Source organism: Phyllostomus discolor, chromosome 2, assembly GCF_004126475.2.
Source record: "Phyllostomus discolor isolate MPI-MPIP mPhyDis1 chromosome 2, mPhyDis1.pri.v3, whole genome shotgun sequence".
Taxonomy (NCBI): Eukaryota; Metazoa; Chordata; class Mammalia; order Chiroptera; family Phyllostomidae; genus Phyllostomus; species Phyllostomus discolor.
The window spans coordinates 50,252,492-50,324,580 of record NC_040904.2 but is presented as its reverse complement, the minus strand read 5'-3'; the positions used below and the strand labels follow the sequence as shown (position 1 = coordinate 50,324,580).

At 38.4% G+C, this 72,089-nt stretch overlaps 1 protein-coding gene across 1 annotated transcript; it reads right to left on the bottom strand.

Annotated features, from left to right (window-relative positions):
* Positions 1-24,818: 24,818 nt before the first annotated feature.
* LOC114490438 (coiled-coil domain-containing protein 50) lies at positions 24,819-68,502 on the bottom strand. The gene is made up of 12 exons (XM_036015769.1): positions 68,421-68,502; positions 67,678-67,776; positions 66,027-66,153; positions 62,795-62,885; positions 55,652-55,769; positions 50,769-51,293; positions 40,684-40,799; positions 40,209-40,253; positions 39,991-40,095; positions 38,174-38,253; positions 34,922-35,028; positions 24,819-31,128 (listed from the first exon to the last, which is right to left on the bottom strand). Exons 1-12 carry the CDS (start codon positions 68,500-68,502, stop codon positions 31,109-31,111), a joined length of 1,515 nt encoding a protein of 504 aa, XP_035871662.1. The 3' UTR covers positions 24,819-31,108.
* Between the last annotated feature and the right edge of the window lie 3,587 nt (positions 68,503-72,089).

Below are 72,089 nucleotides of genomic sequence, written 5' to 3'. Positions count from 1 at the left end.
ACAGCCTCCTCCTCTTCTAAGTTTCCATTGGTTTTTCAATTGTAAACACATTTCTTTATTAGCATCCTCCAAATCCTAACACTAGCTGTCCTAGCCATAAAAGAACTTAAGAGCTACAGAATCTCGTCATAGTATCTCTAAAGGCCCAAGAATCTGGAAATTTGTTTGAAAGTCCCTCAAACCATCTCAGAAAGCTCCAAAGTTATGAATTCCAGATAATGTGTGAACTAGAAGGAAGCCCAGAACTGTTTCTGCAGGTCACAGTAGGCGTGAGAATGCCCAAGGATTTTCCTAGACTCTTCTGTGGAAGCTAGTTTAGCCAAGGACCCTATAAATTTCCTCCCCAAACCTACAATGGTATATGCACCCCAGAAGCAGAATCTTAGCATCTAAACTATTTCCAGATCTGGTGAAGATGCCCAGGCTGCCCCTTGAGCTAACTGTGCACTGTAATCCCCAGGAATCTCTTTCCTTACTCTCTCATGAGGTAAAACCCCCAGGCGGATGGTCCTAGAGGTCACTGGAAGCATTGGAATCCATAATAAAGACTGTCCTAGATCTTCTGGAGCAAGCAGGGGCTGTCATTTGTCCTCTAGGTTTAGAGCAAATGTCAGCAGTCATTAGTCAGTATCACTCTCAAGGTTCTCAATGAAGCCTATTGAAATCCATCAGAGCTGCCTATGGAGATCTCAATGCCAGCATAAGGAGCCACAAATCAACTCTGCTGAGGATGATGCCATCAAGAACTGGAATGACACCTTCAGTTAGAGATCATGTTCTGGCCACATCCAAAGGACCTCAATTCTGAGACCTCTGAAATCTTATCCTAGGCTTAGACAGTCAATATTATTGGGCTGCAGTAGCTTTCTTGGTGAATGTAACCAGATTCTGGGGGGATGTCGACTTCATGTGAAGAGACACAATGTCACTGAATAGCCCAGTGTCAGGAGCTTGGTGTTAGAGAATTTTACTGGGGGAAAAAAAAACCCAAGCAAAGAAAAACAAGCTAATCTAAGTTTTTAGGGGCCCAGCTGCTAGGGAAGTCTGACAGTTACTGGAAAACCTCTATAGAGGCTTTGATAGAAGAAATAACTCAGCAAGGCACAGAAGCTCTCTAACAGTACCAATGGCCTTCATTTAGCAAGACCAAAAATGTCCTCTAAGAAACTGAGACTCTGCCAAGCCACCCTGCGGTCAGTTTTACAGGTAAGATTTAGTATTAGCTGATGCTGTTATTTCCTTTACAAAAGTCCCTGAAACCAACTATTTTTTAAAATAAAACTCAAAAGTAGCATGTTTGCTATAACAATTAAAAGAAAAATAAAATTATTTATAAAGTAAAACTAAATGTCTTCTTTCCAGAACAATCTGGCATATATTTATATATACTTTTTCATATAAATACATACATACATATATATGTCTCTCTCTATATATACATATGCACATGTATAGACACATATATATATAGACACATCTATATATAGACACATATGCACATGTATATGTATTTGACTATTCATTAAATCCTTCTTGTGGAACTGACAAAGAATTGTACCTCCAGAGGATCTAAGATAAATGATAAGCAACTTGAAGACTGTGTACTGGCATAAGTACCTACATATTATCATCAAGATGATCTTTTAAGTCATAATTAAATGATATTGATGAGATGTGTCTATACCAAGACAGTGGTATGGTTACAAGGTATTCATAACTGTGGACAATCCAGGACCAATAGTTTCCAAAGCTCATCTTTGTCCCTTGTAACCACACATGCCTGAGTGTGTAGTGATTTGAGGATTTTGCAAGCAGTGCCTAATAGTCAAAGGACCCCACTCTATAGTATCATGAATAATTCATTGCTGCCTTGTATTTGTCCTTTCGTTAAGTAAAATAAACTTGATGCTGAATAAAGCCTGTTTTGTCTCTGGTGAGTTTATCAGTCCAAACCTAAAACCAATGCCACCAACCAAGTGGAGTGGCCATTGCAGTCTTAATTTGCATTTCGCTGATACCCTTAGGTTTCCCATCTGCATTTCTTCTCCAAGCCATCTGTTTGTATTTCTTCAACTTTTTTTACATGAGTTGTTTGGGTTTTTCTTAATTTGTTGGGAGATTTTGCATACTAGTTATAGTAACCCTTTATCAATAAGTGTTATACACTTTTCTGCTTTGTTATTCTTTCTTTTATGACTTTGTTTTAAGTGCCTTTGGCAGCGCAGAAGATCTTATAGGTGTACAGTTAAATTAGTCCTCTTGTGGTGATTCAGGACTTCTGGAGTCCCGAGATTTATGCAAAGCACTGAAGTTTTTTTTTTTCTCACAGTTATTTTTAATCCATCACTATAATTTACTTGAGTATTTTGTTTTCACTACAATGTACCATTGCATATTGTATGCCTATATTGATTTCTTTCAAAGGAAAGTCAGTTGTCCAATTACCATTTATTAAATGATTTATCCCTTTCCCTTTCTTCCTGAATTGAGATGCATACTATTCAGATACTAAGAAAATAAATACTTATGTTTACATTTATTTCTGTTTTCACTTTCTGTGCTGATCTACTGATACATGTGTCTATTACTGTTGTGTATTTTCTTTTAAACCATAGTAGCATTATAGTGAGTTTTACTCTCTGGTATTCAGGTCTCCCATAATTGTTGCTTGTCAAAATAGGTTCTATTGGACAATGATACAAGTGTTTACACTGGATTCACAAAAACGTAATTTTGAGCAAGGCACTTTCCCTCTCTGAAACTCATTTAGAAAATTGGACAAGTCATTCTCAGTGTGTTCCAGGGCCATTCACACACTTACACACTAGTTTTCGGTTCTTTACTTGGTGTTCCTGGAGATTTCCTTCCTCATTGCCAACCTAGTTGTGCCTCTAATAGGATATCTACTACATTTCATGCAGTATCCAGGTAGTTGTGCATGTGTGTGTGTGTGTGTGTGTGTGTGTGTGTGTGTGTTGGGGGCAGGTTTCTGGTCAGATAGGGTGCCATACAGGTAGCTAGGATAGAAGTCTTCACATCTTTAAGTCTCAAAAAACTTGTCTCTAAAATAGCAAAGTGAGCCAGATTCACAGGGGTATTCAACCTTTTGTTGTCTCTGGGCCACACTGGAAGAAGAAGAGCTGTCTTGGGCCACACATTAAGTACACAAACACTAATGAAAACTGCTGAGCAAGCAAACGGGTTTTAAGTAAATTTATGATTTTGTGTTGGGCCGCACTCATAGCCATCCTGGGCCGCGTGCAGCCTGCGGGCCACAGGTTGGACACCCCTGTGAAAGTTTCCCTGGAGCAGCAGCAGGGCATCCCTTGGGAGGTGCTCAGAAATGCAGAACCTAGGCCACAACCAGAAATACATTTTCAATCAGACCTTCACTTTATTGTTTTGCATATTCAAGTTTGAGGAGGACTTAGCTAGGGGCCCTGTTATATCCCTGCAACACTACCATTACAACACTCAGTAACAAAGTCATAATCAAAGTTTTCCTGGTTTTTCCTACATGTCAGACTGAATTAAATCAGGGAACATGCTCTGTGGCTTAAGACTCCTTTAATGAGTTGGCAAGAGGGAGGGAGAAAAAGAGTAACTCAGGTTTTTCTATCAACTCCCTGGTCCATGATAAATATAGATGATGTGTTCTTTGCTCCCTTGTGGGATTCCATGTCTCTGTTTCTCCCTTCCACTCTTTCTGTGGATGTCTTCTCCCCTGCTCACACCTGTTCTACTGCCACAGCCCCACTTCCCCTATACAGTGACACTGGACCTATTTTACACGGTTGCTAAGTCTTTATTTGAAAACGGGTTCTCTGGTATAAAAAAAGAAATCAAGAGCTCATTTATCCTTAGTATTCTTATATTTTAGAATTAGAAAATGATATATCACCTCAATCCTGTCAGAATGGCTACCATCAATAAATCAACAAACAAAAAGTGTTGGTGAGGATGTGGAGAAAAGGGAACCCTAGTGCACTGTTGCTGGGAATGCAGGTTGATGCAGCCACTGTGGAAAGCTGTATGGAGCTATCTCAAAAAATTAAAAATGAAACCGCATTATGACTCAGCGATTCCATTTCTGGGAATATGTTCAAAGAAACTTGAAACACTATTTTGAAAGAATATATGCACCACTAGGTTCATTTCAGTGTTATTTATAGTTTCTAAGATTTGAAAGCAGCCCAAGTGCCCATCAGTAGATGAGTGTATAAAAAAGCTGTGGTACATTTACACAATGGAATACTACTTGTCTGTTAAAAAGATGGAAATCTTACCTTTTGTGACAGCACGGATGGACCTGGAGAGTATCATTCTAAGTGAAACAAGCCAGTCAGAGAAAGACAAATGCCAAATGATTTCACTTATATGTGGAAATTAATGAATAAAATAAACAAAAAAAGAACAGAGACAGGCTCATAGATACAGAGAACAGAGCTGTCAGAGAGGAGGAGGTTTGGCAGGCTTGGTACAAGAAGGAAAGGGATTAAGAAAAAAACACTCACCCTGGCTGGCATAGCTCAGTGGATTGAGCTCGGGCTGTGAACCAAGTGTCGCAGGTTCGATTCCCAGTCAGGGTACATGCCTGGGTTGCAGGCCATGACCCCCAGCAACCGAATATTGATGTTTCTCTCCCTCTCCCTCCCTTCCCTCCCTAAAAATAAATAAATAAAATCTTTAAAAAAAAAGATCACAGTGGAACATTTACACAGAAAAGTATTCACAATATATTAATTTTAAAGGGTGTGTTACAAAATAATATGATTCGATTTTAGCGAAAGCGGTGTGTGTGTGTGTGCGCGCGCGTGCGAGCTTGGCCTGAGAACAAGTAAATGAGTGTTCATCTCCTGCTCTGGGTTTATAAGGCATCTTGTCCTTTTTCTGTTTCTTTTTCTGCATTTTCTAACTTATTTTTAACATGTGTGGCTTCTGACTAAATGTGTGTGTGTGTGTGTGTGTGTGTATGTATAAAGGTATTATTAGCTTTGAAAAAATTACAGTCTTTCTCCCAAGTCTGATGATGGAAGAAGAGAAAAAGAAAAAAAAAACTAAGGAAAAATGCACCATGCCTTTTTAAATTCTCTATTTTTTTCAGTGTTTAGATGAAAACTGCAAATTAGCAGGTTATCTTTTCAAGTACAGTGACTACTCTGCTGTAGCCAAACCCAATTACTTGGGGATTGACTATTCATTAAATAAGTATGTACTACTCTCTGGTTCTTAAAAAGAAAGAGATTTTCTCTGTGACTCACTTTTGTCCTTTCTGGCACGTTTTAGTGCCTTTGCCAGTGGATTGAAGGCAATTGTACACATATACTTACCCAGACCATTCAGTTTGTCAGTTTTGAAAAGCTACAGTTAAAATTCAAGTGTTTAAAGTAGGTGAGAACTATTGATTAAAGTTTGAAAAAAAACACATTTTTTAGTGTATTTTCCATTTCAACAGCTAAGAAAAACCAAATACAAGGGAAATCACTGAATTGATTCAATAAAATAGACTCTAACATTTTGCAAATTAAGAAGCAAAATAAATCTGTCTTGTAATCTTAATTTCTAAATGACATAAAATAAAATCTAACAGAATTTTCAAGTATAATAATTTTATCATTTTCACAATTTAACAAACATTAGTCACTTAAATAAATCAAGAAAAAACAGACAAGCAAAAGAAAAAATGTATTAAAATCTCCTGTAATCCCACTGCTAAGGACTGACTATTCTGAGCATTTATAAGCTAATTGTTCCAGTCCATATTCTATTTTAAAATATACATGTACACATGACTTATAGAACTTGAATCTTAGTGTGGCTATCATTTTATAAGCCTTCATTTCACTCAGAAATAAGCCATGAAGATATAAGTCATATAAGATAGTAATGGATTACTGTCTGATACATGTCACATGGCAGAACGAGATGATCTATGTGACAAGCTGACAAAAATTCCTTTTCTTTTTCATTTATATTTTGAAATTTGAGACTTACAAAATAGGTGTTGTCATAGTAAAATAAATCCTAAAATCCTTTCACCCAAATTCCCTAAGTGTTAATGTTTTTCTGCCTGCATTTATCTGTGTGTATCTTTCTCATCCTTTCTCTGTCTCTTTCTCTCTATAACATATTTTTTTTCTGAACCACTTAAGAGTAAGCTACAAACAGAATGATATCCCTTTACATTTAAACACTTGAGTACAACTTTCTAAAATAAAGGATATTATCTTTCCTCAGCACAGTTAAATTATTAAAATAAAAAATTAATATTTATGGGATACTTCTGATATATAGACTTTATTTAAATTTTTCAAAATTAATGTCCCATTGATGTCATTTATAGAATAGGAACTTTCTCTCATCCAGGACCCAATCAAGGATCATCCATTGCATTAGTGAACTGGGTAAGAGTCGAATCACAGTACACATTAAGATGTAGGCCTATTAAAAACTTTTTCCTTAATCTAATAAAAATAGGAGACATTGTGGGTTTTAAGCAGGGGATAAGATTCTCAGATATGATTTTGTTTCATCCTTTAAAAGGCATTTCTGTTGTCATTATGGAAAATGGTTTTGAAGAAGAAGGTACTGTAATCAGTTCCCAGAATAGTGAGAGGCCAGAGTACAAGGCAGATACTTTCTGGACGGGAAAATAAGGAAGGATCAAAATGCAGTGTGTATAGGTAACTCCGGCTCCTCCAGGAATGAAACAGTTTGCAATACCAGACCTTCCCTCATCACTGGTATGAAAATTCACGTACAAGAAAGAGGGTGAGAAATGGCCCCTGCTTTTAACTTATGTTTGCAAAGGATACTTTTAAATTAACTCTGTAGTGGATTGCTTGTATCTCAGTGGAAAAGAATAGTGCAGTTTCACCCCTACCCATTTCATTTCTAAAAGTATGCTTTATACTGCCACAGTCCCCTGCCATCAGATGTCAAATTAAGACAGGCCAAAAGGCTAGAATCCCAGCCCTGTAAATCTTTACTGTGTCCAATCATCAGTATAATGTTAGAGGGCATCCCTAGCCTTGTACTTGATTTCAAGCAATCATCTCTGTAGTTATTGGTAGTACTAAGCTTTTGTCATGAACAAGCTAAATTAACAAATAACCAATGGTTTATGGGTTGAAAAGAAAACATACGCACACTATATTGTTTTATAATCCTGTAAAATCTAAAGAGTCACCCTCACGAAACACACCCATCAATTAAATCCGAAAATCTCGCCTGAGGACCTCGTGCACTACCCATTTCAATCTGCACGTGAATCTTCTGGGGGCTGAGTTAGAAGTGCAGATTCCAATTCTGTGGGTTTGGGTCGAGGTCTAAGATCCTACATTTTAACACTCTGCTGGGAGTATCCCAGATGCATTTTGGATAAGAAGAATGTGAAAATCTTCGATTGCCTGTCACCAGATAATAGATTTCTACTTGAAAATGGAAATGGGACAGCAGGTTGGAAAGTGTACAAGGTGAGGTCAGGGTAAGGCATCCAAGGCCTGGCTGCTGTCAACAGATCCTGTGACTGGTTGGGGCCTGGTGTCCACAGTGTGGACGCCAGCAATAGAAGAGTGAAAGGTTTTTCTATGACTTATGTTTTTGATGAAATTTTAACAAAATTCAAACCTTCAGAATGATCAAGCTGTACCATAGTTGGTTTAGTTGCAGTAAACATATATATTTCAGAATGGCAAATATTTTCCTGCTGAGAGTGCAAATTAAAATAGTTACCATGTGATTATAAAGAAAATGAAACACTAAATTACCCCTGTGAAAAAGTGACCCTTTCTCTTTATGAAGTCACAGGCTGAATGAAACAGTAAAGAAAGAACATAGCCAAAGAACCGCGATTCAGGACATTAAAATATTTCTTCCCATAAAGAAAGATACACTACTTTCTGCCTCAGGCTTGTCATTAGCAAAATATCCTTTTAAAAAAAAATTTAGAATGAAGCAGTTTTTCATTTCATTTCTACATCAACTCTGAACTGATAGGAGAAAAAGAAAAACCAAGTGTTGTCTCTTGCTTGAAGAGCTCTGAACATCAGTGTTAGAATTCCCCAAACAATAAATGGGGTCCAGTTGAAGTACCCCCATTGAAAACTGCAGACAGTGTATAGAATATTATTTCCTAATACTTTTCAAGTGGCAAATTGGAAAGAATGGAGAGAAGAGAGAGAGAGAGAGAGATCATTTAAACTGGCAGAAGCTCATCTTGAGCACACTCATTTGCTTTCTCTCGATCTTTGGGATCAGCTGTGTTTTCAACGAGTGGATTATCCAGGGGTCATCTATTGTCAGCTGTCTGAGTCCTGATGCTTTTGATCACTGTCTCTGACAGATGTGATGTGATCCTTAGGGCCAGCCGGCTCCTCTGCATCTGCCAACTCGGTGCACACGGCTGGCTTTCATCTCACTAGCACGGCTGCCTCTGGGTGAGAGCATGCACTCCTGCCAAGGCCACCCCCCTCCAAAGGGCAGGCCCCTGTCATCTCCTGACATCCCAGGTGCCCACAGCAGACGCAGTTCTCCCTCTGGCCTTGGTGTCAGATTCAAAGGGCTGACCAGCTTCCATCAGCAGAAGCTCCCTCTTAATTGCTATAGATCAAGAAGTGCTGAACATGTCAATTAAAACAGAGTGGAGAGGGCAGAGCCAGACAGCAAAGATCTGGTGTGGACCAAGATAACCCATTGCATGTGGAACTGATGTCTTTCTTCATGCCTCATGGTCCAGCTTGATGAACGGACAGGTCACTTCCCCACCAACACCACAGGCACAGCAACTGATTTCAGTGTCTGTCTTATTTACCCTCTTCTCACTGACTTTTCTCTCCCCTATGATTTGTTTTCTTCCTTAGCAAAAGGGGTTGTCCCAGAACTACCACATATTTTTGTTAAAGGACTCCCAAACCACACACACAACCTCATTTCTTTTTATTCACCTATTGAATCCTTTGTTCTTCCCTATTCCATTTGATTGGCATGGCTAAAAACATTATTTTTGGAGCTGGAAGGGGGATTCACTAAAGGGAGTCTAAGAGATCAGTAAACTGAGGCCTAGAGAGTTACAGCAACTTGCACAGGGTTCCACAGTAGCTCTACTTACTGTCTTATGCTTTAGGTGGTGAGCACATCCATTTCACAACTGCATTCCTATGCTCGGCCTATTTCAGAACCCTAACCTGAGACCTAGAGAGGCAATCACACGGACTGGTTTAAAAGACAAGCCTGCTATGTGGCATTGTCCCCACACACACCAGCCTGCTCCTCTGCATTGTGGGAATTCAGAGCTGCACCTGCCCCATGGAGGTGCTGTGAGCACGAGGACTGCTAGCATCGGTCAAGTGCTCTAGTCCTAACACATGGCGAGTTCTACCTTACGGACTCTTTCCTAAGTGGACATGGGTACTCAGAGGAAGTTGTTGGGTTCGGGACACACTAGCTCCCAAAATGGCACCTTGGAATATTCAATATCTGAATCTGAAGGAGTTGGAAAAGGAGGTAGAAATAGGAAGGTCGCTGTGACCTCTCCTTGCTCACCCTTCTCTGAAACAGCTCACACATCCGCACGTGAGAGGTGCCCTCCCTGTGCCAGAAGGAAGGAAGACCTTCTGATCACCAGAGGTGGGAATTTGGAACAAAGAAGTCTATACAAACAAACCTGACTAAACTAACCCTTATCTTCCTAGTTACTTTTCCGCCATTTAATGCCCCTACCCCAAATTCCTCTCCTGTCATTTCTTCACAAAGCATTGTTGCTTTGTCTCGAATGCATACAAAAGCTTCCTGCTTTGGTTATTTCTTCTGGTCTTAATTCTTCTATGAAAACTCCCATGTACATGTAAAAATTTAATAAAATTCATATTTTTTTTCCTGTTAAACTTGTGTTTGTCAAATTAATTGTCAGACCCAGCCAGGGACCTGAAGATAGTGGATAAAAACTTTCCCATTCCTTACAAAATAAAGTATGTATTGTCCACTCAACTTATCTACTGTATCTAAATAAGTCAGAGGCTAATGATCTCTAATTTGGTAGACTGAGAAATGTTACTTTTCCAAGTAAGCAAATTAAAATATCTACTTATGGATACATCTATCTATCTTGTAAACTAGAAAAACACATAAATTCAAAGTGGTGGAAAGAGTATAATTTGAAAAGTAAAAATAACCCTTCCAAAAAGGAATAATATTTTTTACTTCTGATGAGAAAAATGTTGACACGGAACAGGGACAGTACAAACACTGGGGTGTGCAAACCTTTCACCTGAAACTTGATTGCTACAGAAGCAACCAGGGGCTGTGTGTAGTCCCTTCCCTCCCCCTCCCTCCATGGGCCAGGGAGAGACAAAGCTCAGGGGTTTTGACTCTGAAAATATTTTCCAGGGTTCTAAATGAAGCAGCTGCCAATCACCCCAGCCCTAGCCAGTGTTCCTCAAATCTCCACATAAGTCCAATCTGCCAGGATCAGAATCCAGAGCAAATCATCCAGGTAGAGCAATCGGCAAATCTACAGTATGAAATGTCAGCTGGGGAAAAAGAGGAAGCCCTGTCTTTTGTTGTGAAAGTCATCTGTACTTCGAGGGAAGTCCATACTAGTGGTGCATGGAAAAAACAGATGTAAAGCTTAATAAAAGATCAACGCAGGCTTCAGCTGCATGAAAAGTGTCCAAACCTAGGGTGGTGACAGCCGTACTCAATTTTCTGGAATTCAGATCACGCCTGGAGCTAAGGTGCCAATAGGGACAGAAACAGACTGAGACAGGCAAAATGGCAATTAGAAGTGCCGAGAGCCCGGGCTGTGTCACTGAAGGACACTGCCGACCCGGGGATGTCTGTGTCAGAGAAGCGGGACATCAGGGGAGACACAGTCCCCATCTTCAAATGCCTGAAGAGCTGTCAGTAGAAGAGAAAAGAGGACTCGCCAGAGGACAGAAGAAGGTTAAGTGATTGAAAATAAAGAAAAACAGATGTATGCTGCATAAAGGAAAACTCTAACTCTTACACCTGTCAAAAGAAAAAGAATATTTTAAAAACCCGAGCAGTTTTCATGAGCAGTTGTGATTTCCCTACAGGGGGAAATGTTCGGAGAAGGCAGACGAAGTTTCTTTACGAAAGAATGCCCACACTAAGAACCAGTTAGCCCACCTCAGTCTAACAAAAGGGAGAGGCTGATGCTACAGGTTCCAGCTGAGAGTTAGACATCTTGATAATCCTGCCATATGATCTTGAACATCACTTGGCTTCTTTCTCTGTTTTGCTTTGCCCACAATTGAAACTATTAAAAATGATGAACTCTGAGCATCCTTCCAGTTTGAATATGGTCTGGCTTGTATTAATAAAAATATCTGGTTTGACAGTTTTTCTTAGACTTTGGCAACGGTCATTTATTGAATATTAAATATTGAAAAAGGTTTTGTAAAATTTTGAAGTGAATTACACTATTACCCCCATTTTATAGACAGGGAAACCAAGTTTCAGAGCTGATATGTCACGTGTGCAAGCACCGCAGCTGGCAAGAGAGGCAAAGATATCCTTTAACCCAAATCTTTCTGAGGCTCTTAAATCCCATGGTGCATGGCCTAAAAACAGTTCACATTTATTATCTCAAATGCATTCTCATTTCACTCTAGCAGCTTTTGTTTCATTGCCAAGTTCTATGCCTAGAAATTGACACAACTTCCTGGTTATCCAAGGATTACCTTGGAGATCAACATCATGAAATGATTGCTCTTTCTGGATCTATTTTCTTCGCTATTAATGCAAATTAATATTCATGACAGTGTCTTTTTTGTTCTTGGACTCAGTGCCTATGTAAATGACAATTTAGAATACCTTGGGTTCCATGTCCTTGGAACCCAAGGACAGTCATTTCTCTTTGCACTCCATTTCAATTATTTATTCCTTGGGTTTATGTCCTTTTCCATATATAAAATAACCTCTTTCTGATCAAGACATTTCATTCTTCACACTCACCGCCTCATTTCCTGACCCATACACTCTCATCTCTGTGATCCCTTGGAGAACTATTCCCTCTTCTTCAAGGATGTCACTTCCCTGCCTGTTGGCCTCATCCCAAGACTTCATGGTACCCCACCTTGACCTTTTTCTATTTTTTGGCCTTTGCCTCTACTACTCATGCCCATCTAAACCTTGACAACGGGTCACTCACAACCATTTATATCTTCTGCTTCTACACAGGGGCTGCTGATGCAGCTGCTAAAAACCAAGCAGCCATGAAGATTGATGCCGCCGTAAATGTGTAGAATCCAATCACAGCTGCTCTCAATCTGTAGTGCTCAGCCATTCCTCGTCAGTCTCTCCATCATCTCCCCCAGCTATCATTCCAAACTGTCACCATTCTTCACAAGTTTCTAACTCCCTTTTCTGCAGTAGAATGGGACTTTGATTCTTATCTCATACTCCTCAAACTTCCAACTTTACCCTCTCATTCTTAGCACAGGAAATTCCCTTTCACCACACATAAGAGAAAGGAAAGAAGGAAGGAAGGAAGGAAGGAAGGAAGGAAGGAAGGAAGGAAGGGAGGAAGGGAGGGAGGGAGGGAGGGAGGGAGGAAGAGAGAGGAAGAGAGAGAAATTCCATCCAGTTCTACCACCATATCTGTACCACCTGTGCACGCTTTTCTCCTTCCATCCTATTACGTATGATCTGTTCTATAATGTGATTTATGAGGTCAAACCCTTTATATAGATACATGTTATACATATGTTATACATATATAATATGTATGGCTATGTATGTCTAGCTCCTTACTTTATCATGAATTTTATTCTACCAGCAGTTCCATTTCTCTAATAGTCATGAATGTTCTTCAAATGTTCTTTAGCCTAATGGATCATTCCCATCAGCTTTTAAGCATGCACAAGCATCCCCCACCCCCAGTTCTCCTTAATATGACTATAATTATAGGGAGTTAAGCCCTATGTGCAAGAGAGAGCCTGGAACTGAATGTAGTAAAAAATTATGTCTGTTTAGAGAGAGTATAGGTGATTCATTAATTGGTTTAGATTCTACTTATCAATATTCTAAATACTTTTTAGCTAACATATGATACTTTTATAAAGTATTGTTTTTGTAGAAGTATGATTTCTCCTAATACATGTAGCCAGTCCAGTTGAAAAGGTGCCCAGTCTCTGAGAATGGCCAGGTTTAAGCTGTTTTGCCATCTTAGCGCTCCCTCTGCTGGCAAAATGTCAGTACAACAGCCAAAAATATAGTCTGAAGGTTAAAAAAAAACCACCATTCAGTATTTATCAATCATTTTGCAGTTTATAAGATTTTACTTCCATTATTATATAATAACTAGTTAACATGTAAAAGTGGGACTATCCATGTCTCCATTTGAGCTGATGTGTGATAGCTATGTCACTAGCCACATGTTACTCCTGAGCACTTGAAATATCCCTAGTTTCAATGGACAGGCCTGTAAGTATAAAACATACACCATATTTCAAAAGTTATTATGGGAAAAGGGGCTTAAAATAATAATGACTAATTATTACACTTATTACTTGTTGATAATATTTTTGGCATATTGGGTTAAATAAAATATGAAAATCTCACCAATTTATATATTTTTTATTTTGAAATTATTTTAATTTAGAAATAGAAAACATCTGGGAAAAAGATTTTATTTATTTATTTTTAGAGAGAGAGGAAGGGAGGAAGAAAGAGAGGAAAAGAAACATCAATGTGTGGCTGTCTCTTGTGCATACACTACTGGGGACCTGGTCCAAAACCCAGGCATGTGCCCTGATTGGGAATCAAACTGGCAACCCTTTGGTTCACAGGCTGGCACTCAATCCACTGAGCCACACCAGCCTGGGCCTTTATCATTTTTTTTGTATGGTTACTAAAATATTTAAGATGACATGTCTCGCTTCCATTGTATTTCCGCTTTACAACATGTCTTGGAGGCTATATTCTAAACTTATAGTGTCATGCATAAATGTCAAAGTAGTGGCTAAAAATGGCTGGATGACTCCTGAAATCCTCCCTATATTTAGGACGTAAGAAGACTGGGAAAATAAAGATGGGAGAAGGATTGGCTGCATTTTTAATCAGTTTTGGAGAGAGTTGTTGATGTCTTGAGTGCCAAGAACAGCCAGCACCCCTGACCAGACAGAGGGGAGGGTAGGAAGCGCGTGCACCCACACCAAGCCTATGAGGGGCATCTGTGGCACCCTGGCCCTGAGAGAGCTTGCCCTGAGAGAGCTTGCTGAGAGGCAGTCCGGGGCCTATGGAAAAAGAATGAGAGGTCTGTGATTAGGAAGTCATTGCACTTCAGGACTTTGTCAGAGTAAAGAATGGTTCTTTCCTCAGGCTAGATGCAGGCTACCTGTGTCAAAGTCACAATGCATTGTTCATGAACTCTCTGAGGGCCCACTGGAGGGGTTGAGAGGGTGACAGCAGATGAAATTGGAGGTGAACTACTGAATGCTGGGAATTACAAAAGACTCCAGGGATTCAATTGCAGTGACCCACTATGAGCGCGGTGGTCAGGGGCCAGAGGTGCAGACACATCATGTGAAATTCAGTGCCCTTGAGAGTTGGCCAGCTTTACCCAACACCCTGCTTTAACTAAATCCGCAAAGATACTTCTTTCACAAATCTCTGTACCTAAACACGTGGCACTCATTAGAAGCATCATTTCTGAAACAGAATCTACAAACAACTGGTGGATTAAAAGCACACCTGCTGTTTCCAGGTGGCTTTTTCTGACCCTTATGTTAGATTCTCCCTAATATTCATTAATTCACTCATCAGACCTTGAGTAAAACTCTTCTTGAAATAACATTGCAGGTCCAAGATGGAGCAGCTCCTGCTCAGGGTGCCACGTCAGCAAAGGGAAACTTAAATAACTTTTGTATCCCTGCAAATGCTCTCCTTGACCAGATACGCAGTAAATCCAGTCAGCCAATCCCCGAACAATCCATCCACATGGGGCTCAATACTTCATTCCTCATTTCCACTCCAAACAAGTTTGACCTGGTGGCCCCAGCCAATCAGAAACTTTCTATTTTTCTCTTCCTTGTTTTTTATTCTTTATCCTACATAAGCCTCCTACCTTCTGCCCCATTTTGAAGTTCTTCAAAAAATAGACTGTCACATGAAGTGTTCAAGTGTATCCCCTAATTGTCTTTTTAAACTATTTTCGAACACTGCATAGTAACCGGGGGCCACAAGAATGTCAGGGTTGGAGAGGATTTTAGGAGTCCTCTTTTCTCTCCACTCATCTATTTACTCAACACAGAAACTTCCGCACTGAGCTCCAGGGTGTTAGGCATTATGCCAGGCAATGAGAATAAGCTTTAGTCTCAGTCAAAGTTGCATTTGGTTAAATATCACCATTCCCCTGTGTAGCCCACACCACTGAGAAAATCCTCATATTAGATTTTGTTCACATCTATGCATAGAATTATAAAAGGGCACACATGTTTGAAGAAAGTGAGTTTAGAGAGTTTGGAGCTCGGTATGGTGGAAAACTTGCTACTTCTGGAGGTAGCTCAACCTAAATAGTTCTGCTGTTAGTTCATTTGCCACTCTGTCAAAATCATCCTGGTGAAGTTTTCACACTTACAAAATGTTTCTTTTCCTCTAGTAATATTAAACTTTTTAAAATGTATTGATTGATTTTTGAGAGGAACTAAGAAATGGAGACAGAAACATCGATTTGCTGTTCCACTTATTTATACATTCACTGGTTAATCCTTGCATGTGCCCTCACTGGGGGTTGACCCACAACCTTGGTGTATCGGGATTACACCAAGATGCTCCAATCAACTGATCTGCCCAACCAGGGCTCTAGTAATGTTTTCAATTAAAGTTTGCCTTTTCCTGACATTTATCACAGCTTTCTGTTTCCATGGAACATCTTTTTTCATTCTTTTACTTTCAACATTTCTGTATCATATATTTTAAGTATTTCTTTTATAAGCAGACTATCATTGGATTTTATCACACTGACAACCCTGTGTCTTCCAACTGGAGCATTTAGCCCACAAACGTGTAATATCACTACTGAAAATAATTAGGTTTGAATTTATCATCCAACTCCTTGCTTTCTCTTTGTTCCACCTTATCTATGTTCCTGTCAGCCTGACTATATTTTCCTTTTCCATTTCCCTCACTATCACCGACGTGTTTTTATTTACATCATTTTCCTATTCTTTTTGTTGTTACAGTGCCTACAGTGAGCCAGGCTCCTTGACACATCAAAGTCAGGTGGAAATTGGTATTTTTCTCTCTCTCAAGGCATTGCAGGGACTCTTCCTAGCTATTTGGTATGTTCTTGGACCAGTGCCATAAAAACCTCATGGGAGCTTGTTAAAAATGCAAAATTTCCAGTCCCACCCCAGACCTTTTACTCAAACTCTACAAATTTAACAAGAGTCCCAGATGATTCATGTTTTAAAAGTTTGAGAAATACTTCTTTATAGAACTTTATTTACTCTTTCTTAATATACATTTAACATTTTATACATTTCATTTATTTTCATGTAGATTTTTAACACACAAGATACCTTATCATTTTTAGACAATACTTATTTACATTTACCAACAAATATATAATTTTCATATATATACACATTCCTTTCTGAATTTGACCTTTCATCCAAGATCATTGTCCTTTTAAACATGTCCTGAAGAACATATATCTATTTACTCTAGTGTGGGCTTTCCAGTTGTGGTTTGAATTTTTCTCTTGTCATTTTAAAACTTTCCCATGGACACTTTCAAACATGAGTCAAAAATTTTTTTGAGACTAGTTATTATAATAAGCATGAATTACTTGTCCCCAATTATTGACATGTGGCTAACCTTTTTTATTTTTATACCTTATTCATGTCCTACTGCCTGACATTTATATCATTTCATCTATAAATATTTCAGGGTATATCTTTGAAATGTAGGAAGCTTTTGTTTAAAACTCAACCTCAATATCATGATCATATCTAAAAAATTAACAGTTAAGTCCTTCACTGTTAAAATTCAACACAGCAGGAAGGCATTCAGACATTCTGCCCACCCTTGCCCCACCCCCTGTCCAGACCCGTGTGTTCCCAGTGTGGTACATTGTTCTTGGTTCCAGAAGAAAGACAGCCAAACTTATTTGCATATAACTGTGTAAGTCTGTTCTAACCAGACTGTGCAGCTGCCTGAAGAAATGACCATCTCTGTTTTGCCTACCTTAAAACTCAATGAGGACAGAAAACCAGAGGGCATCACTTGAAAATACTACAAAGTTGGTGAATTATTATTGGAAGACACCTGAGGCAAGAGATTACAGTGGAGATATACAACAGACAGCCCAAGTCTTACCTGGAAAATCTGTGGAGTTTCTTTGTGAAATTGGAGCAATCGAAAGCACTCATATTTATGGGGAAATTTCAAAAGCCATGCACATGCCTTGAGCAAGATGCGTATTCAGAAAAGACCTCGGGAGAACTTAAGCTTTGATATCAGGGGGGACCCTAGGCTCAGGGAAAGTCTGGCTAAGTGTTAATAAGGGCTTTATAACACAATCTGCAGAGAAAATAAAATCAACGTACACACTACATTAATGAATGAAACACAAACACACACAATCATTTCAACTGACGCAGAAACAGTATTTAACAATACTGTTTTCTCCTGTTAACTGTTTTATCCTTTCATGATAAAAACACTCAGAAATCTAGGAATACAAGGAAACTCCCATGACGAGATAAAAGGTATCTATGAAAAACCCACAGCTAACATTTTACTCAAGCCAAAGATGCCCACTTTTATTGCTATTATTCAACATTTTACTGGAATTCTAGCCAGAAAAATTAGACATAAAAAAGAAATAAAGGTATCCAAATTTGCAAGAAAGAAGTAAAGCTATTTCTGTTTTCCTAGGCAAAATTGCAGGTTACAAGATCAACACATGTAAATCAATTTGTCTTCAGAAGATCCACTCTAAAAGAATAACTAGAGAAAGTTTCTGGACAGAAAGGATTGGATGAAAGAAGAAATCTTGGAAAATCAAAAAGGAAGAAAGGACAACTGAAAGAGTGAAAATATGGATAGGCATGAGTCCCTTCTGTGCAGTTTCCTAAAGAGTTGATGGCTGAAGCAATAAAATATAATGCTGTTGAGGTGATTCAAAATACATGTTCAGGAAATACTTACGACAATTACAAATGGAGAGAGGGACATGAGGGAGGTTGGGCTTCTACCTGAACTGGCAAAATGACACTTGCAGGCTGTGTAAGTTATGTATAGTCAACAGAATACCTACAGTGGCCACTGAAAACAGACTAAAGAATTCACTCAAAAGTCATAATAAAATAATCAAAATGAAATTATGAAAACTGTTCAAGAAAACTAAGAAGTGAGAAGCAAAAAATAAAATATAAACTGGCCGCCCTGGCTGGCATAGCTCAGTGGATTGAGCTCGGGCTGCGAACCAAAGGGTCGCAGGTTCGATTCCCAGTCAGGGCACATGCCTGGGTTGCAGGCCACGGCCCCCAGCAACCGCACATTGATGTTTCTCTCTCTCTCTCTTCCTCCCTTCCCTCTCTAAAAATAAATAAATAAAATCTTTAAAAAATTATTAAAAAAAAAATATATATAAACTGGCCAACTTAAGTTCGTACAGAGAATGAATTATATTAACTGTAAACACTCTAATTATACCAATTATAAAGTAAATATGGTGGAATGTATATTTAAAATGTATAACTGCATACTTTCTACTAAGATTCACTCCAAATATAACAATATAGGCAGGTTGAAATTAAGAAGTAGAAAAAGCTACATCTTGCAAACTTTAATCAGAAGTAGGCAGAAGTGGCTATATCAGCATCAGATAATGTACATTCCAAAGCAAAGCAAATTATAAGAGACAGAGAAGCACATTCTAATATAATGATAAAATAGTCATACCACCAAGAAGACACAGTAATCCTAAATGTACATGTATCAAACAAAAGAGCTGCAAAATATGCAAAACAAAAATTAACAGAACTAAAAAAAGAGACACATTTACAATTGTAGTTGAAGACTTTAACACCTCTCTGGGGAAGGTAAGTACATGGAAGAACTTAATAATGTCATCAGTCAACAAGATCTAGTCAACACTCCTAAAACACGCCACCCAATGCACATGACGTACAAAAATGCACATACGAGATAAACAACATGCGGGGAAATAAAACAGACCTCGACATTTAACACGATTGAAACCACGCAGCGTGTGCTCTCTAACCACAACAGAATCAAACTAGCAATTAAAAGCAGCTATAAGGAAAACCTCCCAAAACTTAGAAACTACACAGAACACTTCTAAATTATCCATGGATCAAAGAGTAAATGTCAAGAGAGATTTTAAAAAATACATTGTTCTGAACAAAAAGGAAAACACCACCCATCAAAATGTGTGAGCCAGTCAAAGCAGTGTTATTTAACATAACAAAGCACAGAAATTTATATCAAGTGCTTACAATGGAAGGGGAAAAAGTCTTAAGTCAATAATTGGAGCTCTTACCTCAAGAATCTAGAAAGGAGACCAAAACAAACCCAAAACAAACTGAAGGAAATAATAAAAAAGCAGAAATTAATGAAAGGAAAAAACAGAGAAATAGAAAAATATCAATGAAACTAAAAGATGATTCCTTAAAAAGGTCAATAAAATAGATAGGCCTCTAACAAGACTAGCAAGAAACAAAAAATAATACAGAAAGTACAAATTACCAATATTGGGCATAAAAAAGGAGACATCACTACAAACCCAGCAGATATCAAAGAGATAGGGAATATAATGAACATTTCCACACACACAAACCTGACACCTTGAATGAAATGGTCCAATGCCCTGAAAAACACGGACTCAATAGGAAATACATAATTTGAATAGCCCTGTAACTATTTTAAAAAACTGAATTTTTAAAAACTCCCAAAAAGAAATCTCCAGGCACAGATGATTTCACTGGAAAATTCTTTATAAAAACCTTTATTAAAAAAGAGCACCAATTCTACATAATCTCATTCACAAAATAGGAAAATTCTCTATTTTTAGCATTGCCCTAATGCAAAATTTAATAACAGTACAAAAATATAGATTAATATTGCTCACAAATATAAATGCAAAATCCTTAACAAAATATTAGAAAATAGAATTCAACAACACTATATAAAAAAGAAGTACACATCTCAACCCAGTGAGCTTTATACCAGGGATGCAAGCCTGGCTCCAAATTCAAAAATCAATGTAATCTGCACTATGAAGAGGCTAAACACACACACGTACACACACATTTGACAAAATTCAATACAAATTCATGATAAAAACTCTCAGAAAACAAGCAGTGAAAGAGATCCCTCAACTTGATAGAGAGCATCATAAAAAGACAAATAGCTAACATTATTCTAAAATGTCAAAAGCAAATGCTTGTCCGTACGATTGGAATCCAGGCAAGGATATCCACTTTCACTTCTTTCATTGGTCACAGTGCTAGGAATTCGAGCCAGTACAATAAGGAAAGGAAATGCAAGTCATACAAATAAGAAGGGAGGCAGTAAAACTGTCCATTTTAAAGATGGCACAATTGTAGAAAACCAATCAACCTACACAAAACCAGAATGACTGAGTTCAGGAAGGCCACAGGATACAAGATAAATGTACCCAAATCAATTTATTTTTGTATGTTAGCAAGACACGAGAACACAAAATACCATTTACAATCACACAAAAATTAAATACTTTGAAGTACACCTAACAAAACACGTACTGCGTGCAAATGCTAAAAACTACAAAATACTGGTGAAAGATTTAAATAAATGGAGACACAGCATTAGTTTTCTTTTCTCTTTTGGAAGACCCAACACAATAAAAATATCAATTTTCCTCAAATTGATACAGAGGTTTCATATAATTCCTTTCAAAATCCCAGCAATATGTCTTGTAGATGTGTACAAAATTAGTCTAAAATTTATATTCTAAGACAGAAGAACAGGAATAGCTAAAACAATTTTGAAAAATACAGTTAAGAAATCAGTTTACCCAATTCTAAGACATACCGTCTATCTGCAATAATCAAAACTGTGGTACTGGCGGAGGGAGAAGCAGACCAATGGGAAATAGAGAACTCAGACCCACACAACATATGCTCAGCTGATTTTGACAAAGGTATAAAAGCAATTCAATGGAGCAAACATGGTCTTTTCAAAAAATGGTGCTGGAGCAATTGGACATACAGGCACCAACAACAACAAAACCAAAAAAAAAAAAAAAAACAAAATTAACTCAAAGTAGATCAATGACTTAAATGCAAAACTTAAAACAACAAAACTTTTAGGAAAAAATATACAGGAGAAAATATTCATGATGAAGCTAGACAAAGACGTTTTAAGACTTGAGCCATATTGCGTGATCCATAAAAGGGTGATATACACCCTTTGGTACTCACCACTCCAGGCCAGAAAAGTCCGTCGTCAGTTATACATACACCTTTAAAGCCAGAGTTAGATATGCTGCAGACATACATCCTCACACACTCACACACACTCACACTCACACTCACGTCCCCAGTTGCATTGTGAGAACTCCCAGGGTCTGGTGTGAGGTTTGAGGGCAGCGGTGTGGCAGGTCAGCAGGAAAGTCTTCCTCCATCAGGCGGGCGCCGACAGCGCTGTTTGTAAGGTAAGTAATCATGCCAAGTAATCTAGTGCGGCAGGTTTAATTAACACCTGTCGTGACTAACGGGACCCAAACCAGGTCTGATTAGTTAGGCACAGGAATTGGTGAGGAACCTGTGTTTGAAAAGTATGAAAGAAAGGTATACTAGTGGGAGGTACAAAGGTTCACAAGACCATCCACAGACTTTTTGGTGAAGGAGCTCCCATTTGAAACTTGGGAATAAAAAGACAGATTTTGGTTAGTGGGACACCTGTCAATTAAGGGCAATGTGCTGGGTGTGGAGTTAGGAGTGGCAGAATAGTGCAGTCAGGAACCTAAGGGCAGCAAAAGGCACAAACTTTCAGTTGTGAGATGAATACGTTTTGGACACTAATATACAGCATAGTGCCTATAGTTATAATAGTATGTTATAAACTTGAAACTTGCTGAGACTAGATCTCGTGTTCTTATCACACACACACACAAATAACAATAAAAGGTGGGTATTAACTAGTTTGTGGTAATCATTTCAGTGTATATATAAATCAAAACACATTGTATAGTACAATTTTTGTCAAGAAAGGCAAAAATAAATGAAGTTAAGAGAAATTAAAAATCTTGTGTTTTTAAGGAACACAAGATCAGAAATAAGACCCAACAAATAAACGTCGAGGAAGTTTCGGAGACTTGCCAGGCCCCCAGTACCGCACGGGGCGGGGCTCTTCTCTTTCCAGAGCATCTTGAAAACCTCGCAGGCCGGGACAGCAGGGATCCTAGCGTTGGAGCTGAAGGAGCGCTTGGAGAGCACCGACGCTCACCGCAACGTGCCTCTTCAGTGAAAGAACTGAGGTACAGATGGCAAGCGGTGGTGTCCTCAGGTTCAGAAGCAAGTTTACACACAGCAAAGCCAGGATGGGGACCCTAATCTCCTTATTCCTGTACATGTCTTGAGTTCCCTGACTTTGACGCTGTCTTTAGCAAGCACGCAATCTAGATGTGATGGAGGGGAGGAGCCAAGTGGTCTTCCGCCCCTTGACATAGGGGTGAAATTGCCTTCATCCCCTTCGCTATGACTTGTAGTGATCCGAAGTGCTCTTAAAGATTTCTCTAAATCTCCCAAGTTTATGGGGGGTTGGCTAATGTTCTGCCTTTAAGGAGGGGCTTTCTAGAGTGCTACTTCTCCACTCTCGGACTCAGTCACATCCACAAACACCCACTCAATCACATTATGTACATTCCACTACAGATTCAAGGGAGCTTACGTGAATTACGTATTTTTTTTTATTATCGTAGCTTTATTTTTTATTGTATGTTTTCCATTACTAATTCTTTCATACCTCCTTATACTGCCGTGATCACCCTGTTGTCCACATCCATCTGTTCTTATCAGAATTACATTTTTTGCATCAGCTTCTAGATGTGTCAACTTTTTGCACTGGCAATTTTCATTCATGATTCTTTAGAAATAAAAGGCTACAATAAATATACAAACTTTCTCTAACTAAATAACACCTGCACATAACTGGTGTCCATCAAGGCATCTGGTCATGATATATAGTACAGATACATAAGATCTTTTAGATTCCCTATAATAGTGGCCAGAGAGGCCTCGAGAATCTGGTCCAGGAAATCTAAACAGTGACCTCTTTAAGAATCACTTTAAAAGTCACGGAAGCAGCATCTTACTTTTAAGTAACCTGCTAAATTTCTACAGAATCAGTTTCTACATCATGGTTACCCTATCAAGCCAAATAAAATAAAGACCTCTGCCTCATAAAGGTAAAATGAAACTAGTTATTATTAATGTGTGCACATGAAGTTGTTGCACTCATGGGTCCTCAGTTGTCTGGGTTATTGTATGAACGTCTACATATTTGCCAAGCCACCACCACACACAAAATAAAATCATTTTTCTAACCGACTTCAGACTTGGGAGTGCGTGTTGAGAATTGCAATGATCAATGAACCATCAGTATCATGTTGCGGGTGGTTATGAAACAGCCAAGAGGGGGACCCCAAATAGGGATTTGGAATGGGGTCCATAACTCAAGTTGTCCAAGAAATACTAGAAAGATATGTAAGATGTCCTCACCCCTTCCCCTCATAGGTGTGAGCTAGGGGGACACCTGAGGCAGGAACATTGAGAGCTGTTTTGCATAGCAACAGCTTTGTAGCTAATCTCTGGCATGGTCCTTTAACATATCTATAACTTTTAACTGGTTGCATAGATATGTTAAATAGCTGTGGCCATGCTTTGAGCCAGGGAGATGGAAGTGACTTCCACCCAAGACTTAACTGGAAGGCAACTCCCCCTGGTAACAGCGCCTGCGTGAGAGCTTGAAGATGATTGTCTCCATGCCATGGGGCCACACCTGCCCAGACCCAATTTGGCAGCCCAGTAAAGCTGGAAGGATATGGGAGTGCCGGCAAATGTAGTCAATTGTGGGAGGAGTCAGAAATGGGGCTGCAGAGGAAGATCGGCGTGCACATTTAAACCCAGATGCAGCAGCCATTAAAGGGAGAACCACACAGTCTTGGCAGAGTGGACACCCCCTCGCAGCTTTGCCAAGAAGAACCACACCATTTTGCCAGAGTGCAGACCCCTGCAGCTTTGGTGGAGGGGAGAACCACTTGGCTTTGGCCAGGGTGGAGGCCCCCACAGTTTTGCCGAGAACCATGCGGCTTGATCCTGGCTAACAACACAGCTGATGGTGTCAGGAGCCTGAATCTACTTCTTTTCCTGAGATATGGTACCCCAAATTAGGGCAGAGGGAGAAGGAAACACTGTGTGTGTCTGTGGGTATCCTAAAAGACTTTGATATTTTAATGAAGACATGAGGTCACTACTTTAAGTCTATATAGCTTTAAATGAACATTTCCTTTCCTTTTCACAAATCTCTGGCATTGAGAGACATCTTTCCTCTGGCGGCAGACAAGTGAACCTAGTGGGGGGTCCTTTCGGTAACAGTATATCGTACCCTCCTTGGCCCTGTTCTGTAACAGTTACAGAAAGTGGATGGAACTTGGGTAAGAGACAATTTTACCATAATTAAAGAAAGACACAGGGCTCCTTTGTAAAGAAAATAGATAATCCTCCCAGAACGTCCTAAGTCTTTGAAGGCAGTAAAGAGAGCATGAGTCAGAGAGCACTGACTTTAACAAACGTATGACTTTATTAAGAGAAAAGGACAATATTGGTGTTTGCCTCAGACCAGCCAGGAAAACAAGCACACAAACTTATACGATACTTTGGTTTAAAAATTATTCATAATATCAATGTTAATCCCGATGTTTATAGAATCAAATGGAACATAGATATAAAAAACAAACCATAAAAACACAAGCTTGCATAGATGGATTAATGTAGATGTGTAAGTGGCATTTAAGGGAGGCTTGAGCACTGGAGAGTCCAATTGACATTGCCACCTCCACCTCCCAAGACACATGAAAGTCACCAGCACCATGTTTCTTGTTTTCCTCAATGAGGTCGTGAGTGGGAACAACTTGTGCTGTATGAACGTGAATTAAAATAGACTGTCTCCTTCAGCTTATCCAGATGGGTGCACCCACACCCACCAGTCCCCAACATCAGTCACCTTTTAAGGCATCCACAGTGTCCCTCACAGTTTCACTTAATCTCTAGATAGGCATGTGGTTCGAGGTGGCCCCTGTTTTCTGTCCTTGGGCAACTGTTTCATTAAGGTACTGTTCAGTTTCATGAAGTAACTATTTCAAAGCTGCTTTTCCCTCTGGGGCTTGGCTACAAATTGATGAGCACTTGGGATAGTGCCTCACATGTTTTTTAAACATACTCACATTGCAAATGTCAAAAGAATCCAAAACTATCTGGGCACCGTGTTGTGTCTGTCGCAAAAGAGTACTTTTCCGAATTGTAAGACAAATGACAGCACCACCTCAAATTTCCTGAGCAACTTGATTTATACAAGCAAACTCTTGTACTTGGTTAATCAGCACCTTTTAAAATATAATTTTGTGCTGGGATAGATCCTTCTTAAGGAAAACACCATTTCAGAGAATTCTCATTTTGGATCATCATTTTTATATGCTACCTTCCTACTATACCTTCTCATTATGTACAATACCTCATGAAATAAATACTGGGTTGCCTTTAAGAGGCAGGTAAAAAATATAGCTATTTCTGAGAAAGGGCATTGGGCTTTCAGTTTATAGCAAGAGTTGAAGTTATAACCTGCAGGGATTTCAAATACTAATTCAACCAGAATTTTTAAAAAATATTCTAACACCAAAACCCTTTCCACAAAATTTAACAGGTAGAAACTATTTTAGCAGTGATGGTCTGAAATTCAGTGCAACAAAAACATATCCTAAGCATTTAATGTGTGACAGAAAATTCTCCCAACTGTCTTCACTGTTCTTAATCCTTGCTCTTTGTGAAAGAAATGTCCCTCAAACCCTGTCTTTTAATTTTCCTATTCTTTATACATGAAACTCAGCAATAAATAGTGGGGAACTGAGTTACACAATTAATTCTGTCCTTTCTGAAATGCTGAAACCAGCATAGTGCTGGATCCCTATGCTATGAGGAGTTACTCAAAAGGAGAAAAAACATTTTCTAGTTTGCTGAGACTACACAAATGCACATTAAATCTATTTGGAACATGTTTCTAGGCAATTCACACAAACACATAAGGGAAAGAGTGGTTTTTAGGACCAGATATTTCCACAAATCAACACGATTACTTAGACAGTTATGTCAGTTTGTGGCATCAACTACACCTTTAATGAACAGCCTGGTGTCTTCCCTATCCCAGCAAGTCTTCTCGGTTCATTTTCTATGGAAGGTAGTAAACCAGAAAGACTCTTCACGCCATCAAATCTCTAATTTCAAGTAAAGGTCTCTATTTTGTTTGGTTTTCTTTTTGCTGTTAATGTTGTGCACTTCCATGCTAAGAGTGTCAATGAAATTCTTACAAAACAATACTGAGTTGACTTCAATGCGTAACAGAACTTTTGGAAATATCATCTACATAGTCATAATGGAAAAAGACAGTCAACTCTCAATTATTCAGGAAGTGATCACCTGAAGAATCTGGCCAGGAAATCCCCCCCCACCCCCCCCAGCATTTTTAGCCATGCCACTGCTTGTCTGCAGAGAGGCAAACTTGACATGAAATGATGTATCTATCGGTGTATTGGTTACCCTTAGCTCAGTGGAAGGAGTTCCAACCTTCCTGATGGCAAGGACGTCTGGGGATAATGGAGAGTTGACAGTCATTTACAGATAAGAAGTACAATACACTGACCTCGGTTGGAATCACACTAATTAAGGCAATACTGCTCCTTGAGACACTGCTGACAAAAGTGCAGGTCTCATCAGAAAAGTGACTTTGCACAAGTGAGATTTCCCAGTTTACCTCTTCCTTCTTGGTTTCTCCAGAATGAAACGTCAGCTTTTCCAACAACAGTTAAATGGCAAGAGCAACAACAGCTTGGACTCTTCCCTTTAATGATCTTATATATCATCAGGATAACAGATCGCCCCCCCACCAGGAATTTGGATGACTCTGTGCTCCGTGTAGCATTACTAGGGGGGTCTTCACTTCTCCCTGCCCATGTTACCTCTTACGGGCAGAGGGTAAAAAAGGATTTTGGCAATAGAAAGATAAGCAATTATGGCTTTAAGACTCACAGGCACCACCAGATGTGAGGAAAAATGGGACCTTTTCATTTAGTCACTTCTCTGACAATGAGCAGTAAGTAATGAACAAAGTACTTTAAAAATCTGTGTTTTCCTTTTTGTTGAATAAACACGTTTTTATTTTTTATGATTCTCTCTAAAAAGCCAATGTTATCAGAATATGGCACACTATGTACAGCGAAATCTACCCAATCGGTGCTCCCTTCCCACAGTGACATCCCCTACACAAATACTGTTTTCCCAAAAGGGGAAAAAAAAAACCTTTGAGTGCAAGTTCTATTCTGCTCTCAGTCCTTCAGAAAGCTGATTACTCAGGTGACTTGTTCCTACATTTGGCTGAAGATTTTACAGCCAGTCACCACAGTTACATTCTAAGAAAAACACCACCGAATAAATGAATAACCCTGGTATTTGTGGTTTTCATACAAAGGTAACACTCATTAAAAATCAAGGCTCTAAAATGTTAACCACTTTTGTGGTAAATTGAATGCACCATATTATAATAGGTGTTTCAAAGAACAATTTGGCACAAGATGAATTTAGAGAATATTTGACAGTATTAAAGAAAAATAATTATCATTTAAAAGTTTGTTATTTTCATACCAAAAAAGTCTTGACATGGAGGGAAAGGCGTGGTCAAAGTCAGCAATGAATTGATCCATCGCTGAAGCTTGGCCACAGGCCACAGCGGAGAAGGAAAGGAGGGACTGGGTCCAGTTCACAGTTCTGTGAGTTCAGGGGAACACCAGGCCAAAGGTCACACATTTGGGAATATGATGATGCAGATCCAAGTGGCCACTGCCATTCTGAAAAGGTTTTCCTCCTGGGAGCATCTCTCCATATCTCTCTTTTCTACTTTAGATGTTTCTCTATAATGAAAAGTCATAAATTTTTTCTTGCAGTTCATTAGACTGTTGCTAGTTTTTGTAAAGACATTTGAGAAAAAGTATTTCAATGGTATTGAAAGTCACTTTCTAAAAAAATCTCGATGTTCTTTTAAAGCATGTGCATAACTGTCTAGGCTCTCCGTACAACAATATGGTTGGTGCCAGTCTGACACACAGCTGACTTCTTTTTAACTCAAGATGTTTAAGTGGACCCTCCCTCACCCAGCCTCCTGGCAATGACCTACAAAAAGCGAGGTTTGGGGAGGGGCTGTACCTGTCCAGTATAAGGCTCCTTAACATATTGTGCTCATTCAGCAATACTAGTTAACAGAGCCTGGCCTCCAGAGAACAGAGGTATAGAAACAGAAAGATTTTTCCAAGGCCAGAAGTATTAGTTTACATCACAACATTAAAGCATAATGCATTGTGGGCCTAAAAATTAAATTGTGTGTGTTCCAGCACTAGGGACAGGAGCAAAATAAATGCTTCCATACTTATATAAAAATGGGAGTGAAAAGCAGAGAACACAGTGAAATTTGTCAGTTTCTTAAAATAAAAAATACTCTTGTTAGTTGCTTGTATGATCTCAAAGATAATCGCATTATTTGAATGAGAATAAGAGGATTTAACTGGTCGACTTTGATTTCTGCCTCCTTATTCATGGGGAAAGAATTACTCTGTTACTCTTTTAAAAAAGTATCTGCTTTACAAAAAATTAAGTTAAATTAAAATATCTTAGAATACTAATCTTTTAAAAACCTAAAAAAATCAAATTTTCAGTACAGATGTTGAATTGAATGTCACAAGGGAAATGTCACCTTTGGTCACTTACTAAGACAGTCAAAACACTAACAGCCTGGTTAAGTGTTAAGTGGCCTGACATTGTGGAATGAAATATACTCAGCTGGCATTTCACAATAATAAATACAATCGGATAAAGTACATGAGAGGCAAGGGAAATGCAGAATTTTAAAAGTAAAACTGATCAATGCATGAGATATAAAAATAAACATTTATAAAATAAAAATATGGCAAATGATATTGCCTATTTGCCTAACTATCAAATAAAAATACTTCTTTTTTTCTTTAAATCTACCATAAAGACTTCTAAAAAACAAGAAGCAAAACCACAGGGCAGACAAAGAAACATATGGCGTTCCTATGAGTCAGCAGGCCTCAGCTTCGGATATTGAAACCACCATCTCTGCAATTTGATGTAAGGCCAGGATGAGTCTGGTTTGCCCTTGACGAAATGAAGGCTTTTCTTCATTCATTTCATCATGGCCATTCAAAGTCCTGTTATTTTCCCTCTCCCCATTTCTCTGAAATGACTACCTTCTTTAGGGTTTTCTTTCTTTTTTTGATTATCATTTCTCCAAAACTTAACTCTTAGATACCTTTCACCCTAATTCATATAATCCAAAAACTTCATGAAACCAAAGACCCTTTTGAGAATGAAAGATTCAAATCCACTCTCAAAACTACTCTAAATAGCTTCCTGAATATTGCCTGACTCTAAATATCTGGAAAGATAAGGCAAATTGAAGGCATTTCCCAATGGGGAAAGAATGGATTAAGAGCTTTTTTCTCTAGTTGCCTATACATTTCATCCCTAAATAAACACCATACAGTGAAAAATAATAGGCAGTCAAGCCGTGAATATATTACACATACATATATACATATACACACATACATGTGTGTTTGTGTGTGTGTGTGTGTATATAAACACAGCATGACTGACATTTGGGTTTACTTACTAGTATGGGAAAAGAAGTATTTCCATAAGGTTAGGAGCTAGACAAAGACTAGATTTCTTGAAGAGGCATTTAAAGGTCTTGTATTAAAGATCTGATGATCATGTATCATTAATGAATATGTAGAATCAAAAACTTGCATAAAGAAGTACTTTATCAACTTCAAGTTGAATTAATCTAATTGTTGGGACATATGTGAAACATCTGTGAGAGGTTGCCAACAAATACTGCTATGTTTTTTTAAGCAAGAGGAAAACTTCAATCTATGACCAGAGAGAATGATGAGATCATTACTTATGAACACACCTTCCCAATTCCATTTGCCTTGGCTATAGGAGTAAGTGTAAAATAAAAGAAGGAATAGAAAGTTTTCATTTTTAGTTGACTTCACACAGACCTGAGTTAAGATATAATAGAATTAATTTTTTCCCAATAAATACTAATAAATGGGCAATGCCTAGAGGCTTCAGAAGCCTTGCTATTGAGGAAGCAATAGCAAGAAAGGGTGAGAGGACATCCAGGCCAATTTTCCCTGGAGGATGTGTAAGGATATGCAAAACTCATAGTCCTGGTAGTCAGAGCAACATGTTTCAACTACCGCAGATTTTTTTAATACGTTATAGTTGTGATATTTTTCTTTTCCTGAAGAGTACGAAAAACAAAAGGCTCTGTCTTTCCATATATCATACACTAGTGCACCTCCCAAAACTATTTCTTACATTCTTTTATTCTGCATTTCATCCAAACATTATGTTTTAGCTTAATCATATGATCTTCACTAAATTCTAATTCCTAAATAAAGCTTAGTTCCTAGATGCCAATATTCCATACGTAAGAAAAATGGCATTTTATAGATCTCTTAGTTATTATATCCCAGGAAGCATATGCAGTGTAGAGGTGGTCAATATTCAGAAGCTAGATTTTCTTGTACTGCCCAAATGATCAGAAATAAGCAAAAACATTTTAAATGCATTAAAAATTATTTATGGTCAGAAAAACACTTGAGGATAAATCCCAGGAATACAAATATAGGAGGGAAAAAATAAGCGTGGAATGCATTCTGTATCATCCAGTAACATTTGCTACAGTGAGTCCGTTTTCAAGGCAGATTCCTAGGTTTCTACTGCTTGTAATGGAAACCTGGGAGGGGAGGAAAAAAGAAGAAACACCATTAAGGAAAAAAAAATCTTTGAAACTAAGCAATTTACAGATTCAATGCAACCCCTCTCAAAATACCAATGGTATTTTTCAATGAACTAGAACAAATAATCCTAAGATTTATATGGAACCACTAAAGACCCCGAATAACCACAGAAATGGTGAGAAAAAAGAACAAAGTTGAAAGTATCACACTACCTAACATCAAACTATACTGCAGGGTTATAATAATAAAAACATCATAGTACTGCCATAAACAACAGACACACTGGATCAATACAACAGAACAAGGGATCCCAGAAAGAAACCCACACCTATATAATCAATTCATCTATGACAATAGAGGCAAGAATATACAGTGGGGAAAAGACAATCACTTTAATAAATGGTGCTGGGAAAAGTGGACAGACACATGCAAAAGAATGAAACTAGATCACTTTCTTATATCATATTATCAATAAAAGAATAAATTCAAAATGGATTAAAGACTTAGATGTAAGACTCCATAAAACTCCTAGAAGAAAACACGGGCAGTAAACTCTTTGACACCATTATTAGCTATATATATATACATATATATATATATACATATATATATATGTGTGTGTGTGTGTGTATATATATATAGAGAGAGAGAGAGAGCGCGCGCGCTAATATATGTGGCTATATATATCCATATATCCATATATACATATATATAGCTACTATATGTAGCTATATATATACACACACACACACACACACACACACACACACATATACATACATACATATGTATCCTTGGGCAAAGAAAACAAAAACAAAAATAAACACACAGGACTACATCAAAGTAAAAAAGCTTTTACACACTGAAGGAAACCATCTACCAAAGGAAAAGACAACCTACTGAATGAAAAGAAGATATTCACCAGTTAAAATCCAATAAGGGGTTAAAATATATTCAAAATATATAAGAAAGTCAAACAACTTAACACCAAAAGAAAAAAAAAACAAACAATCCAATTAAAAAATGGGCAGAGGACCTGAATAGATAATTGTCCAGAGAAGACATACAGATGGCCCATAGACATGTAAAAAGATGCTCAACATCACCTTATCATCAGGGAAATCCGAGCTAACACAATTAGAGATCACCTCACATTTTTCAGAATGGTTATCATCACAGAATCAACAATCAAGAAATTTGCACACACTGTTGGTGGGAACACAGACTGGTGCAGCCACTGTGGAAAACAGTATAGAGTACGGAGTTTCCTCAAAAAATAAAAATAAACTACCACAGATCCAGCAATTTCACTTTTGGGTACTTATCCAAGTAAACCAAAAACACCAATTTGAAAGGACATACATAAACCTATGTTTACTGAAGCACTGTTTACAATAGCTAAGATACGAAAGCAACTGAAGTGTCCACCTATAGACAAGTACATTAAAAAGTGTGGTACACATATACAATGCAATAAGAAATCTTGCCATTTGCAACAATGTGGGTAGACCTAAAGGGTATTAGTATAAGTGAAATAAGCCAGACAAAAACAAATACCATATGATTTCATTTAATACATGGAATCTAGAAAACAAAACAAAACAAAACAAAACAGAAACAAACTCACATCCAGAGAACAAACTGATGACTGGAAAATGGGAGGAGAGTTGGGAGGATGGGTGAAAAAGGTAAAGGGATTAAGATGTATAAATTGGTAGCTACAAAAATTGTTGTAAGAACTAAAGTATAGCACAGAAAATATAGTTCATAATATTGTAATAACTATAGTGTGCCCTGGCTGGCATAGCTCAGTGGATTGAGCTCGGGCTGTGAACCAAGTGTCGCAGGTTTGATTCCCAGTCAGGGTACATGCCTGGGTTGCAGGCCATGACCCCCAGCAACCGCACACTGATGTCTGTCTGTCTGTCTGTCTGTCTGTCTCTCTCTCTCTCTCTCTCTCCCTCTCTCTCCCTCTCTCTCTCTCTCTCTTCCTCCCTTCCCTCTCTAAAAATAAATAAATAAAATCTTAAAAGAAAAAAGAAAAAAAGAATGCCTGTTCCAGCCTCAGGCAGAGGACTGGATATATTAAAAACAAACAAACAAACAAAAAAACCCCCTACAGTGTCAGATGGATACTAGACTTATCAAGGTGATCACTTCATCAGTTATATAAATGTCTAATCATTATGTTGTATGCATGAAACTGATATAACACTGAATGTCAACAATAAGTTTAAAAGTTCAGAAATACTTTAAGAAATAAAATTAAAAATTAAAATAAAAAATAATTTAAACCATGAAACTCTCTCAGATTGCTTAGGCAAAATTATTTATCTTTATATCTATGCATTTTGTGCTTTGCTCCTGAGTATAAAATATTTACATATAGAATCAAAGTGTTATTTTAATATTATATACCAAAGATATGTCAAGAACAGGAAGGCAGCCCTTAAAAAATAATGCAAGTATATAGCATAAGAAAAAAACATCATGAGCTACTTGCAGTTAAATCAAGGATGGTAAAAAGGCCACCAAAGAATAGAATTTGTAGTACAGGGGTTGTTTGATGAAGTCCAACAAGTTCCATCTTTTAAATAATGTCTTGTGTCTTATTCTCAATAGAGGATGGCTCTTAGAATGAAGGGGGTGGGGTGGTGGGAAGAAAAGCTTTGAAACAATACCAATGACTAGCAGCAACTCTCATCCCCTAGAAATTCTGAGTTAATTAGTTAGGGATGGCATTGTATATTGGTATTTTGTTATGACTGCAGGAAAAAAAAAGAAGTTTAAGAAGGTTGTCTTTAGATTTGGAAAAGTGTAATGAAAACATCACCTAAGAAATCTTCAAAGAAACCGTAACAGAAAATAAACATCAATAAAACCTAATATTTGCTTTCAGATATTTTACTTATACGATCCTGACAACACAGACATTATTACAACCGCCTCCAATTTTAGCCCTGGCTGGTATGGCTCAGCTGACTGGAGCAAGGTCCCATAAGCCAGAGTCATGGTTTCGATTTCTGGTCAGGGAACATGCCTAGGCTGCAGGTTCGGTCCCCAGTTGGGGCACTAACCAGAGGCAACCGACCGATGGATGGATGTGACACTCTCCCACTGATCTTTCTTCCCCCTCTCTTTCCCTCCCATCTCCTCACTAGGCATGCACATGGGTATAGATTTAAAAAAAAATCACTTTCATTTTAGATGATTAATACAAGAAACTACTTTTTGTTATCTCATTTTATGACTATCTTTAAGAAACACATTAGTGAAAGCATATGTTTTGAAAAGTAATTAAACGCAAACATTTCTTTCATTTTAAAGATCTGGTCCAACTTAAATCTCATATTCTTTCCTCATTTTCCTTGCCCCATTTTTCTTTTGCATAACTGTGTGTGTGTGTGTGTGTGTGTGTGTGTGTGTATTTGTGTATTTTAAGTCTAATAAATACAGACTTGGGCAGATGGTAAACAAGAGCTAAAATAGAAAAATCCCAACAGATCTAAATAGTAGAAACAACCATCGCAATCTGATAAAGAATCTGATGAAAAAATGAAATCTCTCTGCAGAAAAATGAAAATACATAGAAAATCTTACATTTAATTTAAGGTGTTTTGTTTCTGCAGCGTTAAAAAATTATTTTTTCATAAATGAAGAATATTATAATGTTCTGCTGAGAGGAGTATTTTTCCACTCCACTGATCTATAGACAGAATTTGATTTTTCCACCATACCACAAGGATTATTTAAAAGGATCCTAAATTTGACCACATACTATATTCTTACCTTTATGAGAGGACTCCGGTCTTGAGAAATGGCGTGTGGCATTATGCTGGTTCGTAAAGTAAGTGTAATCCGAATCCTCAGCATCTGTCACGGCAGGTGGTGGCGGCCTGAAGGGAAGTCTGAATTTAGAGATACTGGAAGTAGTGGTGGGGACAACTCTACTGCTCACTGGGTCACATGGCAAAAATGTTTTTGTTACGAATGGAAAGTCAGAATGTTTTAGAATTCTCATTTTAGCTCCTGGCCAGCTACATGAACTTGATAAATTATTTTATTTTACTGTTCTTTTGTTTTGGTGCACATAATTCAATAAAAACACATTTTCGGACACCCAATATGTGTGAGGCATTGTGCTAAGGACTAGAGAAACAAAGATTAATGTGATATGGCCACTGACACTAATGAGAAATTTACATGGTTTTGGTAGGATTTAAGAAGAAAGACAGGAAGAAAGCAAAGAACAGAAATGAAGAAAGTGATAGAGTTAAGGGAGAAGAGGTGACAGAGGGAGGACAGCAGGTAAAATGGGAGGACAAGAGGGGGGAGAAAGGGACAGAAGGGACATTGGTCAACATATAAAATTTACTGCAAAATCCCTTAATCCACTAGGTGGCAAAGTAGAGCTTAGAAAAGGAAAAGGCAGCCCTGTATTTGCACCTTCTCGTGTCAAAACAAAACAATGTAAAAAACATTGAGAATTTTTTAGTACTCTGAACTTATTATTTTAATCATGTACTAAAGATTTCTGCAAATATTTGGCTTTAATGAAAATGAAAAATAAAGTGTCTCCTTTTTTGTTTTGTTGTTTCACTAAAGCACGAGACCACATGAGGTTACTATTTGTCAGGATATAACCATGTCCTAGGATGTTTTGTGTAATTATATACACATTCTGAAAGGCATAAGTATTCTGCAATTTGGAAAGTTATGCTAGTAAATACAATGAGCTCTGTCATATAAAAATAAAGGCAAATGTTTCCAAATTTCTCACCCTCTCCCCAAGCAATAGGCCTCTGCTGGGTGTTCAGTATCTGGAAGAGGTCAGCATGGGATGGAAACTTGTACATACAGTAAAGACTACATGGTTGGTTGTATATAAATATACATCACTTAAATTTTAAGCTAAGCCTGGATGTCATACACATATTTTAGAGTTAGAACTGAGGTAAGTGATCCATCCAATTTCATAGTTGTTAAGTGGCAGAGCCAGGGCTCAAACTCAAATGGATTTCAAAACCAGTGCTCTTTCTTAACTACTATACTACACTCAACTACAGAGGTATGCATTTTTATCAGCGGCAGCATCTTTATTCAAAACTATAAGTAGGGAAAAAAATACAATACCAGATAGTATTTCCAGTATAAAATCCTATGGTTAAAGTTTATAACTTGGGTCGAAACTTTTTCCAAATACAAAGAGGTATAATTAATTCAGGTTGCCAGCTGGTTCTCTATTTCCTTAGGAGGAGTTGAAAAATTTTATAATAGACACAGAAATTGATTTTTGACCATGAATGCTACAAGCTCTGAGAATTTGTATCCCCTGTACTACTGTTATAACTACACTAAAGTAAATAAAACATATTGACCTAGGCAGGTCCAAGTTTTTCAGTCCTTGAAACCATCTTTTTCTGTACAAGTGGCTACACTTTTAACTTTGGAAGAGGAACACAGAGATCCTAACCAAAAAGCATACATCCTGACATTAGTTGTACAGATAGCTACAGTAAGATAATAGGCTTTAATTTTAAACTGCGAACATATAGGCTACATAATATTCTTCATTTTTATATTGTCATATATATAATCTTTCTATAAATGGTATTTAAAGACAAATGATCCTCTCAGGTCAAAAAAGACTTCAGTTCCACCAGTCATAGGTCACTTTTCACTTATACAGGATCATTTGATTATTTATTCTTGCAATATGCCGAATAGTCTTAAGAGTGCCTATTACATTCCCAGAACTTGCTTTCAACTTTAATAAACCTTTTAAAATAGCTATTCCACATTGTTCTGCCTTATCTGCTATAAAATTATTAGTGTTCTAAGGAGCCCTTAGACTTCAAAGATGACAGAATAACTACAGAATTCAATTCACTGCACAGCTATTCACTTCCTGAGAACAGATTAGTCAGTTGTTACTTTATGTGGATATTGCAGAGATGTAAATAAGACGAAACCCTGTAGCACTAAAATCTGCTTTAAAAACAGTTTGGCATGTGCTTAACTAAAAGTTACGAGAACCAATTTTACACAATTAGACAAATTCAACTACTGCTGCACTAAAGCTTCACAAATCTGACATCATTTTCTAAAGGGCCTTTATCTTCTGAAAGCCCAAGAGCTTAGAAAAAGAGTATGGCTTTTAAAGGGCACTAAATACATTCACTTTAAAGAAACAAGCAGTGCAGCTTAAGTGTGGGCAAATAAGGGGTAGCAATACTGTATGCCTTCAGTGTAATAAAACTACATTTTAGGAATTGATAAATATATTATTAGAAATCAGGATCAAAATTCAATATTCTAATAATTTAGAATTTTCCAAATGTTGAACTTAGTATTTTTCATCTTTTTCTATTTAATATTCTTTCCTCCTATTCCAATCATATATTCTTTTGAAAAGCAACAGAAAGCAATGAAGGGAAAATAAAAAGGTTGCTTCCCCAGAGACTTAAAGGTTGACACCTTGAGGTCAAAAGAGCAGCTGCTCCATTACTATGCCCCAAAACTTCCTGAGAGAAGCCAGAAAGCACCTATACACAGCCACAGTGATTTGACCTGGCAGGAGTTAGAACAGCCTGTAATGACTCATTGAGCATTTGCCTAGGATGCTGAGACTCACAAAGAAATGAACTTGAGCATGTGTAAATGTCAGACACAGATCACGAACCTCGTGAAAAATTAAAACCTGAGACTCCACTTAGGTACACGTTTAAGCTCATCCCTTCTTGGCTGAGGGCATCGGTTCAGCAAAGACAGAGACAAGAACCGGTCCTAACAAAAGGCACATCCTTCCTCTCTACACCCCAGCTTCTGTGAAATGCCCCATCTTTCTCATGCGACCTCTTCCACCCAAATTTAAGACTAGAAACAAAAGTTGGAGAATACCCGGCATGGCCTGATACCACCTCATGAGTGCAGGTGTCTGGATGTTCTCCGAAAAGAACAAACACTCCTCAGGCTACAACTTCTCTTTACTCACCCCAAAGCCAAGTTCCTCACTCTCCGCTGCAGGTACCACCAACTTACCGTGCTGGCCTGTCATTCTTAGAACGGTGAGGTTCGTCACTGTCTTTTGATTTTGAGTGTGCTGATTTAGTTGTTTTGGGCTACAACAGAAAAAAAAAATAAAGAAACCAAGAAAGGAAAAAGATTAGGTTTAGAATGCATCTAAATTGTGTGAAACTACTCCCCTTTAATTATTTCAGGTTACTTACATTCAGTTCAAGACGTAAAATATTTTTAAGTACCACCACTCAGAGATTAAAAAAAAATTGGTCTCAAAGGTATGTTGGAGGCTGTCAGGGCAGTGAGATCAGTGGGCTAAACAAGTAACCCCCCGCAAACATGCTCCCCCCAGGGTGTGCCTGGCCACCCGTTATCAGCACAGTGGTTGCACACCAGTTAACGAGAACTGGTGGGCTCCCGGAGTCCCTGGAATCTCGGTGTGTGCTTGTGACCTTGTTTCTGCACACCTACCTCACTCAGGGAGGACGATTTTCAAGTTAAAAACTAAGGCACATTTCAAGGCATTTTCTAAGAAAAGAACAATACCAGCACCAGTTAAAGAATCTAGAAAGCACAGCAGTTCTGATATCTGATAGAAAAGTGGCCTTCCTCTTTTACTTTACTGATTTGTAATCCTCAAAAATACCTGCTCCTGCACAGGGTTAACAAAGAAATTGAGTAGGTCCTGGGCAATTATTTGTGGCTTCATTAATGGACAACCATTTGGGAACTTTTCTACTAAAAATGAAATGGGTTGGAAAAAAGTCCTGATTTCCAAAAATGGTAAGAGGGAGATTGAGTATAAATAATTCACTTGGAAATAATACTTTCATTTGCTTTAAAACTGACAACCATGTAACTGAGCAACACTAGTATCATGGTTTCTGTATCTTGTCTTTCCTCATAGCCAAGAGTCAGACAGGACCAGAGACCCTGGGAGGCATCTCTTAGAGAACAGGTGGACACACACCATCTGTCCAGATCTGACACAAACTCTCTCCCTAGAGACGCTTTACGACGTGAACCCTCTCCCTTCTCCTCTGCTGTTCGTCCATTATGCTTTCATCAGCCAGCTTGACCTTGTATTTGTCAGCTGTCTCCAGTCTGCCTTCCTGCCTCCATTCTACATTCTCATAAGGAAATATTTTTGTCTTTCCCTACAAGTCCAGAGGAATGCTTTGCACAACGTAACTAATGAGTCAAGTCTATTAAATTGTATTTGCAGCCACCATATACAACAATTAGATCACAGTAGAGTGAATTGACATCACTGACTGTTTTGTCTCCTACTTCTGAATCGTGGTAATAGCTCAAGGGGAAGGTAATAGCTCAAGCTCACACTAGACGGTGCTTGCACCCTGACATAAGCAATGACTGCTGGGGGTATCTGCAGCCTGCCAAGGACCAAGAGGAAAGAGGAACAATGAGTCCATCATCAGGAATGAAACACAGTATCAGTACACAGGGAAAGTACAGACAGGAAGAAAAGGCCAGTGTGGCAATTTGCAAGCATGTGAAAATGCTATATTCTCCTGTAAGGTAACTGTGGTAAAACTAAGATTGCTCATGACCAGACGACACTCACATCCTGATGGGTCTTAAAATGAATGAAGTGAGTTTTTCAATCTTGGCAATAACTTTTTACATGGTTACGTTCAAGAATTTAATATGATTTTCTATAGTGAAACAACTTTTACAAGTCAGATTCACATATGTGATACAAGCACTTTGTACACCCTAAACATATTTGCAGGGATCACCCTAAAAGCAGAGCCCCCTTTACATTTCTAATTTTACTTACCATTGAACAAACAAACAAACAAAACAACAGACCCTACCTTCCAATCAGAGTCATGCTTTCTTTTGTCCAATGATGATTTCTCTCGTTCCTTGGCTTTCTTGTAAGCTTTCTTTTCTTCAGCCATTAGAAGTCTAGCGATTTCCTTAAAAAAATCCAGTCCATATTCTTACTGATTACAGAACTGCAGGTGGAAAGTTACTGCCATAGTTCCAAAGAACACTGGCTAAACAAACAACCTCGTCATCACGAACTCACCTCATCCTGGGCTACTTGAGCGGCTCTCACATCCACCTGGGTAGCCTATATTATAGAAAATGCAAAAAATTAACTTAATTGGATCCTATTCTGTCCATTTTTTAAAATCTTATGTAAAAATAAACTGGTATTTAAAACTAGTTGTGATTAACATCCTCAAGCTGGTAATTGCTTGGTACACATTCACCAGCCAGAGCAGGGTCTATGTTTGCCAAATCAGTGCCCTACAGCAAATTCCTAGAGAATTATCAGAACTCAATTATGAAGACACGAGGATATGGAATTCTATTGCTAATGTTTACTCAGTAAATAAAATTAAACACTATTCCTGTTGTTTTGATTTCCCACCTATAAAAAAGACATTAGTGTCTCAACTGATAAAGGGCTATAATGCCTATCATATAATCTAAGAAAGATTCAATTCACCAAAAAAACACCTTATTCACCTGAACCTGTGCATTAAAAATTTGCTCACCAAAATTTCTTCTTCTTGCAGTTTCCTGGCAATCTCGGCATCATACCATTCCTGACCCCTGTGGCTCCCTCGTGATGGAGTAGAGACTGGTTCTTTCATCCCTCTCGGCTTCATTCCTAGAAAAAACTCAATGTAGTAAGGCAACCAAGTTTTGTTTTCTATAAAGTTGCAAAATTTAAGGTAAAAAGAAACTTTTACTTTAAATTTTACCTTTCTTTACTTGTGTAACACTGGCAATACAGTCACCACTCCAAAATTTGGTGGAGGGTGCCCTTGAAATAATTTCTTTGCGTAGACAGGGAAGTGGTGATACAGATAATCCGCACACCCAAACCTGCCTGGGAAAACCTCCCCTCTCACACAGTTTCCTTGAGAGCAGGAATCAGCAAGGAACTGAGCTAAAAAGTGGTGGGGGGCGGGGAATAAGTTAAGTCAATGAAATAAAAAGAATTTAGACAAAAGAAGTTACAGAGTTGAGGTTTTAAAGAGGCTAAGCCATCAAGCCTGGAGGCCATGAGAGGCTTCCTTCTCTGTGCCTCAGCCCCGCGCAGCTCAGATGCAGCAGAAACAGCATCCCCCCCACCCCTACCCCAGGAGTCACGTGACCCAGTGTCTGCCTGCCGCCCAGTGGTCTTGAAGTGGCTTCTGCTCTGATGGTCAACAAAGCCCTTGCTTTTTAGAACTCTCCCAGAGCTCTGATCAGTTTAAAGTTGTTGCTAAATTTTACGGAAGATACAACACAAAGGAAATGGCACAATGACCCTAGAGTTCTGCTCTGAGAAAGGCACAGGCAGGGACTGGTGAAGAATCATGGCTTTCTATTCTGAAATTTTATTTGTAGTACATATTCCTTTTGTAACTTCTAATTAAGTAGTAAATGCTAATGATGGTCACTGCAAAATTATAAATATTTCACTCTTTGTACCTTTTATAAATTAAAACTTCAATAATGTGAATGCTTTATATTCAGAAATAATTAAAATGATTAATGCAGTGAAGATTAGCCATCTGAAATAGTGGCTTTCACTGAATGGATTACTGATGGGAGAAGGAACACTCACTCCTAATTGCCTATTTCTTCATATAAGTTGTTCTCAACCATGGCTATATACTAGAATCACTTGTGGTGCTTTAAAAAAAAAAACCATAAAAATCTTTGAGCCAAACCCCAGGGATTCTAAGATAAGTAGCCAGGAAAAATCTGGTCTTCAGAATTTTGTTTTTTAAAAAATCTTTAACAGTTGATTCTTATTTGCAATCAGCACTGGACACCTACCGGCTTAGTGTATTATGTCCATCAAAATAACCATACACTAAAACACTTTTTACCAAAATGCCTCACCGCACTTGATTTGCTTGCTTTAAAAAGTAGAAAATAGTAAAGAAAAGAAAATACAACTCAATTCTGGGCAAATGAATAAAGTTTAAGTTAGCTGGTGAAGCTTTTCTCTGTAGAGCTTTGAACCTAGCTTTGTGGTAAACTCTAAAGCCACAGACTCATCTGCCTTTCCCACCAAAAGAAGACTATTAAACATGGTTTTCTTAGCTTCAGGCCAATTAATACATGATTACCCAGAATACAGAATCCACTTCAACTTCACATCATTTCCAGAGCTACTGAATCCTACACCAGCCTGGCCTGGTTTCAACAAAGATTTCTGAGTGGTTTGGGACAGTCCACAACAGCGGCACACTCCCAAGGCCAGGCCATATTTAAATGGAATATGAACCTCCCTGAGTTATGATTAGTGTGGTCATGACGAGGAAGGAATATTTTAGGTAAAATAAATGAAATTATATAAGAAAGTTAGTATTTGGCAAAGACAGTGAACAAGGTAGGCTACTATACCTTTCTCCTGTCTATAGAAAACTGGCACTTCCATGAGCTGCCCAAAGCCTAGCTGAGGACAACAGCAAAGGCCACACTTACCCCTTGCTCCTTCGGTTTTGCCATCCAGTGAAAGAAACAATATAGAGGGATATGCTCAGATTTCAAGACACTAAACTTTCTGCACTATTATGCCTTACTCTATACCATAGGATTAAGTGAGAAAATATTGTAATATCTATCAAAGACACTCAGAAGGCATTCAAATGCAGTACTCTTACTTGGCTTGACAGGTTGAGATTGTGACCTCTTAGCATGTGAAAACAAAGTAACTGTTTTTACAGAGTAAAAACAATGGAACAGAATGGAAAACCCAGAAAAAGGCCTATAACAAATGATCATTTACAACAAAAGACACAACAATACGCAATAGGGAAAGAATAGTGAACCTGGACCACTGTCTTCCATCATACACAGAAATTAACTCAAAATGGATTAAAGAACTGAACATGTGACCTAAACCACAAAACTCCTACAAGAAAATTTAGGCAGTTGGATCCTTGACATTGGTTTTGGAGATGATTTTTTTCTTTTTATTCGATACCAAAAGCAAAGGCAACAAAAGAAAAAAAACAAAAACCCAAGTGGGACCAATCAACCAAAAAGCTTCTTCACAGCAAAAGTAATCATCCACAAAACCAAAAGGCAACCTAATAAATGGAAGAAAATATTTGCAGATCACATATCTGGTAAAAGGTTAATATTCAAAATATGTAAAGAACTCATAAAACTCAATAACAAGAAATATATATATATATATATATATATATGATTAAAGAGAGGTGTAAGATCTGAATAGATATTTTTTCAAAAGAAGACATACAGATAGTCAGTAGGTACATGAAAAGGTGCTTAACATCACTAGTCAACAGGAAAATACAAATAAAAACACCTGTTAGAATGCCTAGTACCAAAAAACAAAAGTGCTGGAGAGGATGTGGAGAAAAGGGAACGCTTGTGCACTGTTGGTGGGAATGTAAATTGGTGTAACCATTATGAAAAAGTTTGGATATTCCTTGAAAACTTAAAAATAGAACTACTACATTATCTAGCAATTCCAATTCTGTATATTTATCTCAAGGAAATAAAAACATTAAGTCAAAAAGACACATGCACCCCCATGTTTAGTGCAGTGCTGTTCACATTACCTATGACACGGAATAACCTAACAGCCCACTGATGGATCGGCGGACAAAGGAGATGAGGTGTACAGCCATGTGCCACTGAATAACGACAACCATTCTGAGCAATGCACTGTTCCGTGACCTCATCAATGTGGGGACACCCTAGAGGACACTCACACAAACCTAGATGGCAGAACGTGTACACCAGGCTGTACGGCATGGCCTATTCCTCCTAGGCTACGAGCCTGTATAGCAAAACAACACAAGGTCAAATCAAGTACAAGAGAAAATGGTGCAATCAAGAGACAAGGTAAACATAAGATGTATGAGGCTGCTGCTGGCATAACAGGACATAATGTTTTACGGCAAAGTTTTTCTTAATAAGTACAAAAAGTACACTAAAAATGAGTAAGAGTACAGTAAATTCATTAAGTCAGTGACACAGTTGTTTATTTAATTATTATCAAGTACTATGTACTATATGTAATTACATGGTTATACTTTTACTTGACTGGCAGGTCAGGTTTGTCTACACCAGCATCACCAACAGGTGAGTGATGCCTCATGTTCTGACACTAAGATGACACTAAGGTTTTTCAGCTCCACCATATTTTTTTCCTCACCTGAAGACATTTTTCACTGCTTCTGAGAGGGAGAAAGAGAGAAACTTCGATGTGAGAGAGAAACATCAGTTGGTGGCCTCCCATATGCACCCAGACATGCCCACGTTGCAGGGACTGAACCTGCAGCCTTGGTACATGCCCTGACTGGGAACTGAACCAATAATCTTTCAGTTATGGGATGATGCTCCAACCTAGATACACTGGCTAGTGTGATACTGTGGTCTTACAGGACCACCATCATATATACAGTCTGTCATTGACCAAAATGTCTCTATTGGCTCATGATTGTATATACACAATGGAATATTATTCAGCCATAAAAAAATGAAATCTTGCCATTTGCATGGATAGACCTTTAGGGCATTATGCTAAGCGAAATAATTCAGAGAAAGACAAATATCATACAGTATCATTTATATATGAAATCTAAAAAAACATGCTCATTAGATACAGAACACATACTGCTGGTGCCCGAGGTGGAGATGGGGGTAGGGGCAAAATAAGTGATCTTAATAAAGGGTCAAAAGGTACTGACTTGCAGCTATAAAAAAAATAAGTCATGGGAATATAATATACAGTATTTTGACTGTAGTTAATAATATTGTATTGCATACTAGAGAGCTGCTAAGTGAGTAGGCCTTAAAAGTTCTTACCCCCCCACACACAATTGTACCTGTGTATGGTAAGAGATGTTAATTAGACTTACTGTGGTAATCATGCTGCAATATACATAAATACTGAATCATTATGGTGTACACATCAAACTAGTGTAATGCTATATGTAAACTGTACCTTAATAAAAACAGTTAGAATTTTAGGTAATACCTCCCTAAGTCCCAAATATTGGGTTGACCAAAAAGTCCACTATGTTTTTTCCGTACCATGGCTCTAGAAGTGCTTGTCTTTAACTTCATTCAACACAGTTTTGTTAGGCTGCATTGTGACAGCTGTCATATCCGCATGTATTTTTTAAAAACTTACTAAAATTGGTGAATTTTTATGCAGCTATTTTACTATTGAAGGTGGAAGAAAAATGTAACATGGTGTATTATGCTTTTAAGCAACGTATTTCAAGCAACGTAAAAACACAACAGAAACACAAAAAAACGACTTGCACAGTGTTGGAGAAGGTGCTTTGACTGATTGATCATGACAAAAATGGTTTGTGAAGTTTCTTGCACTACTGACATTTTTGATCAAATAATTATTTGCTGTGGGGATGTCTTAGGCATTGGAAGATGTTTAGCAGCACCCCTGGCCTCTACCCACTAGATGCCAGTAGTGGGAGATAGCCAACATACTCAATATACCCAAATCAATGAAGTTATTAGTGAAAATGAAAAATGTCTTTTGTTTTATGGAACAAAATGTAACAGGTTTTTTGGCCAAGCCAATAAAGAGTGGGAAAAGTTTCTTTGATCTCTTGCTTCATCACTGGAACTTGCATGTGTCAAAAATAGAAAATTCCCACAGCCCAGAATAATTTCCACATTTCTGAGCTGACAGGGCTGCCCACTCAATGCAGCGTCCTCTGTCTCAGAGGTAGAGAGAGCTTTTGTGAGTATGTAAGAGGGAACTTCAGATAGTGCAGTCGAAGGCATCATTAAAGAAAATAGAGAGATGCTTTAAAAACTTTAAAGGCACAGTTAATTTAAAACATTAACAGAATGCCCCTCCTCACTTTGGTAGCCTAAATAAACATAGTCTGAAAATGCACTTTCAAAGGGTCAGATGAGCCACATTCCATGAGTTCCACATTCATTTCTTAATCTAATTTTTGCTTGTCTTTTTCTGCATATCATTTTCCAGTATGAGAACAAAAGACCCTCAAAAAAACAAAAATAAAACTTACCTTTAAATAGATTCTGCTAAAAATAAGGTAAAATGATGACTGATAGATTCTCTGACATAATGCAGGAATATTTTGTAATGAGCCAGTCTGACACTTGGGGAAATGTCACAGCAGAAAGAGGCCAAAGTTCTATGGCTCTGAGAGAACGGAGGTTAACCTCCAGGTAAGAGGCTGGTAAGACAGAACAGCTCAATGGAGAAGTTACCTTCAAAGCTGGTATGGTTTTACTGCTCTTTAGAAGGTTGTCCAATTTTATATTTAACCTAGCAATTTTATCCTGCATTCCTTTTTCAACTGATTCTGAAATCCTATCCAAATGCTTAGAACTAGCTATTTGTGATCCTGCTAATAATGAGTTTCTTCATTATTAAGTTAAATTTGGCCTATGCTAATAACTTTACAAATAGACATATGTACCTAGTAAATATATTTTAATGTAATCTTCTTACCTGTTCCTGGAGATTTGCAAAATCTAGCCTAGAGGGGCTAAGATGAAATTTGTAAAGCTGAATACAAAATGATAGACACAAGCAACTATGTAGTAGCCACGTTAGTACCCTATGCCAGTAAAAAAAAAAATTTCCAACAACTGCAGTAGTAGGGTCTGTGAATCAGTGTCTAATATATAGAGGCTGGTGTAATCACCATTCCTCCCCCAAACCTTTAGAACTCCAACATGCCTTTCTAAATCTGAATATAGTATAACTTACCCATAAAGCCGACTCTAGACAGATTACATCACTTCCTCCTCTATGCCCCCATAGATCTTTTTTCAAAGTATATCTTATTGCTTGTTTACATATTCATCTTTTTGGTTTGAATTATTAACCCTCTGATGCTCAGATCCAGGCATAAACCCGAAAACGCAAGCCTGAGGCAAGAATATTTGTGGCAAATACTGAGTATGCTCGCTGAACTGAATTTTTATTTTCTTTATGTCCAAGTCCTTTAATAATGTAAAGAATTAACATAATAGAGACTTCCAGCCAAGATGGAGGCATAGGTAGACACACTGTGCTTCCTCCCACAACCAAGATAGGGACAACAACAATTTAGAAACAGAATAACAACCAGAACCGACAGGAAATTGAACTGTATGAAAGTCAGACAACAAGGAGTTAAAATAGACACATTCATCCAGACCAGTAGGAGGGGTGGAGTAGGGAAGTCTGGCAGAGAGGGGTTGCACAGCACAAAAAGCATTGGGACTGGGCGCATAAGACCACAACGGGCAGACCCTGGGCGAGCAAGTGGCGGCAGCTGGCAGACCCCGGCCAAGGGGTGGCAACCGACAGACCCAGCGAGGTGGCGATTGTGAAGCAAGGCACTGCGCTGGGAAATAGAGCCTGGGGCACTGATTGAAAACACCTGTGGGGGTTGAGGCGCAGGGAGAGAATCCCAGCCTCACAGGAGAGATCATTGGAAAGACCCACCGGGTGCACCAGAAAGGCCCAGTATGCTTGGGGGAAGCAGTGGAAGGGACTGAAATCGGCAGAGAGTGGAGTAAGCACCACTGTTTCCTCTCAGACTCTTGTCTCCACATACAGCGTCACAACCCAGCGACTGGGTTGTCGTGCCCTGGTGTACACCTAAGGCTCCACCCCTCATACAGAACAGGCATGACCGGACCCCCTCGCCCAAAAAAGATGGCTCAAACAGAAGAACAAATGCTTTTAAGTAACCAAGAGATAGCCAGCCTATCAGATGCACAGTTCAAAACACTGGTGATCAGGAAGCTCATGGAATTGGTTGAATTTCGTCACAAATTAGATGAAAAAATGAAGGCTACAATAAGTGAAATGAAGAAAAATATACAGGGAACCAATAGTGATGAAAAGAAAGCTGGGTCTCACATCAATGGAGTGGATCAGAAGGAAGAAAAAAACCACACAGAAAAGAATGAAGAAACAAGAATTCAAAAAAATGAGGAGAGGCTTAGGAACCTCCAGGACATCTTTAAACGTTCCAATCCAAATTATAGGGGTACCAGAAGGAGAAGAGGAAGAGCAACAAGTAGAAAAGTTATTTGAACAAATAATGAAGGAGAACTTCCCCAATCTGGCAAAGGAAATTGACTTCCAGGAAGTCCAGGAAGTTCAGAGAGAATCCCAAAGAAGTTGGACCCAAGAAGGAACACACCAAGGCACATCATCATTACATTAGCCAAGGTAAAAATGAAGGAGAGAATCCTAGAAGCAGCAAGAGACAAGGAGACGGTAACCTACAAAGGAGTTCCCATCAGACTGTCAGCTGATTTTTCAACAGAGACCTTGCAGGCAAGAAGGGGCTGGAAAGAAGTATTCCAAGTCATGAAAGGCAAGGACCTACATCCAAGATTGCTCTATCCAGCAAAGCTTTCATTTAGAATGGAAGGGCAGATAAAGTGCTTCTCAGATAAGGGCAAGTTAAAGGAGCTCATCATCACCAAGACCTTACTATATGAAATGTTAAAGGGACTTAACTAAGAAAAAGAAGATAAAAAACATGTATAGTAAAATGACAGCAAACTCATAATTATTAACAACTACACCTAAAACAAAACCAAACTAAGCAAACAACTAGAACAGGAGCAGAACCACAGAAATGGAGATCACATGGAGGGTTAGCAACAGGGGAGTGGGAGGAGCAGAGAGGGGTAAAAGGTAAGGAGAATAAGTAGCATAGATGGTAGGTAGAAAATAGACAGGGGGAGGGTAAGAATAGTATGGGAAATGTAGAAGCTAAAGAACTTATGACACAGAGACATGAACTAGAGAGGGAGAATGGGGGGGGAAGGTGTGCAGGGTGGAGGGGGATGGAGGGGGGTAATGGGACAGCTGTAAAAGCATAATCAATAAAATATTTTAAAAAAGAATTAATGTAATAGGAAGAAGCACCTAAATCAGCTTGAATCTGCAGCCCTGAGACCAGTTTCCAGACCAGAAGCAGAGGCTGACCAGGCAATAATAGAGAAGAAGAACAGATGCCTCCTTGGTACTCCTCTCCCAACAGCCCTTGCCTCTCTGTAAAACCTCAGTGAGACTAAAATACTGGGTCAGCCAAAAAGTCCGAATGATTTTTTCTGTAAAATAAAAGATACATTTTTCATTTTCACCAATAACTTTATTGATTTAGATATTCTGAGTATGTCACTATCTCCCACATGGTAGAATGTTGACTGTTATAAATTAATGTCTCAATCACTATCGATTTCAACTGGTCCGACTATGGATCATTGTCCAGCAAGAGATCTCCAGCATAAAACTTCACAAACCATTTTTGACACATTCAATCAGTCACAGCACCTTCTCCATACACTGCACAAATCTTTTTTGTGTGTTTCAGTTGCATTTTTACCTTTCTTGAAATAATAAAGCATAGTATGTCAAAAATGTTGCTTATTTTCTTCCATCTTCAATATTAGAATGACTACACAAAAATTCACCAGTTTTGGTATGTTTTTAATGCACACTGATATAACAGCTGTCACAATATGATCTAATAAAATTGTTTCAACTGAAGTTAAAGACAACTAAGTACTAGTAGAGCCATCTTATGAAAAAAAAACATATGAATTTTTTAGCCAACCCAATAGATCCAGGGTGATAAGCAAGGTCAAATTAAAATACCAGAGAGAGTAGTGCTATGACTTATAGTGGTAGAGCTGCAAGGTTTCCAGACAAAAATAGAAAGAAGCATTATTGTGTCAATGATGGACTTCAGATTTAAGCCTCAGACATGCCAGAAGTTTAACACTTAAGCCTAATGTTCTCTTCATTCCTATACAACTACAGGCGAATCTTGGAGATAGTACAAATTTGGTTGCACGCCACCACAATTGAGTGAGTACAGCAATATAATGAGTCATAACCTTCTTGCTGGTGGAAGGTCTTGCCTTCAATTTGTAAAAAATGCAACATCTGTGAAGTGCAACAATGTGAAGTGCCTATACCAAGAACTTACCTGATACTGGCACCTCAGGACACCAACTGGAGAGTTGGAGTGGAAGGACATTAGGCTTAGAAAGTCCCCTAAGGTAAGGATTTTCAAACCTTAAGTACATAACCATCATCTCCAGGTCTAAAACAAGCTCAGAATGCCAGGCCACACTCCAGAGATGGCAATATATGTGAAACCCAAAGATCTGCATTTTTAGAAGACAGCTAGCTGATTCTGATGAAAATAGACTGAGGTCCACAACAGAAAAGCACTGTTAAGAGACTGCCTCTTAATCTAATCTCTAACTTTACAGAGAGGAAAATATAAAGTCAAGAAAACCTATAAGCCCAGCCCCATGGGTCTTCTATTAGACAAATACTATGAAGGCAGTGCCACCAGATCTTCGGGGATCACTGAAGGAAAACCAGAAATTCAGAAGCTTTGACTGGTATCCGAATCTCTGATGTATGACCTTTGCAAGTGAAGAACTCTATCTGGGATGGACAGCACCTCCACTGCAACCTGGGGCTGGAAGAACCCTGTAATGAATCAGGGTGTTCTCTTGGAAAACAGAGAGGGGAAGTTACAAATACCTTCCTTCTTCACAATGACTTGTGATTAAGTAAGTACCTTACGTAATATTTGGCTCCAGGTGGCCTTCTAGTAACTGCCTTTGTTACCTGTGTCATGGAGTTGGAGCGGCTCCTCACTGTCTGAGAAGGGAGGAGTCCTGGGTCTGTGCTTCCTCTCTCCGCGCTCCCCAGGCCCACGCTCCCTCCCATATATGGCCTCCTTGCAGTGAGTTCCTGCTTTTCCAGAAGACTTCGGTGAAAGTCCACTTTGGTGTCTGGACCGTTTTTCCAAATTCCGAGTTTGATGGCTACTGCTGGCCTCCCAGTCATCAAACGCTGTACTCAGAAACACTTCACCACTGATCTTGGGAAGAGGAGGTCTCTGGGGCCTCTCATGGCCAGACCATTTCCTTTCACGCTGCTCAGTGTTAACTTGCGGAGGGTCCCTCGTTTTGCCTGAACTAGAGGACAGAGATCTCTCTGATAAACAATGGTCTTCCAGTTCATCCAAGTTCTCCAGTGGATATTTGGGCTTCTCCTTTCTCTGCTTCACAGTCTTTTCATTACTTGGGCGTTTACAAGACCTTGAGAGTCCAGAACCCATTTCCCTTGCCCTCCTTGACCGTGGCTGGTCTGAGTGGAGGCGGAAGAATGTGAAAAACAGACATGCAGGTTAACTCAGTGGGACTGAACTCGCTGTATGGTTGACACAGGGCCCACAGCATTTAACCTATTTTAAAATGGAGAGGACTTTTCCAACTTAACAAACTGAAAATAGGGGATGGGCATTTACTGGAAGGGCTTTGGGTGTATAACCACAAAGGTAAAAAGATAAAATTAAGTGAAATAAATCTGGAAGAAGAGCTTAATCATGATTAGGAAGAGTTAACAAAGTACTTTAATATTTGCCAATAACAAAAATTACAGCCATTAAATGTTAAATTATACTTACAAAACCAATTTGGAACTAGTGTGTGAGGAAAAAATGGGAGTTGAGGGAATCTCATAAAACAGAAAAAACTAAGTTTTGTGATTCCAGTCAGAGGCTTTCAAATATTCTTCTTGGAAATAACAATAAATCAACATCAGAATGTTGATAGTTTCCATGTAGTTCAGAGGAATGATCCATGGATTTTAGTATTCCTCTTTCCTTTCCCTTTAGGTGGCCAAAGCAAACATTCCCGGCCATACTGCAGTTCAATGTGGAAGAGAATGAAGCAGAGGATAATTTTACATGAGTGAATCTCACTGTTATCTTTGGATAATTCGGCTCCCAATCTTACTTCAAACGTGGTGGAGGAAAAAATTAAAAAGGGATGTCGGATGGAATACATAGAAAGGAGTCATTTCCTGAATTCATTTCAAACAACTTCACAGTTCTGTAATCTTTGCATAAAAACACAGTGTACGCTAAATACACAAGCCCCTCAGTTTAACGCAACGTTCAAAAGCAGCACGTGGGTGCTTGTCAGGTCTCACAGAGGCACAAGCATGGTGTGTGAAATGAATTAATATGCACTTTGCAAAGTGTTTTTAACATTTCTAAGGCGTTTAATACATTTTCAAAATAATAATAAGAAATCCTAATTCCATGGAAAATTGCTAAGACAGATGGAATTAGCCACTTGCTGAATTGTCTTTGAAACAGCTACCCTAAATTGACGGGATATTAAGGAAGTAAACTATACATTTTCTTAGTTTCTAAGTTTTGTTGTTTTTCTGTTTGGTTTGGTTTTGCTTTATGAGTTTTTTGTTTGTGAGTTTGTCATTGTTAATGTGATAACGGTACAGAGGAAGGAAGATATACGCTGAATATATCACTGATGCCATAAGCTTCTCAAACACTTTGAATTGTTTCCTCTTGAACTTTAAAAGAAAATTTGCTTCAAAGATGACATTTAAATTAAGATGTCTTCTAAAAAGTCAGTAAAAGTGCTTATCTTCAAAATTTATTATTAAATTTATTTTTTTACATAACAGTAAAAGTGAAACAGAACAATTACTATGTGATTAAAAAAACTATCTACTCTTTTAAACAAACTATTATTTTAAGTGTATCTTGACAACTGAGAAAGAACCAATTGACTACTGCTGTGAATGAATCTAGTATAGACCAGCTACTGACATGATGACCCCACCCAGGGAACAAAGGTTCACAGTGGCAAAGCCAGTGTTCCCAGAGAGCGCTGCCCCAGTGGGGTCTGCCTTTAAGGCCGAACGAAACAAGAAGGGTTTTGTTTTCAACATGGATCAGTGAGGCTACAATTGTTTTGTTGTTATTGCTGTTTTTAAATTCTTTCTCAAAAGTTAAATGATATTAGTACTTTTACTTTAGGGAAATGTGTTCAAGAATTATAGCAGAGCTGTCACTACGTTTGCACAGAGTTGATGGGATAAAAATATTTATTGCTTAGGTCACTTGCTATGATACCCTTAAATCTGGGAAAGAAAAAAAAAAGACAGGGGTGGGGGAAATCTGTTTGAATCCTTTAAAACCCTCTTCAGTTAAGTATTGAGACTTGTATGTTTCTACAAAGTTATTTGGCAAATATAATTGACTTCCTTATAGCCAATATATATATATACATACACATGAATATATATGTGTATATATACACATACACACATTTTATTTTTGTGCCTCCATGTTTGTCTTTCAAAATAAGATTTTTGTTTAGATATAAAAAGATACTATGTTATACACATATAACATTAAAATATGTATAAATAATGGTGTTTGAGAGTTTATGTCTTCACCAAAATTACATTATTTGACCTTCTCAACATCCATGAGAAGGATAAATTATTATAATCCCCATTTTACAAATGAGAAAAACACTAGAGTGATTTATAATAAATGACATCCTTAGATCTATGACTCCAAACACTGTAACTTTAAAAAAATCATTAATATACCCTCAATACAGGTAAGTATCTTTGAAAGAAAAACATGGATTCAAAAATGAATACGATAGACCATTTCAGTTTATATAAATCTGACAGATATTCAGAATAATTACAAATTTGTATAAAATCTAAAAATGATCATTTTGAAAGATTAATTTATTAAATTTTAAGAAAAATAAAAGCTGAAAAGACCACTTCTGTAGTAATATATTGTGATTATTATGTAAGTAAGGCAAAAATCACATTGTACAAGGATAGAGAAGTACAATAGAAGAGCATCTGCCATGTGTTGGGAAAAGACCACCGAAAAGAACATCGGATTACTTTGTAAGGGTGAAGTAGACTGTAATGGGATTTCTGTGACTTCATCTTGGGTCCAGCCCAAAGGCATAAATAAGGATCTCATGCTCAGCAACACATACTCTGTCCTGACAACACAACCGAGAGACAAATTCCAGTGTCTACATGCACGTGCTCAGGAGACCAATACTTCCTATTTCCAACACCCTACACCTCCAAAAAAGTGACATCTACGCCACTGTCTTTAAGTTCATAAAAGCAGTTAAAAATACAAAGTTGTTTTTTTTTTAACTTTTAGATGTTCCTGAAAAATCCACTAATTTCTGCCCTAGACATATGAATCAAGATGACAGCACTCTGGTCGAAACAAGTAGGTTTGAATTCCAATTCAAGTTAGTATAAGGCTTTAACGTGGAAAGGCTGAAATTAATATTTCAGGGTACTTCATTACTTGCCATCCTAATGTTTTTATAGACTTATAAGTTTAAAGTAGTTACTTTTATTTGCAGTGAACATGCCTCCAGAGCAGAATTAAAAATAAAAACAAATGAAAAACACCAGACCACATTTCTAAGATTTTAATTAAGTCTGAATAGTAAGTCTTTACCTTCTAGTCTCTTGTATAGGAAAATGTGGCAATGATTTTTCTTTTCAAATGCTGTAATACATGATTGCATTAGAAAAGCCAGTGTAAGAAAACTGGGTATCAAAAAGGACCTGGGCATTTCACATATAGAAGAAGAACACAGCAAACAATAAATACAGAATCAACCAGCTTACCATTTATGCCAGAGCTGAGCTCTATTGATTATGATCAATTTAGAGCAACAATGTGACTGAGCAAGATGCACCTAAACTGTAATAATCCTATCATCTATACACTCATTCCTTTCATCTACTTGTCAAAGACAAAGACTTACTTACATTTTATAATGAAATTATAGAGGCACTTGATAATTAGTTTGCATGGACCTCTGAACTCACTGAACTTAAAATCTTTTACTTTCTCAAAGCAGTCTTTAGAATTTGTCTTCCTAAGTATGGTCTTTAAGCTGGACTACAATAAATACTCTTACTAGAAACTATAGGAAATGTGTTTCTTTTGACAGATCTTTAAGAAGGGCTGAGCAATCCTTGCAGATACTCGTTTCCCAACACACTTTGAAGGGGAAGAGCCACCACCACCAAAATTGCCACCACTATGATGCAAGCACAGGCACTAGAAGGAGAAACTTGAAAGGGACTTCTTTCCCTGAGAAAGTTTTCTATATGGCAACCAAATAGGAAAGAAAGCATCAAGAGCAAAATAATGACCAGAGAATCATAAATTTTAACTTGTCATCAACAGGCTAAATCATCAGTTTGTTTAAAACACAAGATGAATGGGGGAAAGCTTTGTTATCCCACAACTAATGAAAGAAGGTGCACCCACCTTCTTTATTACTTGTGTCACTTGGCTGCTTCAAACCTCCTAACCAGATTTCTTTGAGAAAGACCAAGCCCACCATTTTCCACATCCCAGGTTACGTGCTAAGGATGTAATAACAGTATTCCCAGGGGCAAGAGCACAAAAGAATACATGCCAAATCTTATAAAAGTATATTCAAGTGTAATAGCCCTGAAAATGGCTCTGTCATCCAGGAAGGAGCACATGAATTCCTTACATTCAGACAGAATTTCACCACAAATCTAAATGGGCCCCACAGTCCCTTTATGGACAAATTTAAAGGGTTGTCTCACAGTGAATCTAAGGACAGAATAGATCAGGATGTGGGCAATGTTACCTCCATCTTCATAATAGTAACTCTCTCCATAAGCATTGGGTCCAAAGGACTCAGGGAAGTGTTTCTTTCGCTTTTTCTCTTCCTGTAGTTCCTTTTCTTGCAAAAGACGAGCAATATCCTGCAAATATAGAAAGAATGAAGATAAATATTACCAAAGCATGAGCAAACTCCACACAGTGACCCTATAGGTCAATGGTTCCACATTCTACTGCTAAGCTTTGGTGGGCGGGCTCTGCCTATGGCTCTGCAGACTTTCTGGCATTAAGCTCATGCAATTCAAATGCCACAGTTGATTGCCCTACAGGAGTGTCACAAGAGCTAGATGAGAGAAAGGCTTTTTTTTTAAATTAAAATTTAAACCTAACTCAATCTGAAGGTATTCAAACCCAGTATCCCTAAAGTTGGTTATACAACAAAAATTCATACTGGTGGACCCTTTTTCTAAGACAATGATTCAGTAAGTTTGTGCAGACAAGGATGCAGTAATCCATAAAACTTTGTAAGTTGCATTTGTAATTTAATTCAAAGAGTTTTAAAAGAAGTTTTGGCTGATCCTGATTGAACTTTGCATTGGAGTACCACTGTTTTAACTGAAAAAGAGAAACAGTCTTCCTCCTGTCTCCCCTTCACATCATATCCAGGCATATTTTCAGCAGTTACTCAGTGATAAATGACATTCTGATCCTGTCTCCTAAAATACTGCCATCCCCCTAAAAAAACACAAAGGTGTACGCAAATAACTGCAATACAATTAAACTATAAAGCCTCAAAGGGGGGTAAGATGTCTACGGGAGTACAAAAAGTGAATATTATTTCTCCTTAAAGGAATTAGTCAAGGCTTTGCCCCCATGTTAGATTTTGAAGGACTGGACTCCAACAGGCAAAGTAAGTAAAGAGAACATCATCAGCAAAATCCTGAGCACTTTAATTGGTCAATCTGCAGAATGACCCACCGTCCAATTAGAATATAGGATGTGGACTGTTGCAGAGAAAGGTGAGACTAGAAAAACAGTCTGGGGCTGAATCACAGGCATCCCTTACAGACAATCTTAAGAAGTCTGGAGTCTATAATGTAAGAAATGAAGGGTTAGGTTATTAAAAGTTTTAAGCTGAAGACTGACAGTGTTCTGGATCCTAAATTTATTTCTATGAAAGCCCACCAAGAATAGCACATGAACTTTGTTTCATGTACACTTTTCTAAAGAAAAAGTCCACAATTGTCACCAGATTCTTAAAGGCTGATATAAATACGGCAACAATACTTCATGGAGCAAACAGTAGTAAGAATCACAGGTAGTATGAGCTGTTTATTTCTTTATATTTGTAATAAGGAATACAAGATGTGCTCAAATGTTAATGTAAATTTTGAAGCAAGAATTGATTACTATTTTACCTTTTTTAATTTTCTGAGTAAGTCAAAATGAAGAATATACTAAGACTGCAAGGCAAACCTAAAAATTTCATCTAAATAAATCAATTTCTTTCACATCAGTGTAGAAGTAAGTTGCATGCTGAAGGTAGGTACATTAGCAACGATTATCCACATACTCTGCTTTTAATGTTCATCAGAACAGGCTTACACATCTGACTTTAAATTAAATAAGGCCTAAATTCAATCTCATAAATACACTATTAACACATTGCCTTTGAGTGCTACCTATGCTAGATGCTTCTCATAAAACTGTGTGAAAGATATATGCATATATAGTTTGATAAGTAATCTATGTAAAAGCCCATGTTATAGTGTCAAACACGAGTGGGGACACTCACAAAATGTTGCTACTCAAAATAAAGGGTAAAGAGAACAATCCTACTAAGCATGCATGTGATTTTCAGGCAAAGAAATCTGAATTTCTAACTCTTTAATGAAAAAAGATTCCTGAGTCTGAAATTTTAGATGACTTTCTTTTTCCTTCCAGTTCAAGCCCGAGATGCTCTAGAGGCACTGGGAAAGCAGTATTAACTACTAAAAGTGGATTTCTGTGGGCTTCAATTCTTTATCCATACAATGAAGAGTTTGAACTACTCAATCTTAAAGTTAAATTTCTTGACTCCCTTACGTATCATTTTAATCAATCTGTGAGTATTACCAGGTGCCAGCCACTGGGCCAAGTTTATTACATTTGATGTCTTACAAAGGAATAAATATACCAATCAGTTAGGAAGATAGAGATGGAGCAGATAACTTGTTCTCTAAAAACTAGTTTCTATTATAATAAAATTTCCCAAATTCCTATACTTTTCATTGCAGAAATAAGGAAAAATTGCTAACACTTCCCTAAGTTGTCATGTTTACTAGGCACCCAACACTACATTTTCCTAAGTGGTCTGTTTGCCTTATAAACAAAACAAAAAAATTTCTTTGCTATAACTGAATAAAAATATAAAGAAAAATGATCAGCTTGAAATGTTAGCAATAAAAATATAAAGAAAAATAATCAGCTTGAAATGTTAGCAGAAATTATTAAACTATATTCCAGATACCTTATAACTGCTTACTGACTATTAAATTGAGTCCTAAAAAATACATAGCAATACGCCACCACCTTCTCAGTGTGAAGACCCAGGAAAAAAACAAGGATAGTGTCCTTTTATCACAACACATTACCTAGTCAAAGGAAGTGATTTTAATTAAGTAGAAAAATAATACTCATAAGTTGGTATGCACCTTAGTACCCAAACCTTTTCTTATTTTAAGCTCTCAGCTCTTTTCTGAGTAACAAAGGTTAGCTCAGCTTAGAAGGGGAAGAATGAAAGATTCAGTGGAAAATAGCTGCTGTAATATAACTGTGGTTCAGCTTAAGTCAGCCGTCCCCCCGCTTCCCAACACTGTTACTGTGCAATGTGTTCAGCTGGGCGATTTCAATGTAAAGAATTTCCCCTGATTCAAGCTAATGATGGCAACTATTAGTCACGATGCTTGGATGCAGCTTTGTCTCCCTTGACATAAATAACCTCCTTGGTCTTCAGCTTCCTTCCTGTCAAAGATTAGTCTGGAACAGGATTTTCCAAGCTGTGTTCAAAAACACAGGTAACAAAAGATTCTCGTATAAACCTCAAAGCATTCAATGGAAAGCATGTATTATATCTGACTCTTCAAAATGCATATCAGCATATTTTAAAACTTTGACAAAAGAAACCTGTTATCTTCCTATAACTCATGAATTTCCAAATTTACTTTGTGATGGAAGCCTTTCTTTTACATAAAAAAATAATCCTTATGTAATTAGTGTTCTGTAAAACATAACTTGAGAAAATTAACCTAAAAAACTTCATAAGCCCTTATGAAGTAATTTTCTAAGACCTCTTAAAAAATAACTGTATTCATCATGTAGATTTATTTTGGACTAATAAACATAGAATAATAATTCTGTGACACAGAAGATTTTCTAGTAAAGACACTTATTGGAATAAGAATGTACCATTATATCGCATCTCTCCCTTTTTTGTTATCCAAGTCACCCAACTCAAAAATCTGAAGCTGTGAGTATAAGAAAGGGCACAGTCAAAAATCTCTAGAATGCTAAAGAAAGTCATTTTAATGAAAACAAAGATTTACTGATTCCCTTCAATCATTCTGGTAGAGACCTACAGAGAAATAAAACATGGTCAATATCCTGAAAGTCCTTATCTATTGAGTATTAGAAGCAAATGACCACATAACTCGAGACATGCAAAGTGAGCGCTCTGAGAGAGGCATCAGCACACACGAGGGGCCTCGGGGCCCAGAGGGGACTAGCATGTCTCCTGTAAGAGGCTGACCAGTCCCTGAGCTATGGTGTTGGCTTCCTCACAGTATTTTTATGGTTTATACGACTTTACATCAGTGTTACTTCTGCCTGGGGAAATCTTGGGTATCACAACAACCCAAAAGAGATATAAAATTACAATTGTCAAATGACTGTCAGAAAGAAGAAAGAAAAAAAGAAAGCCATTCGATCAGACTGCTAAACTCCTCACCAATTAGCAACAGATGTATTAACATCTACCTCAGTAGGGAACTCAAAGCAGGTATAATCCCAACAGGGTTACTCTTTAAGACCAGAAAATAAAGATAATTCCAATTCTATGGATGTAAAAACACCAGTATAAACAGGATAAGAACAGAGAAGACTTTTTCTCAACCAGAAGCCTCCCATCCACTCCCCCTTTCTGGCCATATATATATTAACTTATTTTTAGTAAGTGCCAAAACGTAGGGAAAAATTTTAGTCTTAAAATGTATTACTATTTGAGCTATCCCCAAATTTATACCAACTTACATAAAAATTCTTCTAGAACATGGAATTCTAATCAGTGTAAGAATGCTATAAAAAAGTGCCATAGTTCCTACTAGATTAACTTTTAATGTAAATTAGTTACTAAGTTTATCCCTGAGAAGTTCATATTATAAATGATTTCAAATTGTTGGACTAGTGCCACAGACTTTTTATAATATGGTTGACCATGCTGTTTACTTAAGTAAAAAAAAAGTTTTTCTCTAAAAATAGTTTCACAGTCACATATATTTGGACCTAGGTTCAAAGACACACAAACTTATATCTACGGGTATTCTCTTTTATTCTCTGTCTCACACACACTCTTACTTAGAGTTTTATTTAAGAATAACTAAGTTAAAGTAACTAAACACACATTCCTTGGTTTTATTAAACAACACTGACAAATGCTTATGCTTATGACCAAAAGACGGACCCAGTGAAATCAGAGCACTTTCACTAATCACAAACTCATACAGTCCAGCATTTCCCGAGGCTACAAGCCCTTTCAACAGGGCACCTAGAAAGACATGCAACTACTATATTCAAGACACTGTGTAACAGTTTAAAAAAGAAAACGAAAGAAGGAAGGAAAGTGGGGAGGAAGGAATAAAGAGAAAAGAGGGGAAAGGGAAGCGAGAAAGGGGAGAGGCCACAGTGCTGGTAAGAATACTAAAGATCTTTTTCCTTCCTTTTTTTTTTTAACTTTTCAACATCTGTCTCCCCGAAAGGAAATGCTACTTTCCTTACATCTGAGCTCTGTTAAAAAAGACACAATAAAATTACACCATAAAAAAGCTAGACATGCTAATTTACCTTATATCCATAATCTTATTTAAAACTCCTAACAGTTCTTTAAATTATGGATAACTCATGACTTCCCCAATTTAGAAACTGAGTTTCTACATGGTTAAGTCAGACACTGAAAGTCACAGCTAAAAGATGACCAGCTAAGATTCAAATCCAGGGCAGCTTGCTCCAAAGCCCACATGTTTTATGTTACATCACAGTATATCTAACTCAGAGGCAGTCAGGTGAACCTTACTGTGCACACATTTCTCTGGCATCTTATATAGTGTGGGGCCAGTCACTTCTTCAGGTCAGAATTTCTTCATCTGAAAAATGAAGTTATTCACTACACTGCTTACTTTATATAGTATCACCATGAAATTATTTATTGTGATTGCTATTCAGATTCTACATTCCTAAAATAAAGTGTTTTGATTTCTCATAGTACTAGTTTTTTCTCTGAATGGGGTAGGGGGTAGGGAGGAAAATCATAGGATGCCAACAGCATTTTTAAGAAGCCAACCATTACTCTTGTTATTTTTGAATAGAAGCTTTCCTGTCTACAAGACATAATCACTTCTTTCAGTTCCCAGTTTCATCCCCAAAGCAGAGTCTTGACTATAGAGAAGCAACACATTCTGTAGTAAGAAAGGGCTGCTGTGCTGGTAACAAGAAGGGTGAAAAGCAATCCCTAGTTCTCACCTGCAGTTTTGATTGCCACAGAACCATGGCTTGTTTCTTAAAGAATCAGCTAAATACATTCATACCAGGTGTCTCACACTCACCTGCAATGAACAAAGAGGCCTATGGGCACAAGGGTGGCTTAGTGGGATAGCAGTGTATACAGACTAGTTTACTGGTGACCCTGATTAGATCTACTTAATCAGTGCCAGACAGCTGAGGACAGTCCCAATTTATGTAAATTATTAACAGAGTCCCCTTTAACCCTGAAAAGCACTTATGATTATACAATAAACCATATGGCCATTTTACTATTAAAAATGATAAATCACTGTCTTCGTTATTATACATCAAGACACTGGCCAAGAACAGCAGAATAGGTGTGAAAGAAGGCAGACACAGACTTAATACAAAGTGGAAAATAAGAAATGCTGAAAACTTTAACAGAAAAGCAAGGGATAGTTCATTGCATATTCAAATTTTACAAACCAGACACTATTGCTAATTTTAGTCATATTTGGCTTTCAAAATGATACAATTTAAAAATATATACAGAATCAAACCGATCAGTGCTTTGAGTGGGCATATCATAGGGAAGTGAAACAATTCACAGAAAAGAGTGCAAGCGACGACTGCTTGGGCCTCTCCCAGCGGCCACCCCCGGACCGCTGCTCAGGCAGCACTCAAGTCTGCTCCTTCTGAAGCTGTGGGGAGTGCCCATAGACAGGCGCCCTATGCTGGCTGAACAGTGTCCCTTAAAAACTCATTTCTGTCAAGGACCTTGGAATGTGGTCTTATTTGGAAATAGGGTCTTTGCAAATATAATTAGCTAAGAGGGGTCTATGGAATTGGGGTGGATGTCAACCCAGTGACTGATGTCCTTATTAGAAAACAAGAGGACACAGAGATGTAGGGAAGAAGGCCATGTGAAGATGGAGGTAGAGACTAAAGTGAGGCAGCTACAAGCCAAGAAATGCCAAAGACTTCCAGGAGCCACCGGAACCTAGGGTGAGGCAAAGAAGGCTCTTTCCCACAGGCAGCATGGCCCTGCCGACACTTCGATTTCAGTTTCTAACCTCCATAACATAATAAATTTCTAACCTCCATAACAGAATAAATTCCTCCTGTTTTAAGCCACCAAGTCTGTTGTGATTTGTTACAACAACCCTGGGAAAGTAATTTGTTATATTAAATTACCCATTATCATCATTTAGGATTTCATCACATGCAACTGATTGAGAAGAAATACATAGACAATGGTCCATGGAGGGCAATACTTGGGACTATGCACCCAGAAGAGGGGAGTTCTGTTGCCCACCCAGCAACCCTCCACTGAGCCCATGGATATGGAGAGGAAATGCTCCGGAGCTGGGCAGCCCTTCCTCCATCAGGTGTGGGGGCAATGACTGAGTCATACCTCATCCTTCTTCTCCTGAATGCGTCGTCTCTCTGCCTCAATAGCCAGCTTTTCCTGGATTTCCTGAGCAATTTCACAGTCTTGTTGTTCACTGAAAAACAAAGGTCAAAACAACATGAATAAAGAAAATGAGTAACAACTTGCAGACTCTCACTATGAGCCAGTGCATGTTTTCATCTCATTTTATCTTCAAAGCAGTGATGCAGAGGTTGATACTGTCACCACCTACAGATGGAAAGACTGAGGCCCAGAGTAGTGAAATCATCTCCCTGAAGTCACAGAGAAAATAAGTGGCAGAACTGGAATCCGATCCCCAGACGCTACACTACAATGGAAAACGACACGCTTTTGCCACACTACCACGTCACCCCACCCTACGGGGACCACTCCACAGTGAGGCAGGCAAGGCAGCCACTCCACAAATACCCGAAAACGTAGAGAGCACACAAAAAACGTTGAAAGTGAGATCACTAGAGTATCAGTAATACTGTGGTCACCGAGATGGGGTGGTACGACTTTAAAATAATTTTTATACATTTTTAATTAGATTTTTCAGTTTCAATAATGCTTTGAAAAAGGGAAAACATGTATATTCCACAGATTTGGTTCCCAGAAGAAACCTCTCTGGCCGGATTCCAGTGAATCATGCTCTCCCACATCATCTTATCAAGATTGTGGACTTACTGACTTCATATTTCAGGTCTAACATACTAGGATTCTCAACTTTTCAAACCAAAAATCTAAACATGAACAAAAACCTACTCAAAATAATTTCTACTTATACATCTAAGTATATCCTCCTTTCATTCACTCACATAATAATTACGAATCATACACAAAATCGTGTTCAGTTTTCAAAGACTTTGCTCCCTGCATCTTCCAAATTAACATAAAATCTGATTAGGAGTAAGCGACTACTAACTACATACAAGGTGATAACAGATGGGAAGAAAGTAGAACACAATAGAGAAGGCAAATGAGGTGGGTGTTAAAGGTCACAAATGACATAGAGAATGTTATCTCCTAGCACAGACAGTAAAATGAGTTTAAGTTCGGCTTAATTATTTCAAACCGTATTTCCAAGAAGGACCAGTTCTGGTTCACTTAGCTAATTACACAGACTCCTGAGGAAGCAAAATCAAGTGAGAAAAGAGTAGCCAACAGTCATGACAAGCCTGACCTCCAACAGGAAACCGAGGAAGCAGTGAGTGAAAGGTTCCAGTTCCTTAAACTCTACAGCATTTAATTCTTCCCTTGATGTTCTGCAGGCAGCACTGCCAGAATGTAAAAATTGAAAACCTTCATTTCTAACTTATTTCAGCCAGGAACACCTCCAAAACCATGAAGTCCTGGGCAGAAATATAGTAACACCTGGTTCTTCTCTCAGTACCTATAAATCCACCACTCTCCAAAAGTGACTTATGTTTTATAGTGGTTTGTCTCAAGAAGCTCTCAATAACCTCATTTTACCCACTATCATTACCCTAATTTAGGAACTTCAACTTCTGTATAACCTTACAACTGGCCTTCATAACAGAGAATTGTGAATAATGTAAAAGGCAACAATTCAGAAGTCTTAAAATATTTTAGCTGGCTCTCAATCTTTCCATGGTTTGTGACACCAAGTCTCTCCATACATCTCAAATCTGTCCCTTATTAACTCCATAAACATTAGCCCCAAGTCAGGCCTCCTCAACTCCCTCCTCTCCGTGTCTCTATTGCCCTCTATCATCCACTCAAGCCTCCTCATTTCTTAATCTGACCACTGCTGAATGGCAACCTTCAATCTTGCCCCTTCCAATCCTTTACTGACCCAGCCCCCAGGGTAAGTCCCTAAATAAAAATCTAAAGCTTCTTCAATAGTTAGTTATCTATTATTTGTAATATAAAACCTAAATTCCTTTACATAACTTACATGTCTGTTCATTCCAGCTCCTGGCCTCTTCTCCTACCTAGTGGTACTCCCCACTCCAGCAACAGTGAACATCCTGAAGCTACCGCGTGATTCCTTGCCCTCCTACCTCTACCTCTCACCTTTATACACGCTTCTCCCTCAGACAAAAATGGTTTTCCCCCTTATCCCCATAAACTCCCAATTACCCATGCAGGTGCAGATTAAATACATCACTTATGTTGGAAAGGTTTCCCCACTCTTTTCTCTCTTCATAGGCATGAAATGTACTATCCAATTCTCTGTGCTTCTCTGTCCGTGCTGCATGTATCTTCATGTAATGTGTTCAGGCTATGTTCCTAAAGCTATTAAAGGCAATGGCTGTATTTCTTCATATCTGTTGCCTTCCATGGTGTCAGGGATAGCAAAGATTCATTAAGAGTGTTTATTCACAAAATAAGGAAGCTGAACAAAAAATTATGAATAAAGTCCTCTCTACCAATAATAAAATAAAAAGATAAACCCTTCTTTAAAGGCAACAAAAAATAATAGGTTTTCCTGTTTATTTATTTAAACATGACAACTGAAAAAAAAACACCTGAGGGGTCCCTTCCACTCTCTTTACCCCTTCCTCCTCAGAACAATTATCTTGTGGTTAAATCCACCATTAGAGATTTAGGTATATCAAAGAGCTACTATCAAAGAAGAAATGAGCCCTGAGTTTTAGGGTACTGAAAAAATAAAAAAATAATAATTGTACTATAAGAGAACTGAGATATGATCTTTCCATTATCTATTAAAGGAGGAGACCAAGCAAGACCTTTAGTCAGACACTGAAGCTATGAAGAAAACTGAGTGTACAATTCAGAGTTTTCTGGAAGAGTCTAACTATACCTGAAAAGCACAGGGTTTAAAGAATATAAGAGCCACAAATGCTGCTAGGAAATAGTAAAAGAACCCAATGCAACTCAAGAAGTTCTTTCATATACACTATTTCACTGGACACCCCAGCCAACTTTTGCGGAAGAGAAGACAGAAATCACCTTACCCATGTCACAGGGAAGGAAAAGAGGTAGACCAAATGCCTCAAAGTCACACAGTTAAAATGCTAAGATTTCAAACCAGAACCCACACATCCCCAAAACAAGTCAGTGTTCCAAAAACAAAGAAAATTTTCCAAATCAAAGAGAAGGATGGACACACACATACAAATACACACAAACTTTTTAATCTAACAGGAATCAGAGTAACATAGGAGAGTCTCCTCCTTCTTTGCCCTGGTTGCTGGCTCCAGAGAAGAGTAGTCCGGTTAGATTCCCTCCCACTCCCCAAGATCCTCACAGGTCTTTGTAGCGCTTCTGAAGCTGAGCCTGAGCTCTCAGATCTTCCTCTTGCAGCTGCTTTGCCACCTGGAGGTCATGCTGGACCAAACGGTTCCGCTGAATGTTTGATGCCAAATGATGCTCAACTGGACAGAAAGATTGAGAAGAATTACAATGCTTTGGCGTGTTAATAATAAACCTCATAACAAACATAAAAAGAGCTTTCCCATTAAAGAGCTTCATATCCACCAATTCAGTGTACACTCTCAATAACTCTGTAGAAGAGGCAGCATGGGACTTATTATTCCCATCTTTCCATTGTAAAAAAAGAGGATCAGAAAGGTTAAGTAATATGCCTTTGGTCACCTGGAAAAACAGTGTCAGCACCAGGACTTCCACACAAATATCCCAAAGCCAAGGCCAGTGTTCTTTCTGCTCCACAAGTTGCCACCCTGCTTATAACCTACATGTTTCAATGTTTATTTTTATTTTGACACATTAATTAATAATTCACAAATTATATATTAATATGCATTTTTGTATAACATATTACAGATTTATTTTTCATAATTATATACGTAGATATTCAGAAAACCCACAGTCTAGATACCTTCATTGCCTGGAACAAGACCTTCAGGCCCCTCCTAGGGGGAGAAACAGATCCCTATGCCAGCCTCCTACACACCCCAGATGCATGTGTGGATGAAAAAGGAGCCACATACTGATCCTAACATGGCCAGGGGAGGCCTGCATGGGGGCCTTACAAACTTAGAGACTGAAAGTAACCATACAGGCTGGTCTGAAATTGAACTCGCTATCTTAACTAAAAGTGAGTCATGGCAGATAGTTATGTCCTAGTCGGGTAGCTTCCGTGACAAAGGTCAATCTTTACCTTAACTGAGCCTGTGTACTGTCTTTCTGCCTCTAAGATAACACACCTTTGGAATGTTGAAGTAATTCGTTTTTCCAGACTCCTCAGGATACAAACCACACCCGAGTGGGAGACCACAGAACCCCCTACTGTTATCTTGTTCCCCTGCACATCACCACTCTGTGCTAGGAACATTAATTATTAGCTGTCTTGTACCCACCAATGTAAAAGAAATGTACATCTCTCCATTTTACTCTTTATCCAGTCTCAGAGATTTCCCCGCTTTGCTTTCTCCCACCTCCCTAATCTACCACCAATGGATTTCATGTAACTCTCCCCATGCCTCCATCTTTGACTGTAATGTATAAAATAAACTGTAAAACTGCCATTCTCAAGTGCATTTTCTCAAATTGTTGAGTTTTTGCTTCCGGCCAACTGTCAACAGTTTGGCTCAAACTCATAAAACTTCTCTATGAACCTGGACATTCCCTGCGTTGACACCTGTATAACCAATGCCTCCCTCCTACAACATTTAGGCAAAGAAAAGTTTCATTTAAGCAAAGAACCCAAGTCCCTCTTTTCCTCCAATGTGCCCTGCAGTCTTTTCATTCCTGGCAGCTGTCATACTTCAAAACACCCAGAACTGCATTCGTCACCCAGGCGTCTGCTGCCTAGACAAATGCCTCAGAGGGATGGATGGTGCTGCCTGGTGGCTGTGTTCTCTCCCTGCCTCACCCTAAGAAACCCGCCTCAAGCTGCCACTACTAAAAAGAAAACATGAATGAGGGCTGTTACTCACTCTCTTGTTCCTGCAGGTTGTGGGCCAGGGTGTGGTCCTCTAGGACAGCAAAATCTCGACACACTGCAGAGGAGGAGGAGGAAAAAGCAGACAGGAAGGCTCATTAGCAGTATTTTAACATAAAGAGAAAAAGCATTTTCTTTACTTCAGAAGTCAGTTCTCACATTTAGGATGATCAACTTCATAATTCGCATCGCAGAAAACTGGGTCTAGTTAACATAGTCTTCATTCACAAAAAATCCCACATACTACCTGCTTGGTGACAAGCACAAAATAATGGGCACCTCTGGTCCCTAGCCTACAGATATTAACCACAGAATCAGAACCCAGAGGTCCAGAAATTCCAATCCACTTCTATAAAGGGAGGGCAAGTACTGCTGAAATAATAAGACAAAAATGTTTTGCATACTGCAGCTGGGCAAAAACTGAGTTCTCATGGGATCAGAGGAGTAAATAAACCTAGCTAATGCTTCAGCCTTCCTGGGTTCAGAGAATCCTCTCCCGCAGACTTCTGCCTGTCTGTCCTGGTGTCGAAAAAGAAAACCATGTGTTTGTCAGTCCCTCTGGTAAGAGCAGATCTCTGCTCCAAGGATAATCACACTCTTTAATAGGTCCACACCCTTAGACATGAGTTAGAACTGGTTCTCTCGGTCTCTCTAAAGGTGAAGCTACTTGAAAAGAATCTGCAAACCAAAAGAAAATAGGAATCTCGGCATATACCAGGAATCTGCCCCTAACCTTGCCTCCCACTGGAAATCCAGACAAGAGCATCTGATGACCTATTTTCTTAGAAGAAAATGAGAAGAGGTAGTCTCCAAGGTCCATTCTGCCCCAAATTGCAGTTCAAACTTCTGCTTCTTAAAACAAATATACAGGCAGGAAGGACTCTTATATAAAGTGCTGTGTTTGTTTGTTTGTTGGTTTGTTTGTTTTAAGGATATGTAGTCTCAGCGATTATGTCCTTCTATTCCAAATGACAAGCTGACATTAAAAAAGAAAATTGCCAAAAGCCTCAGACTACTGCAATGGGTAGGACTTATTAAAACGTCCCCTAGAGCTTACCAGAAGTTACAGATTTCTTTCTGCAGCTTTGGATTTGCCTGTAAGGGCATTTAACTAAAATGGAATGAAGAAACGCAATCTTGTCCATTCTTAGCATTATGTATGCTTACATATATATATTCACAAAGCCTTGTCCCTTACTGCAACAAAAAGCTAAGCAGAGCTTAGAGACATGACAGTTACTACAAAATGGTGTTATGATGGAAGAATCACTTCTGCCCCAAAACCATATTAAACTAAATCTGACCTGATTAGCTTACCCCTTGTTCATATGCAACTGCTACACCAGTCATTCCAATAAAAAGTCCTGTTCAGATATATTCTGAGAAACTCTAACAACCTGAGGCCCAGATGTGAGTTACCCAATATTTCACAGGATGGAAGTACCTACAAGATAAGCTAGTTAACCTGCAGGTTATGAGTATTACAATAACTATTGTAATTCAAAAGAATGCCACAGTGCAACTGTAAACCTACTTTTGCCCAAGCCCAACCCTGTATATATGCATACCCTTGAAGAGAAAGATGATTCTCATTCACTGCAGATTCCCCTAAATAAACGGCATAGTGTATACCTAATAAACACATTTATTCAACAAAGAGTTGCAGAGCACTCACTTAGGAGGAATAAGTCACATCCAAGACATTAAGGAGGTGAAAATGACAAAAAGGTAAACAAAAGTATAACTTGATAAATGTCAGAAAGACCTACAGGAAAACTCTTTGAAAGTATAAACAGTGGAGCAGTTATGCGTGTTATGATTTGGAGGCAGGTTGAAGGAGTGGGGGTGACCTGAGCAGAGCACATCAAGACACTTTCAAGAGTTAATATACAAAACGAATCACAAAGGGAGAGCAGAAGTGGTAAGCATTCTTAGCAGAGGGCCAGATTAACTCTATTGGAGCTTGAAGAGGAGTGAAGTCATTCCCCTCTGTCACTCTTTTACCCACATCCCAAAACTGTCTGAAAATACAATTCCTGTGACTCAATCTTTACAAGCCTGCACCCACATAAAAAGGCCTGGACTAATAATAGATTCACTAAAAGCTCTTTCTTTCAACTTTGTCCGTAATTGCTTTTTAAGTTCTGGTATAATTTTGTGAATTATTCTGGTTTTGCATGTGTTATTCTGGTTATGCTATTAGCAGATGGAATACTGCTGGTTCTGAGACCAGGGATTATGCTTGCTACCTTTTGTTCTGCACACGCTCTCTATGAGTGAGAAGATGTTCCAGACTCTCATTTTGTCTTAAAAAGTTTAGCAATGGCACTCAGGCATGACTGACATATATTATGCTCATTGTATCTTACAATGCACGATCACATTTATTCCTCCTGACCACTTGAAGTAAAAGGTTCTATCAATATCCCCATTTATGAGGAAACTAAGGCTCAGAGAAATAAAGTAGCCTGACCAACATAATCCAACAAGTAAACAAATTAATTGGAAACCAAGCTGAGCTCTTCTGGCCCCAAACACTTCTGCTGAAATAACTCCAAGAAAAAAACAGGTCTGCGTTTTAGTATGTCAGCAGAGTGACGTTATTAAATACTAATTAAATAATACAAATATGCATTAGATCCTTGGAAACTGAGGATGAAATAAAATGTAGGTAATTCTCTAGATCCCAAAATAAAGCAATAAAATGGGACATGGGTTACTTTGTCTCAACATTTCCCAAGAATAAGCCTCTAGCAATCAAAGCTGGCCTGTGCGCACTTCTGAAAAGAAGGGCAATAAAAAGTTCCTTTCATTTTCAGTGTTTCATAGGTGACCTACAAGAAAAACCCAGGCAGTGACTGCAGTGGAGATTCCCAAAGAAAATTTCCCCTTAAGATCTGACCACTCCCCCTACCTCTCCTCCACTCTCCACCAAACATCAAAGAGTTTCCCTCTCTCTGGGAAGAGAGTAGTAATGAGTTTTAGATGGGTGTGTCTGAGAGACGTTACACCGATCTGAACTAAGGAATAACATGTAAACCCCATGCCTTTGAGTGCTACCCTACAAAATATGGTCCCTAATTTATGAAAGAAGAGTCTCTTCTCTTTGTTTAAAGCTCTAATAGATTGTTTCTGTAGAAAAGAAATGGGATACAGGGAAACTGAAGAGACCTCATCCTAATGTCAAATCATTGCCATTCTCAGCGACAGCATCATTCACATATTTGACTAAGATGACATCAACACCACCACCGCTGTGCCAACACCAAAGCCCACCCCCACCCTATCACCACTACCGTCCGTGGCAAGAGCAGCACCTAGGAACTGTGGACACTCTCCTAACCGCTTGCCCCAAGTATGAGCCCCTAAACAGCAAACATAGCTGGTCCCTCTGACAACTAAAATTTCTCTTTCAGGCAGAATGTTGGAAATGATGAGAATAATATCTGAGTAATGTCAGAATCATTAATTTACAGTTATGTGCCACATAAGCATGTCTCAACAAACAAACCGTGCATATGACGGTGGTTCCACAGATTATAGTGGATTAGGAACAAAAGCTTAGTTTGCAAAGAAAAGGCTGGACCCAACTACGATGTTAAATTAACTGCCAGCACTGGATAGTTTAAATGGATGAGAAGGTTCAACATGATGTCTGCCCGCCATGTGTCACCCGGCCCCAGCTGGGGCAAGAGGAGTGGGCTGGGGAGAAGTGGAGCCCAGGAGCACACCTACACCTTCCCCACATGCAGGTGCACACCCACTCACGTGCACAAACTCACTTCCCTTCCCTCCCTTCCTCTCTCTTTCCTCCCAGTCCAGTTCCTCCCTCTCTCCACTCCCCATCTCTGTCCCTTTCTCTCCTTCCCTTCTCCCTTTTATTAGCTCTCTTTTCAAGCTCTATATCTCTTCTCTTTGTGCTTTTTCTCTTCCCCACCTTTTCCTTCCCTCTCTCCATTATTCCCTCCCTCCTCCTGGTGTCTAACCTCCCTCCACAGCACTCTTTCCTCTGCCCCCACCCAGGTACAAAGGCACACACATTTTATCCTTTATACCATATTTTTACTACACCTTGTCTATGTTTAGAACATGTATAGATGCACAACTGCCTACAGTACTTAGTACAGTAACAGCTGTATGGGCTTGTGGCCTGGGAGCAGCAGGCTATTCCCACACTGCCTAAGTGTGCAGTAAGCTATTCCATCTAGGTCTGCGTAAGTGCACCCTATGATGTTACCCATGAGGATGAAATCACCGAATAACGCACCTCTCTGAACCTATCCCTATCATTAAGTGATGTGTGACTATATAAAGGAATGAAGGGTAACTGGAACCTTCAATACTTCTCTGATGTTCAGTGTCCAGAAATTCCCATCTTACTGAAATTCATGAAATCTAAGTACAGTA

Bases quoted from the DNA above. Each gene is read 5' to 3' on its own strand.
- LOC114490438 (XM_036015769.1), bottom strand. From the start codon at position 68,502: ATGGACCTTGGAGACTACCTCTTCTCATTTTCTTCTAAGAAAATAGGT. The intron at 66,154-67,677 runs GTGAGTAACAGC...CTTTCTGTCCAG, and splicing joins CAACCTGCAGGAACAAGAGA to TTGAGCATCATTTGGCATCA. The intron at 35,029-38,173 runs GTAAGTTGGTGG...ACTTCCCTTCAG, and splicing joins AAGAATGACAGGCCAGCACG to GCCGCCACCACCTGCCGTGA.